We start from the raw sequence: 72089 nt of genomic DNA on the forward strand, positions 1-72089 counted from the left end.
TTAATACACTATCTATGCAGTTTGATTGAAACATCAGTGTCTCTAAGTAGGACAAATAAAAAGACTAGGTTGTGTTTTCAGACCAAGAGCCTATATGAAATGTTTACCCAATCCTTCTCGTACTTCCAAGTAGCCTTGGACATTATTGATTGATTGGGCCTGCTCTCCACTCTGTACCAGTGCTGTGTTCCGAGTATTGCAATGCATTGTGTTTTTGAAGATGGCCACCGCTGCAATTCCTGTTCCGGCGCAATGACGTTACTTCTGGGTCTGGTATTACAAACCCGGTATTTACATGATGGTATTTCCGGGTCCGTTGTTAAGGGGTTGCTCCTGGGTGGAGGCAGTATCAGCGGGTTCCATGATGCCGCTATCGGGGGGTTAGGGGGCCTTTAGCGGCATGGCGATGCAGCCATTACCGGCACTGGGGTGCGCGCATGCTCTCGCGCTCGTAATCAGCCGCTACTAGCGGTGTCGAGGGTGCACGGACGCGCTGAAACCACCATGCTGGTAATGACTGTGTTTTTAACGCGATTCTCATAATGAGGCCCTGTGATGAAAATTAAATGACTTGCAAAATATGTACACATTTTCCCGAATCCAATTCTAAGAACACAATACATGCGTCTGTGGGATGTTTTTACCCATGCAGCCAAGCCCTACCATAAAACTGTGCAGTACTGGCATGGAAAACATCATGATGGCCAGAACTCCCCAGAGAGTGCACAGGGAAAACATGAAGAATAGGCTGCCACCCATTTTTGCCTATGTTGTGGGCACAGAAGGGCACTGCCTAAAACAACCATTGGGCTACACACAGTAGCCTGAAACCATTGCAAAAGGGGCAATACTGATTGCCAAAAGCAACCCATAACTATTGGGAATTCATTTTCTTCAGGTCAAATATGGCTAAATTATGGGCACAAAATTATTTTACTGCAGAACCACACCAGTGCCATGTGCTGAACCTGGATAATATACTTCCATGTAAAATCTCTTGTTTGAAATGCATTTATTCAAGACTGATCCAAAAAAAATGCATGCAGTACCCGCTTTGGACTCAAGGCGGCGCTAGCGGTCTAAACTCTGACAGGAGAACTGCTACTTCAGAAGCTAATCAGCCTTCTGTGACAATTGGGACTTCAAAAGACTGTGGGTTAATTAAAAATCTAACCACCTGCTGTTCCCAGAGACAATTTGATTTGATTAACAGGCCAAAAGGCTGGGAAACCTTCTCACCTCAGAAAGCCCAGGATATCACATGGTCATGCTAACCAAATGCAAAGTGGCCCCCTGGTCTGTTGACCTCAGCTTGCTGGAGCCCACACAAAAGACCTTTTCCCTTGAATAGGATATGGTGATTTTGACTGTTTCCTGTCAACAAAGATCTGCCAGCCAGGAGAGACATGTGATCACTGTCATCCCCAAACTTTGGGGGCGGACTCAAACACTGAAGTACTTTGAATTGAAAGCAAATATATATTTTACAGAAACACTGATAACTCTTGGTAACCAGATGACAGAAATGTGAAATTTGGGGATCCTTAAAATGAAAACTTTGCCCACAATTCAAGCCCAAACTAATTTGTGTGATGTTCTGGGGCAAAGCCCTGCTATTTATTGATACTACAGACTCTGTGTTTAAGCTAGAGACATGGGAATTTACTGGAGTATGTATGGACAGGCCATGTATATGTGTATAATTTTTAATGAAAAACCAATGTTGCATAACCCACTAAAATCGAAAATAAGTTGCCATTTCTTTACCCAAGCTCCTAGAAACGCCAGAGTCGGAACAGTGCCTACCTCATGTGATATATGATGTGTGTAGGTGATGTAAAAACAACTGTGTATTTGGGAAATATGTATTTGGATCAAATATAGATTTGTGTGTAAAGATGACAGGGGAGGGCCCTCTGGCCATAAAATCTACCTCATCACTCTGACTCACAACTCAGTTCCCCCAATCATGGGAGAGGGGAGAATTGGGCCAATGACAAGTAGAGAGGGGCAGGCTTAGCTAGGCCCAGGCACACACCCATTTTCAAAACACATAAAAAGAGACTTTTGGGACAGGTAGAGAGATTCAATTCCATTTGCTGCGGAGCATGCTGACCGACGACTTCACATCCAGAGATCCAGACTTCAAATCCATCAATCTCCAGACCTGTAGCAGAAATTAACTCCAGAATTTGTAGCAGAGAGGCCTGAATCCACCAGCTGAATCCTCTTCAGCAGGCCTCAAAACTAACCAAACTATTCAACAGCCGGGCGAGCTGTTTGAAGTTTTGCCGAGAATTTTTGCAAGAACCTGTAGCAGTACCCAGAAATCAGTGTTACATCCAGAATCCAGAGAGGCTAGACCAGCAGAGCAGAGCTGACCCAGATCGCTGTGAGCAGAACCGGTGACTGATTGGCCCGCCGAGCAGACAGAACCGCAGCCAGACGTGTTGACCAGATCCATGACGAGGCCTAGTTCAAATTTATATTGTGAGTACCTAGCAGAACTGTGCAGAACCAATCTCTTAGTTAAAATAATCTAATCCAAACTATTTTAACCTAAGTAGAACTGCCTCCTAATCTAGGCTTTCCAACAAACCTAGAACCGACTTTCTACTCCCTATACTTTTCCCGTAATCGCGAGACACGCACTCGCGAAATTTACAGCGATTTGTGATTTGGCCCGATTTCTTCATCTGTAGAAATCAGCAGCTTTTTGCTTCTCTTTGCTAAAATACTTTTGCAATCTGCTAATCATTCATAGAGTATTGTTAAAGTGAGCCTGACCTAATATAAAGTAGCCATCACCTACACTGAACCTCTAGAGGGAATTAAAAGCAATTTTAGCACCTTTTCACTTCCTTGCAAACCACATTAAAGTAATTCGCCTGTGTTTAAAACTCATCCCTGTTTGCCCTAAGCTTGCTGGGAGAACTGGAACTGTGTATTGCATTATAAAGTGTGATTTGTTGGGATTCTTGAAGACTGTGTGCTCTCCTTCGATTTCTGGTATTGCATAGGGGGGGAGTGAATTGTCAAAAGAAAAAGTGATCATATTACCTTTTGCTAAAATCATAACAAGTTATTTCTGGACTGCATTTTATTCCACCTTGCGTTTCCTTGAACCATATAAAGCATTCTTTCCCACCTTGTTCTTCTGTTCCTATTCATAGTTACCTCTTGCTGATTACTGCTCATATTCACAAGTGTAATATCCATTATCAATTTATTTATAGAAGTGTGATATATATATTGTTTAAATTTTCAAATAAACCTTTTAATTTGCAAAACAAACCTACTTCTTGGCTCAGTGGGATCAGGGGGATTCTAAGAGGGGGGTGTTATACAAGGGTTGTCATCCAGAGTACTGAACTGGATATAAAAATACATCAATAAGGGTTTTCCTCAGCATCCCAGACTAGGCATTGACTTAGCTGTAGTGTTGATTGAATATCGCTTACACGTCTACGTCTTAATATATTTCCATCGAACCTGCGGTTGAGTGAAAGAAAAGGCTTGAACATTATCCCCATATGTAGACTCTGCCGACAAGATAATGTAACTGAATCTATTCAACACTTGATTTTCAGTTGATCAGAGTCAAAAGCAGAAAGAGACCTGGAAATGGGTGGCATTTTGAAGCTTTATGGCAGCAGGTCAATTGATGACTGGTGGCAAATCCTAATAGGGGGAGAGAAAACCCATGCCATTCTGGCAGTGTCAAAACTCCTGCTGCTAATTCATATGAGACTGGATGTGGTTACTATCGGGGAAAAGTGATCCCCTTGATTGAACAGAGGAGTGCACTTTAATGTGTGACATTTTCACTTAATGAAATTCACACTGCTGTCTTTTTTGTTATAATTTTAATATTGAGAACATTTTTACTTTTAAGTATTGAACAAAGACAATAATAGGGAAGCTGGTTAATCTGGCGAAAGGTTTCCTAATTTGTAAGCCTTTTAATGCCAGATAAAAAAATTAAACAAATAATCAGGTACAAAATGACTTTCAAGTTTTTATGATTTTCATTTTTTATTTGCTAAGCCTTTCTTCACGTTAAACAATATCTGAACCAGAGGAAGCAGTGATGTTAGCACGTCATTGATCTAAAAAGTATGCAAACCCATTTCTCTGCAGTGTGAGACTCTCCCTAAGCTTTGCTGGTGCACAGTTGAATATCCATTTGGAGAGATGCTATATATGCATTTTATTTGCTCTACATTCTATTATTCTTCAAGAGATTCCTAGGGAATACATTCTCAGGAAAAGATGGACCAGTAATGGCACATTACTTGTCTTTTAAGAGGTCAGAATCACATTTCCAGCAGCTTTAGAGATCATGTCTGCTTTGAGATATATATAGAGAAAGTAACTGGAACATGATTAGAGACCATCTTGTGGCTAAGCTATGCAAAAACCAGAAATGTCACCAGATACCTATTCACAAAGACATAATTCCCTGTTGGATGGATGAAATAACTTCCAACCATCCTCATTCTTTGATCCAGGCAGTGAAGGGTTATTGACACTAAGGTTTGCAAGAGGAAAAGGAAATTGCACACCCTATGCTTTGATGAGAAATCTAATTTCATATAGCAATTGAAAGCACCAATGGCTTGTCACTGTGTTGGATAATCTTATGGGGTGCTGGGGAGAAAAACAGTAGACCCTGGTATCATAGGTCAGTGAAACTATGAAAAGAATGGTGTTCCCATTAACAATGGGAACTCCCGTCCCCTGCACACCTCTGGGTATTGGATAACAGGATCCAAACAAAATATACTTTTTAGTTCACTTATTGTTGATTTTTCGTATTGCAAAGTAACAATTAAACCACTCTTTTGTACCAATATTACATATGGAAACATGAAATGATTTGTTTCAATATACATAAAAGTTTCAAAAAGTCTTTATGAAGGCATGATAGTATTTTAGTACCATATACATGATAATAAAGAATGTTCGAATTCAATTCACTTAAAAAGAATGTACAATAATTCAAAAAAATTCAAGAAAAAAATTCAAGAGGAAAGCCTTCCTAATTCAAAGCTCTACGTGTTTCGAGAGTGTACCTCTCTTCTTCAGGAGCAATAACTTTTCAATATGGACACAATATTTTCATATCCTGTTATTAATTCACAGTCAACAAATAAATTCAAAGTATGTCCATTTCCATTTTCTTTCATTTTTCTCTATGTCTTTAGAACTTCAAGCATCCCTTCTTGTTGTGGAATGGTGAAAACGTCATCTAGTGAAGTAGCAATATGATGTGCTGTAAATAACAATAATATGTGTATTAGCTAGTGATTTAAATGGGGAATTAAAATAAATAAATATAAACCCATGTGGGAAACGGTAATCCTACCTGTATTTCTTGTTCATATCCTGTATGTTTCTCAATTCAAAGATGACCACTGTTGATGGCTGGCATCTGTGGCTTCTAATCAGCCTTCGTTCTGTCAAAAATAATAATTTGATAATTTCTATCAGAATGTAGTTTGCACATTATACTTTCATCTGATTCCTTAACTTAAGTTAAAAAAACATTCAAAAATGTTTTACCTCAATGCCCTGCTGGTAGTGTTTGTTGTAGTGCTGAGCCCCTCGTGGTCCCGTCCCCAGCTTTTCAAAGGTAATCTACGCGAAAAACATTGTGTCAATGTATGTAACTTTTCCCATGTCACTAATAGATATTGTAACCTCTCTCATTTCTTTAATACCTGATTAGTGATGTTCCTTCACTCCAACACAAGATCTGCAATCTCTGCCCGAGCCGCGCGTGTTTTCGATCCTTTCTCCCTATTTATTGTCGTGTGACTTGAGGTCGTATGTCTGTGTAGATCATGTGATCGGATTAGCATTCTGGGAGTCGTAGTGTTAATTACAAAATAATGCGCAAATGCATGCTGGCCGTGTGTATTTAGTTTTAATAGTCATTGCCCTGTGAAATCTATTGCTTATCTATGTGTGTCGTTTTACTCTGATTACAAGACTGAAATAAGGTGTTTCCTTATTGTCAACGAGCTAAATCTAGCCCCAGTGTTTTCTGGGAGTTGTAGTGTCAATTTACACAAGATATATTTATTGTTCAAATGGGTTCTGCAGTTCATGTGTCAAATAGGTTTTATGCCAATGGTAATGTCAAATATAAATGCCTATACGTGCCATACAATATTAATTTCTTGGCTCAGCTAGATCCATGTTTAAAGTCTAGGACATTATCTGTAGATTGTCTTTTCCTCATTCCACATTAGTAAGTGGGAGACAGGTATACATTATAATATCAACTCCAGAAATTTCTCAAATGTGTGTCAATATACGAGTGTGACAGTAGTAGATCAACGAGATTATGAAGGCAGTTGACAATTTATACAAGGAACATTAACATCATTATTATTGCTTTTTTCTTATCTTTTCACAAGAATACATTCAGGCAATACTCCTCGTTCATACCTCTAGGCTCAAGAGAGTCCAATTTGTGTACCCAAAACATCTCTCTGCGAGATAGAATTTGCTGTAAATTGCCCCCTCTGGCTGGGCGTGTAATTGTTTCCAAAACTACAAATCTAAGTTGTGAGATTGTGTGGTTATGCTCCTTAAAGTGTCTTGTGACCGGTGACTTTAGGTTTTCTGTTCTTATATTAGACTTGTGTTCTGAGATACGATCCTTTACACGTCTCAATGTTTGACCCACATAATATTTACCACATGGACATATAAGTCCATAAATTACACATTTATTGTCACAAGTGGCAAAATTTTGCAAATTAATTTTCTGGCCTGTGTATGGATGTCTGATTGTTGGTCCTTTCTGAACATTATTACATTGACTGCAATTCAAGCAGGGAAATGTACCTTTCTTTGTTTTAGACAAGAATTGTTGTTGTACCGTGTTTACCCGTTCTGCCTTGACCAATGAATCCCGTAGGTTTCTCCCTCTAGTATAGGCCATTAATGGCGGTTTTGGGAATAAACTACTGAGTTTTGTGTCCAACCTGGTAATTTTCCAATTTTAATGTAAAATCCTTTTGATTTGTGTGCTTTTGGTAGAATACTGTGATAAATAGATCAGTGGGGGATTGTCCTTATCCTTTATGGTCTTGTGCATTAACAAGTCTGATCTTGTCTTTTGATGGCATTTTTCTTTTGCTTCTGTGAGAATGTTTTGAGGGAATCCTCTCTCCTCAAATCGTGACATAAGGGAGGAAGAAACCTAAGGAGCAAGAAGAAAACTCAAATTTGATCATCAATATTTCGAGCAAAATCCTTAATAAACAACAATTGGACCTACTGAGTCTAGGCCTTTCTTTTGTACCAACAAACCAAACAAATTTATTTGCAGAAGAAGTGAACTTATTCAAACTGGTAAGGAAAATGAAATTAAAATTATTCTTTGATTCTATACCTGCAATACAAGAAAGATCAACAACATTTGAATCACTTGAAATGAAGTCAAAAAGTACGTTTACCAGGTTGGACACAAAACTCAGTAGTTTATTCCCAAAACCGCCATTAATGGCCTATACTAGAGGGAGAAACCTACGGGATTCACTGGTCAAGGCAGAAAGGGTAAACACGGTACAACAACAATTCTTGTCTAAAACAAAGAAAGGTACATTTCCCTGCTTGAATTGCAGTCAATGTAATAATGTTCAGAAAGGACCAACAATCAGACATCCATACACAGGCCAGAAAATTAATTTGCAAAATTTTGCCACTTGTGACAATAAATGTGTAATTTATGGACTTATATGTCCATGTGGTAAATATTATGTGGGTCAAACATTGAGATGTGTAAATGATCGTATCTCAGAACACAAGTCTAATATAAGAACAGAAAACCTAAAGTCACCGGTCACAAGACACTTTAAGGAGCATAACCACACAATCTCACAACTTAGATTTGTAGTTTTGGAAACAATTACACGCCCAGCCAGAGGGGGCAATTTACAGCATATTCTATCTCGCAGAGAGATGTTTTGGGTACACAAATTGGACTCTCTTGAGCCTAGAGGTATGAACGAGGAGTATTGCCTGAATGTATTCTTGTGAAAAGATAAGAAAAAAGCAATAATAATGATGTTAATGTTCCTTGTATAAATTGTCAACTGCCTTCATAATCTCGTTGATCTACTACTGTCACACTCGTATATTGACACACATTTGAGAAATTTCTGGAGTTGTTATTATAATGTATACCTGTCTCCCACTTACTAATGTGGAATGAGGAAAAGACAATCTACAGATAATGTCCTAGACTTTAAACATGGATCTAGCTGAGCCAAGAAATTATTATTGTATGGCACGTATAGGCATTTATATTTGACATTACCATTGGCATAAAACCTATTTGACACATGAACTGCAGAACCCATTTGAACAATAAATATATCTTGTGTAAATTGACACTACAACTCCCAGAAAACACTGGGGCTAGATTTAGCTCGTTGACAATAAGGAAACACCTTATTTCAGTCTTGTAATCAGAGTAAAACGGCACACATAGATAAGCAATAGATTTCACAGGGCAATGACTATTAAAACTAAATACACACGGCCAGCATGCATTTGCGCATTATTTTGTAATTAACACTACGACTCCCAGAATGCTAATCCGATCACATGATCTACACAGACATACGACCTTAAGTCACATGACAATAAATAGGGAGAGAGGATCGAAAACACGCGCGGCTCGGGCAGAGATTGCAGATCTTGTGTTGGAGTGAAGGAACATCACTAATCAGGTATTAAAGAAATGAGAGAGGTTACAATATCTATTAGTGACATGGGAAAAGTTACATACATTGACACAATGTTTTTCGCGTAGATTACCTTTGAAAAGCTGGGGACGGGACCACGAGGGGCTCAGCACTACAACAAACACTACCAGCAGGGCATTGAGGTAAAAAAAAAATTGAATTTTTTTTTAACTTAAGTTAAGGAATCAGATGAAAGTATAATGTGCAAACTACATTCTGATAGAAATTATCAAATTATTATTTGTGACAGAACGAAGGCTGATTAGAAGCCACAGATGCCAGCCATCAACAGTGGTCATCTTTGAATTGAGAAACATACAGGATATGAACAAGAAATACAGGTAGGATTACCGTTTCCCACATGGGTTTATATTTATTTATTTTAATTCCCCATTTAAATCACTAGCTAATACACATATTATTGTTATTTACAGCACATCATATTGCTACTTCACTAGATGACGTTTTCACCATTCCACAACAAGAATGGATGCTTGAAGTTCTAAAGACATAGAGAAAAATGAAAGAAAATTGAAATGGACATACTTTGAATTTATTTGTTGACTGTGAATTAATAACAGGATATGAAAATATTGTGTCCATATTGAAAAGTTATTGCTCCTGAAGAAGAGAGGTACACTCTCAAAACGCGTAGAGCTTTGAATTAGGAAGGCTTTCCTCTTGAATTTTTTTCTTGAATTTTTTTGAATTATTGTACATTCTTTTTAAGTGAATTGAATTCGAACATTCTTTATTATCATGTATATGGTACTAAAATACTATCATGCCTTCTTAAAGACTTTTTGAAACTTTTATGTATATTGAAACAAATCATTGCATGTTTCCATATGTAATATTGGTACAAAAGAGTGGTTTAATTGTTACTTTGCAATACGAAAAATCAACAATAAGTGAACTAAAAAGTATATTTTGTTTGGATCCTGTTATCCAATACCCAGAGGTGTGCAGGGGACGGGAGTTCCCATTGTTAATGGGAACACCATTCTTTTCATTATTGACACTAAGGGCCTGGTTCATGGAATTTTTGCATGGTTCAACCTGACTTTGCACTGCTGAAAATTGACTTTGCACTGCGTACACAGTTCATGGCACTGAATCAATATTTTCATTGGGATCTTTTTATGATTCAAGAGTGAAATTGTTGTAACTCATGGTTAATTCAGACCTATTGATTGACTGAATTAATGTATGTGTATTATATAAGTGTATACATTTGTAAATCGATTGACTAATTACAAGAATAAATAAATAAAGGCTGTACCTCTCTTCCATTTGTAATATACTGCTTCTCTTTGTGCAGTGCAGACTCTTTGAAAACATCTCAAACATTGTTGGGGTATTTGTATATAGAACCCCAATGACGATTGGTATAACAAGTGATTATAGTGACTTTCAAAAGTCATGGGAAAAATGCCAAAGCAAATGGGATGTTAGTTTGTTACAGGACTGGTCACGGGGATAAATAAGTCTTGCCTCTACATGTAGTTTAGCTTGCCACATTCTGGGACATGTAACGCTTATTTCCATTTCAAGTTATCTGGCCTCGTTTCCCCTTTTGAGTACATATTGTAATTGGGTATGCTATAAAAAAAAAGCCACACACATTCCAGCAAGGTTGGTTCCTGTTGATCTAAGAACTGACTACAGGCCTTGGCACTGTGCAATTTAGACATTTGTAAAGTCCTCACAACCTGATCCGCCGTGCAAACCTCTCGCCAAAGTACACTGCTAAGTTCACGCAGTGTGAAGTGAGAGGCTCTGTTGCTGCCTGGAGGATCTTGGAAGTTCTACTAGCTGAAGAAAAGGAAATCCTCATAACCAGAAGTGCCATGTAGAGTGCTTATGCGAAGTGCACTGTTAATTGCAACATTCTCAAAGTGGGAGGTGAGACACTGGGCCTCATTATGACCCTGGCGGAGTGGGTTTACGCCAGCGGTATTCGCGGCGGACCCGTCCGCCCTACTACGAGTTCCCGTAGCGCCATGGAGCGTTTTCCGCCTGGTTTTTCCGGGCGGAGAAATCCATGGCGCTACGGGACCTTGTTGTTAATTACGCCACCGTATTTTACGGTGGCGTAATTAACGCCTTCCCCACTCCCATTATACCCTATGGGGCAAAAATGGGAATGGGGAAGGGTAAAATGGGGAATGGGGATTTACCGCCCCGCCAAGGTCGGAATGGGGCGGCAAATCCGCCAACCCCCATGGCGCTATCGGCAGCTTTCCGCCGTGCTCCATGGTGCATTTTGCGCCACGATTTCCGCCAGGGTCGTAATGAGGGCCACTATGTAGGTGTCCGGAAGATTTTGGAGGGTTGTACTAGCCGAGGAAGAGGAACTCCTCATTACTGCTTGAACCACTCACCCAAAGTGCACTGCTACGTGCACAGTCCTCAAAGTTCATGAAGTCAGCATGGAAGCTTCAAGGGAGCGTGATACCCTGAGTTTCAGCTTTTCCTATGCAAGGTATGTTCCTTCTGATCCATCTCACTGTTATTTGATATGATGGCTTCCGCTACAATCTGCAAAGTTGCTGATCAAGGTATGACTATATAAAAAACTATAGAAAACTAGCAGGATTACCCATTCTCCAAATGGGTTCTGTAGACAGACATGATAACACTGAGCTGTAGGTCGCTGTTCCGATTTGATTTTCGCTTGATTTGCTTTGCACCCTGAAGTAAACTGCACTGAGAATGGGTGCGTGTGGATGCCCGACATACCCCAAGAAGATGTTGGGGGGAGGCGAGAGTTGGTGTGCTGCTGCATACTTGGAGCTACTGTGCTCTCTCCCCACCAGGCACCTCACCCTTGAGTGGTGCACTTCATTGCAGTGTATTATGGTGCAACTATCTTGGAAACTGTGCATCCTAGGGCCTGTACCTCGAGTTTTGTTCCTCATGTCAGGACCGGTCCTTCTACGACCAAATTGATATTTCACCAATTTCAGGCACCCGTCTCGTGTGAAGGTGCTGAAATCTGGGGAAAGAGGTGGGGTATCCAAATGTCATGTAGTTCATAATGTCCAGAGGGTCCTAACAGGCACTATCTAAAATTTGATGTAGATTGGTGAAACGGTGTGGAATTGTATAAGAAACAATGCTTCGGAAAGCCACAAACCCATAAACACATTTTGACTTGTGCTGAAATCTGGGGAACAGGGTGGGATGTCCAAATGTCATGTAGTCAGTAATCTCTGGAGGGTCCCAACAGGTAACACTATCCAAAATTTAGTGCAGATAGATAGATAGATAAAAATGGTGTGGAATTGTATAAAGAACAAAGATTCACCAAGCCACAAATGCACACATTTTGACTTGTGCTGAAATCTGCAGAATGGGGTGGAGTGTCCAAACGTCATGTAGCTATCAATGGTCGCAGGGTCCTAACAGGTAGCTTGGCAACATTTGGTGTACATTGGTGAAGCGGTGTGGAATTGTATCAGGAGCAATGCTTTGCCAAGCTACACACCGACAACCCACAAACAAATGTTGACTTTTGCTGAAATCCAGGGAAAGGAGTGAGGTGTCAATATGTCACATAGCCAGTAATGTCCGGAGGGTCCTAACATGTAACTATGCAAAATCTGGTGCAGATTGGTGAAACAGTGTGGAATTTTATAATGAACTAGGCTTTGCTACAAACCCACAAACCCACATATTTTTGGATTTACTTTTGCTGAAATCCTGAGATAGGTGTGGGGTATCCAAATGTCATGTAACCAGTAATGTCTAGAGGTGAAATAGTGAGGAGTGGTATAAGGAACAACGCTTTGCCACAAATCTCACCACAAGCACATTTTGACTTTATATATATAAATATGGCTATTGGTGCTGCTGAGATAAGACATCCATGTGAAGATGGCAATACAAGCACTCCAGGCCATGCAAAAATAGAGAACTACTTTCCTGTGCTAAATGTAAGATATTCGCGCTGTGGAATGCAGGAATTATGTATAACGACTCTTCACTCTGGTTCCATTCTAGGTCCAACCAAGTTGCCGACTATGGGCAACATATATACTAATGAGGTTTTGTTTTTGTTTTGTTGTATTCGTATTTATATAGCGCACAACAGCCCGAGAACATTGTGGCACTTGTTACAGTACAGAGCTTAGTTACTTAGTTACATGGTCATTAGCAATATATATACAGGTTGCAATATAGTTACATAGTCATTAGCAGTATATATACAGGTTACAATATAGTTATATTACATTTCTGTTATATTACAATATACATGGCAGAAGTGGAGGAGGCAGTCCTCCACTTGCTAGTTGAGGAGAGTGGCCTTGAGGTTGTTGCGGAAGACAGAGATGGAAGTTTCAGCTGTAAGGGTGGCAGGGAGTGAGTTCCAGAGTTTCTGTGCAATATAGGAGAAGCCTAGACCTCCCGCTGTGGCTCTCTTTATGCGTGGTATGTGTAGCTGGTTGGTGTACTGAGCTCTGGTGGGGCGAGTGGATGTGGTCCTTGATATTGCTTCAGATAGATATGCTGGAGCGGTTTTGTTGATACATCTGTGAGTGATGGTGAGGATTTTCAGAGTAATACAGTCTTTGACCTGGAGCCACCAGGCTTCAAGTCTGGCGTGGGATATATGGTCTCTTCGAGGGATGCTCATGGTGGCTCTGAGGGCATTGTTTTGTGTGGTTTGCAGTCTGTGAATGTTTTTGGCGGAGGTGCTAGCTAGGAGGGCGTTGCAATAATCGAGTTTGGCCCCTATAGTTGCTCTAGGTATGGCCGAGCGGTTGGGGGTGGATAAGTAGGCTTTAATGGCATTGATGAGTTTGGTGCTGAACGCTGATGCAGAGGCTATGGCGCTGACTTGTTTGTTCATTGATAGATTTGCATCAATGTGAACACCTAGAGTCTTGACAGAGGATGATATGGAGATGGTTGAGTTGTCTATGTTGAAGTTGTTGTATTTGGGGCTTAGTTTCGATAATGTGTTTGTCTGGCCCAGGATGAGAATTTCTTCTCCCCATTAAGACAGAGGCCATTGATTGCCATCCAAGCTTGGATAGTGTCATAGATGTTGTGAAGGACGGTGGCGTCTTGGTGGTAGAGTCCAGGTAGGGGTAAAATTACTTGAGTGTCATCTGCATAGTTTGTATATGCAACACCCATGGAGTCAAGTAGGTCACAGAGGGGTTTTGAGAAGAGGTTATAAAGGGTGGGTCTGTACAAGATCCTTTGGGGACACCACCGTTTATAGTGGTAGGATCTGTGTTAGCTGTGTCGGAGTAGACCTTCATGGCTCTTCCTTCAAGGAAGGAAGTGAACCAGGATGCTGCTTGTTTAGAAAAATAGGCTGCATGGGTGAGGTGGGTGGTGAGTGTTTGGTGATCTACCAGGTCAAAAGCAGCTGATAGATTGAGAAGGAGGAGCAAGGCAGGTTTGCCTTTGTCCGTGATCTGTGAGATTTGATTTTTTAGGTCTAATAAGGCGGATTCAGTTCCATGTCTGATGCGGAAGCCAGATTGTCTTTTGCCTAGTATGGAGTTAGCTTCTATGTATGATTGGATCTGGATGTGAGCTGCTTTGTCCAGGAATTTTAGGAGGAACGGGACTGTCGTTATTGGTCTGTGGTTGTTGGGTTGCACTGGGTCAAGTTTGGCCTTTTTTAGAAGTGGCCGCACCCAGGCTTCCTTGAGATTGTTTGGGACAGTTCCTGTTTGGAAAGATGCGTTAATGAAGGCAGTAATCAGGGGTGCTAGGCGCATTCCTTGATAATTTTGGGAGCGCAAATGTCTGCTTTGCAGAGGGATGGTTTGAGGTGTTTGATGAGATTAAGGACATCAGGTTCAGTGACGTCTCTGAAGGAGAATTGAGTGTGATTGAGATTACTACGCTTGTCTTGTGTAGGGCGGTTGGTTTTTTGGTTTGGGAGGGCTTTGCAGTGGTTTTGGATTTTGTTCTGGAGGAGTTTTATTTTGTTGAGCATGATGGACTGAATGCTGGCACACCAGGCTTTGTCTTTAGTTATCTCGTCAGCGGTAGCCCTAGGAGTGACTAATTAATGAAAGATTGCGAATAGTTCTTTAGCTTGGGAGTTGGCCTTTGAGATCCTATCATGAAGGAGTTGGATTTTGCTGCTAAAATGGCTTTTTTATATTGGAGGGCTATTTGTTTGAAAAGGCTCTTATTTAGATCATTCAGATCCGTTTGCCAGTTTTTAAGCGACTGACGCTTTTGAGCTCAGAGGGTTTGGAGTTCTTCCGAGAACCAAGAGTTGCAGTGAAATGATATTTTTTCCTTCTTGCTTTCAAGTGGGGCTATAGAGTTTATGGCATTGGTGAGAGTATCATTGAAGATAGCTGATAGTATATTTGGTTCCTGAGAGAAAGGTGGTGCTAGGCAGGGGCTTTTAAGGTGGGGATGCAAGTTGTCTGCGTTGAGTTTTTTAGAACTTCTTATTGTGGCAGGTGGTGCGTGGGTGAGAGTCTTAGGTTTAGGGTTGGTGGGGATGAGGAATTTGATGCATGTGTGGTCCGTCCATGGAAGGGCGGTGTTTGAGGTAATGTTCAATGCACAGTTGTGATCCATGACCCAGTCAAGGGTGCGGCCTTTGGAGTGAGTGGGGGTGAGGACTCCTTGGGAGAAACCTAAGTCTGCGAGTTCTTTAGCTAGGGTTGCGGCAGATTTATCCTTAAAGTCATTGTATCCTAAATTTAAGTCTCCTAATAGAAGGATTTTGGAGGACTTTTTAATGTTGTCGCTGAGTCGATGGGAGAGGTGCTCTTGGAAGTCAGCTGGGAGTCCGGGAGGTCTGTATAGGATGTGGATGTTGATTAGATTATTGGGGGAGAGCGTAAGATTGGCTGATAGGATATCAGCATTACTACAACCCCATGTACTATGGTCTGCTAATCTAATGGATAGTGAGTCTTTGTGCCTGTGGGTAGGGCTAGTGCGATGGCTGGGCAGGAGGCATCATTGAGCCAGGATTCGGTGATGCAAAGTAAGTCCAGATTAAGTGTGGATAGTAGATCATTTATCTTGAGGGCACGTGCAGATAGGGAGCGTACCTTCAGTAGTGCACATTTAAGAGGTGGGTTTTGTGTGCCGATGAAAACAAAAACCCACACAAAACCTAGAAGAACTTTTCAAGGACGACGACACCCCGAAACCTACACCTCAACATGATCAGAAGACAACCCTAACAAGAAAAGCCAAACCAAACTACACGTCCAAACTCCACTGCAATCATATAAATGCAAGATCCATGTCAAAATACTCTACAGAGATCTTTGACCGACTTAATGACAACGGCATTGACATCCTATTCATCACAGAAACATGGCTGGATGACAACTACAAAATCACACTCCAAAGCTGCCTTCCAGCAAACTTCAAATGCCTTCAAATAAACAGGAAAAACAAAAAAGGAGGAGGCATTGCAATAGCATTCAAACAACACCTAAAAATAAAAACAGACAAACCACTCAACATCCTCAACTGCGAAACCATGGTCATACAACTAACAGCGAACCCAAAAACCAACATCACATTCATCTTAGTGTACAGACCACCAACCTATGATGCATCCTTCGTCGACAACTTCATAGAAGCCATCACCAACATAGCCATCAACCACGAACATCTAATCATCCTGAGGGATTTCAACATCTGGTTTGAAGACAATCACGTCAACTCCTAAAACTCACTGATTGAACAACTCACTACCATGAAATTACGACAACTCGTTAAAGGGGCAACACACTAGGCAGGACACACCCTGGACGCAATTTTCACCAAGGAAATTCTCATCATCACGGCACCGCCGATACAAATACTGTGGAGCGACCATCTCATCCTCCCATTCGTGATCACTCTGCCCACTCAAGTCTGCATCCAACCTCCTAAACTCACAACCACCACAAAAAGAAACTGGAAATATGTCAAAAAAGCAACCTATTCGAACAACTGGAGTCAACCAAACCCTCAACTACAGAACTAGAGCTAGCTGACCTAGACGGGAAAGCAGAGCTATTACACAAATGTATTGCAGATACAATCAACAAGATCGCCCCAGAAAAAAACATTCACACCATCAAAAAAGAGAGCAATGGCAAAATGGTTCACCCCACTACTAAGCACAATGAAAAAGGAAAACAAAAACATGGAACTGGAATGGAGGAAAGAATACGACCTGGACAAAAAAATACTGTTCCAGAAACAAATCTGCGCATACAAGAAGGAAATTCAAAAGGTGAAGAGAAGGCATTATGATGACAGACTCACCAATGCCACCAGCACACAAAAAGAAATGTTTAATCATTAAAGAAAAGAGAAACCCGCCAGGCTGTGATAACACCCTAACCCCCTCGGAGAAGCTATGCAACGACCTGGCAGACCACTTAAAAAAAAATAATCAATGACATCCAACAAACCATTCAACAGAGGCCAACAAACCACAACATACAACCAAACGAACCAATCTCAGAACCACAGCACAAACACAAACACTTTCCTGAAATATCAGCAGAAACATTCGCAATGCTGGCAAAACACGGCAAGAAAGCCAGTTCACCCATGGATCCCTGTCCCCCGGACATCTACAAGTCAATGCTTGCACAAGGAACACCAGCAGAATATTACAGAAACCTTCTAAATCTATCACTAGCAACAGGAACTGTACTGAGGACCTTCAAATCAGCATACATCAAACCACTTCTGAAAAACACAAGCAGCAACGTAGATGACCTCTCCAACTACAGACCGATCTCAAACATCCCTTAGCCGGCAAAACTCCTGGAAACCTACGTATACAAACTAACACAAGAACACGTTGAAAAACACCACCTACTAGACCAAGCTCAAGTCGGCTCCAGACCCACAAGGGGAACGGAAACAGCACTACTATCCATCTGGGACGACCTAAAAACAAACGCAGACTCAAACACAACCTCAGCCCTTATTCTGCTTGGCCTCTCTGCAGCCTTTGACACAGTTAGCCATGACACCCTAACCAAAAGTCCAGAAGACATAAGCATTACAGACACAGCACTATGCTGGACTAAATCTTTCCTAGCAGACAGAACAGAAACAGTATGGATTAAACCTTTCCGATCCACCCCACGAGTTAATGACTGTGGAGTGTCACAAGTATCCTCACAATCACCACTGTACTTCAACATCTACCAGACCACAGTTATCTGAATCTTCAAGAAATACAACATTACATGCTACAACTACGCAGACGATACTCAAATCATCTACAAAATCAAAGACACCCAAGCCGATCATTCAAACGTAACCAACTGTCTAACAGAAGTCTTCAACTGGATGAATGCCAACAACCTGAACATCAACCCAGGAAAAACAGAAATCATGATCATATCCAAAGACCAAGAGAACGAAACTGCCATTCCATGGCCAACGGAAATGGGAACTGCACCATCACCATCTAAGGTAGTAAAAAATCTCTGAGTCCTGATGGACAGCACCCTAACCATAGAACCACAAATAAATGCAACAGTCAAGAAATGTTTCTTTCTCCTCCACACGGCAAGAAGAATCCTACCTTTCCTCTCCTTCACGCACAAAACTCTCACGATCGTTGCCCTCATCATGTCAAGAATCGACTATGCAAACAGCCTCTACCTCGGAATACCAGAATACCTCCTGAAGAAACTACAACGGATCCAAAATACAGCAGCCAGACTACTCCTCAAACTATCCAGAAGAGCCCACATCACCCCTGCCCTAAAAACACTACACTGGCTCCCAGTAAAACATCGCAATACCTTCAAAATAATGTGCATAACGCACAGGGCAATCTGTGGACAAGGAGCAGAGTTCCTACACAAGAAAATAACAATCTACAAGCCAACAAGACTCCTCAGATCAAGCAACGAAATCCGTCTGGAACTAAAACCGTACATTAAGAAAAAACTTGGAGGCACCGCCTTCTACCACTTAGCTGCAAAAACCTGGAACAACATCCCAAAAGAAATAAGAAACACCAAAGATCACCTAAAATTCAGAAAATTACTAAAAACCTAGCTCTTCAGCACCACAGACTCAAACTGAAAAACCGAATCAACAGACAGGAAAAAGAATGACTAAACTGGAAAAGACACTAACAAGCTCCCAGAACCGATTGAGAAGCACCCACGGCACCAGGACGGGTGACGCCGGGCAGCATGGAACACAGGCGACACCCATGGAGACGGACTCAAAAACCCCAACCAATCCCATACAACATCTTCACCCTCCCCTTAGCTGCTACTAGATACCACTGTGCTGTGGAACTGTCCAGATATTACCAATGACCACACTAACTGAGTTGTTGACATGGGCAGGTGCGCTGGCCATATAAGTGGGAAGGAAGGACAGATAGGGTTGTTAAGGAGGCTGGTGGGGGTGGTTGCGAGATGTGAAAGGGACCTTGAATGCAGGACGGGCACAGACCCACCCAGATGCACAGAATACCTCTGCACCCCATCTGGAGAGATTACCCTAGCACAACTCGTCAATTCAGAATAGAGATGCCAACCAACCAATTCTACTAACAATTTATTCCTCCTGCATACACCTCTCAAACTCCAAACCTAAACACAACCACAAACCTACAGCACAAAAAAACGCACAAACTTCACTACACTGCAACAACAAAACAAAAAACACACATAGACTCGCACAACAGTACACAACGACTGCCAGCCGAAAAACGCCCCAGGCCCAGCCAACAGAACCACCAGGCTGAGGCCGCCAACAGCACATCACTACAATCTTGCACTTTTCCAGCTTTCTCCCACTAACTCACCCTCCCTTCCTCTTTCAGATCCGCCAGTGCGCCAAGGGACCCGTACGGTGGTGATAGTGCGCGGTACAAATGTCCTTTAACATTAACATTAACATACTATGGTCTGCTAATCTAATGGATAGTGAGTTTTTGTGGATAAGAGCGACTCCCCCTCCAATCTTATCACATCTATCTTGCCTAAGGATGGTGTAGCCTGTGGGTAGGGCTAGTGCGATGACTGGGCAGGAGGCATCATTGAGAGCCAGGATTCGGTGATGCAAAGAAAATCCAGATTAAGTGTAGATAGTAGATAATTTATCTCAAGAGCATGTGCAGGTAGGGAGCTTACGTTCAGTAGTGCACATTTAAGAGGTGGGCGTTGTGTGCCTTTGATGTTTTTGTTTGTACTGGTATGGGGTGAAGTGTGCTTGTTATGGTGTGTGGTAGTGAGGGGCTTAGTGTGAAGTAGTGTAGAGGCATGTTGGGGTGGTGGGGGGAGAGGGGCAGTGCCTATTGTCATCTTAGTATGGGGTAGTGGTGCAGTGCGAGTGCCTGATCTGGTGTTTCTAGTCGTGATGGGTGTGGGTGAGCAGAGTAAATACCTAGGAAGTGATCGATTTCTGAGATTGCAGAGTCTGGTGGCTAGGCTAGGTGGCTGAGACTGTGTGATGTTGTAGTCTGGTGCTGCGGCATGTGAATTTAGTGCGGGCGCTGGTTGAGGTGTGCTGGGAATATGTGGGGAGGCGTAGAGGCCATTATAGTGAGGGCTATAAAGATGGCTGTTAGGCTGGCTAAGCGGAGTGTGGCAGGGAGAGTGCAGGAGATTGAAACTATGCTATGATTGGGAGGTACACTCTTGGGCATCAGGATAGTGGAGAGGGGCTGTGTGTGTGTGTGTGTGCAGCTGGTGTGTGCCGCTGGTATGTGACAGAAATGACAGGGGGATCGTGCGACTAGTGCTAAGTAGTTCAGAGGCAGGTCACAAGTGGGTCACAATTCAACAAAATACAATGCCTAAATTCGATTTTCTAAGTTGGGCAGGCAGAGGCTAAATGGTGGCAGGGCATAATAGGTAGCAGTTGGCTGCACAAGCGAATACAGTACAAGCGGATAAGCAATACTGGTAAATGCGCTAAATAGTATAGTGAGATATTATATATCAACAATAGACCAAGTGATAGCAAGCAATTGTCCAAAGTCAGTGAAAAGCAGAGGCACCCATGCGGTTTACAGCATGAAGGGATTAGGTGGAAAGGTTAGGTTCTGGGGACGTGTGGGCAAGCTGCAGGGTCAGGGCAGGCTTACCAGAAAATGGGCAGAGTCCTTGGCCCAGGCCTCAGGTTCCTCCGGACAGGCTCCAGACAGGAAAAGTTCCTTGTGATGAGGATCCTTTGGATGAGGGGGCCGGCGTTTGCCTGCCAGCGCCTGATTGGCCTTCTCTAGTTGCAGTTGGCCAATGGGGGCTCTCCGGGATGTCATGTGGTCGCCTTCTTGTCAAGGAGGAGGTCGGGGGCCATGTTGAAGCAGGAACACCTCATGTGTTCCAATGGAGGCACAGAAAAAACGCTCGAAATGCGCTTTTTAGCTCGTTTTTTCAATAAAAAATATAATTTACACTGCTCAAGTGTAATTATGGGGCTATATGTGTATATGTATATGTGTATATGTGTATATGTGTAATTAAGGCACATTTCCTTTCTGTGCTTACATAGCAGTCTAGAAAAGAAAGCAGCACAGGGGTTGGACAACTCATTAGAATGCCCCCCTGAATTATATAATCCCCCACGGAGATGTTTATTTTAGGCCCTTGTTCGCCAACAAATATCATGAAGGAGCACACCCCAAATCGTGTTAGCAAAATAATGCCAAATACCATCAAGAAACATGGGTAGGTAATACAAATGTAATGACATCATAGGGTCAAACACATTTATCCATACACATTTTTAAAATGGTTACAACAATATATCAATATAAATAAATTAGTTCAAAAAAACATAACAGATCACATCTAATTGAATTCCAACTGGCCCTTGAACACATTAACGAGTCAAACCCTTAAACACCTACACTCGATATACCATATATTGCACTGTCAGGACAATATACGTCCACGTTTCCCTATTACCACTTATTACAGATAAAGCACATGTTTAAAGCTGCACACAGTGCACAACTAACTGAGCATGTACACCCAACATGATTTCATCACTTACTGGGCCCCGCCTTCAAGTTAGGTGGTCGCTTTTTCTCCCTAGGTGTGCACGTTTCCGTCCATTAAGCCTTTGATTGCTGTACCTTCTTCAGAGGAGTGTTTCAATTAATTCTTGTAATGTTGCATCCCAAATGTGATATACAAAATGTAATAAAGAGAATCCCCCCTTTTGTGACAAACTAACATTTACGGTATTGTGCTAAGTATTCAAAGTGCAATGTAGCCAATTATTTACAACAAGCAAAGAATACCTTGAGATGTCAACCCCTTGCTTAATCAGCCCCTCCTTTTGTTAGGACGGCTTTCTAAGACCCAGGCTTTAATTCTACACGCAGAATATCTGAAAAGCATGCAAAAAGGGAGGTGTGGAAATTCACTGCTCGCTGCCTCACAGATTGTGAGTGTATAAAATGGTTCTTGCAGGGAAATGTATCACATGGATAGTGACATGAAGAAAAACTACCTGTAGAGGACTTTTCAAGTCTCCTTTGTACTTAAATGACACTTCTGGGGTCTATCCAAATAGGGGTTACCATTCTTCTTATCTAAAACGCACAACAAGTGTGTGACCCCCTTAAATTGGGCACTCTAATGCAATGGGCAGCCACACGCTTATGAAAATGTTCCTCACACCATATGACAGAAGCCCTGTTCTTCCACATCACCAAAGCGTTTGGATGGTTGAGAACTACAAACGAAACGCTAAACCAAACGGATTTCATCTCCATCTGGCGAACGGGTGGAATGTGCTGACTCAGCGAGTGTATCAACGTGACAAAGCCCCTGCTCCTGGCCAGCACAGGCTGTGCATCAACCATTTCCTTGCATCTAGGGCACGCACAGCTGTTTTCCCAAGGAGCCATATTGGAAAATGTAAACCTCCACACAGAGCTCTATCCTCATGGAAAAACACACAGCACCAGTCCTTACATATACGCTCACCAGCCTTATTTATATATAACGCACCCAACCCGGAGGCATCTGGGTGCTTTTCTTTCAGCAGTGGTTATGCATAGTTACATAAGGACATGTTACAGCTTTACAAAATTGGTCATAGTTACAATTAATGTTAATGTTAAAGGATATTTGTACCGTGCACTATCACCACCAGAGTGGTTCCCTGGGGCTCTGGCGGCTCTGAAAAAAGAGAGGAGGGGGTGAGTTAGTGGAAATAAGCTGGAAAGTGCAAGAGAGCAGTGATGTGCTGTTGGAAGCCTCAGCCCGGTCCGTTGGCTGGGCTTGGGGTGTTTTACGGTCGGCAGTCAGCGTGTGCTGTTGTGCAAGTCTATGTGTGGTTTGTTTTGTTGTTGCAGTGTAGTGAAGTTTGTGCAGATTGCTGTGTTTCAGGCTTGTAGTTGTGTTTGGTTAGAGTTTGAGAGGTGTATGCAGAGGGATGAAATTGTTTAGTAGATTGGTTAGTTGGTATTGCTGGTCTTCTAATTATGTCTAGGTGAGATGCTTGCTATCATTCACTTATTCCATCTGAGTGTGGTACTTGCTGCTTTTCAATATTCTGTCTAGAAGAGAGGCAGGCTAGTGATCACAAATCCATCCATGTGTGGCACTTGTTATAATTCGCATTTCATTTTAAGTGTGGTGCATGCTAACATTCCTAATTCTGTCTAGATGCGACGCAGGCCACGGTTAAGAATTCCATCCAAGTGTGGCACGCGCTAACATCCACAATCCTGTCTAGATGCGACGCAGGCCACGGTTAAGAATTCCATCCAAGTGTGGCACGTGCTAACATCCACTATCCTGTCTAGATTTGACGCGGACTAGATTAAGAATTCCCTCTGAGTGTGGCACATGCTAACATTGACATTTCTATCTAGATGCGATGCAGGCCACGGTTAAAAATTCCATCTAAGTGTGGCACGTGCTAACATCCACAATCCTGTCTAGATGCGATGCAGTCCAAGGTTAAGAGCTCCCTCTGAGTGTGGCACATGCCAACATTCAAACCTGCATCTAGATGCGAATGCGACGCAGGCTAAGGTTAAGAATTCCCTCTAAGTGCGGCACATGCTAACATTCACATTTCTGCCTAGATGGGACGCAGGCTAATGTTACAAATTCCCTCTGAATGTGGCACATGCTAACATTGACATTTCTATCTAGATGCGACGCAGGCTGAGGTTACAAATTCCCTCTGAGTGTGGTGCATGCTAACATTCACATTTCTACCTAGATGCGATGCAGGCTAAGGTTAAAAGTTACCTCTGAGTGTGGTACATGCTAACATTGGCAGGTAAGTTAGTATGTATTGAACAGCAACATTTACAGTTCATTATTTACAGTGGTCACAAGTCTCTCTAAGTATGCATTATGTCAGTCTATAGCAGTCTATGCTATGGAAAGGTAAGGTAGAGTGGCAGGGACTTTCCGGAGTAGAGTAATTGCTCTACACCCCACCCATGCCACAGTTTTTGTTGGCGTCTTTTGACTGCTGTCACCCTTGGCTGCCCCTGCGGAACACCCGCAGACACACTCTGGAGCTGCCAATGTAGGAGCCGCCCTTGGCCTTGGGCCCTTAGCTGAAGGGGCTGCCAGGCAGAGGGCTGCCCTGGAGAGGACCCTTATGACCTTGATGAACAGCCAATCACAGGCAGTGTGCGGGCTGGGAGGTGGGAGGTGGGAGGGAAGTGGAAACACACACACGGAAGGGGAGAGGGGTGCAGACAAGGCCCAGAGCCCCTAAGTAGGCCTGAAAAAAACAGAAAGAGAGGCCCAGGAGGGTTGGCTCTCAAGTCTCCTCATCTGGCAGCACCTCGATGTAAAAGGTGCTCCGGGGACTACAGCTGCGACTAGGCTTCCAGACTGTTGTTGAAATTGGCCAATCACGGCCTAGGAGGCGGGCTGGGAGGCGGGAAGAGGGTGGGAAGTGGAAACACACACACACATCTAAGGGGAGAGGGGTGCAGACAAGGCCCAGGGCCCCTAAGAAGGCCTGAAAAAAACGGATTTAGAGGCCCAGGAGAGTCGGCTCTCAAGTCTCCTCACCTGGCAGCATCTCAATGTAAAAGGTGTTCCGGGGGCTGCAGCTGGGACTAGGCTCGCAGGCTGCTGTTGGAATTGGCCAATCACAGCCTAGGAGGTGGACTGGGAGGCGGGAGGAGAGAGGGAAGTGGAAACACACACACACACGGAAGGAGAGAGGGGTGCAGAGAAGGCCCAGGGCCCCTAAGCAGGCCTGAAAAAAACAAAAAGAGAGGCCCAGGAGGGTCAGCTCTCAAGTCCCCTCACCTGGCAGCACCTCGATGTAAAAAAAAGAGTTACAGAGTTATAGTTACAGAATGACAAGTGTAGGCGCCCTCCCCGTCTTTAGACATGCAAAAGAATAAATGAGACACTCCCCAGACGGGGAATAAGGGTAAGAGGACAGGTTGCGTGAGTTCAAAAATAGTCTATATATTTGGCATCCAAAGAACTCTGCTGCCTGAGAGCACTCCAACACAAATCACAGTTACATCGTATTATAAAGGTACATTTCATCATACATGACAGAATTAGTGTAGGGTGTTGAAGTGGTACATGACTGGACAGTCAGTAGAGGTAAATATGGCAATGATGTTACGGCACCATCTGGATTGGTTGCTTCTTCGCTCGGAGGATGGACTTCACGTGACTCATTGCCACTGTCCAGGAGGGGTGAAGGTCAGGTTGCTGTGAGGCAGAGGTGATCACTAACTAAGCTAACATAATACATTTCTATGAGGAAACACACTAAATAATTACTTTGCTATTCGTTTGAACACATTATTATAAACCTATAAATGTCTTATATGTATTTCAGGTTAAAGGGCTAGCTTGTCCATCTTGATAACAGTGATTGAAACTTGGGTCTGGACTCGTAAAGACTCAAAGGCACGTTGGCATTTGTTAATATTAGGAGGCCATACACTGTCACAGGGACCTAATGTTAGGCGGGGGTCTACTCGGTGGGTCTCATGGTGGGGTCACATATTTGATACATCAATTGAATACCTTGCAGGGACACAGGGTTACACTAGCAGTACTTTTCCAATGGCGAGGGTTAGGGGGGCATGGACAGATTTGTGGAGATGGATGCTTGGTTCAGGCTGGTTCACACACAGGGCAGTGATCTCACAGGAAGAGTGAGTTGTTACATTAGTTCTTTGTTTCAATTTACCTCCGGCTTCAGCGTGAGAATGCAGCCGCAGAGTTTTCCAGACACAGTGAGAGAAAAGGTGGGGGCCATGTGTTCTGTGTGTGTGGTGCTGCAGAGGGGAGAGAAGCCTTTTTGTATTATCGCAGTGAGGCCTAGTTACCAAGATGGCATTAGGGGGGCACAAAGATGGATGCCTTGTGTCCTGCGCGATGGTCTCATCTACACAGATACCAGCCAATGCTGACATTGCATAAGGGTGACGGGGGCACCCCCGACCATTGGAGGCACATGGTCTAAGTTTGTACTAAGGAGAGGCAGGGCGGGGGCCTAGTGGCCCCTCACCTCCACACATTCCCCCCTTTTGTTACATCTAAAGTAACAAACTATTAGTTCTTTTTATTCTCCCTTCAGTAATACTCAGATTTGGCTACAGCGTCATCCCATGCAGGTGTTGATTTTATGGGCATCCATGCTCTACATACGTTTTTCAGACTGTGCCCTTTTCTTGCATATTTGTCGGGGGTGCATGTCATATAAATCCCTCCGTCCCCATCCAGGTCCACCCATACTTCATTGTACCATTGCAGCTCTCTGGGTTCTTTAATGGTGGTATGATGTAAATTGTCAACCCTGTCCCCATTCTGGTGGTATACTGCTGTCATGTGATATTTAGGTGGATTAAGTTCCTCAGTTTGCATTTGGGCATCTATCGTAGTTGTTACCGTTGTATGTCGGTCCATCGTTACCATCATCATAGCCGAGTTAGGCATATATTTTGGACAACATCGGATACTTAATTGGCACACACAGAAAAATAGCATTATGAAGACGATGATGGGAACAAAAATGTTCATTGCTGTATTGAACTAGGACGGTATCCAGCTGACCATGTTGTCAAACCAGGTAGTTGGTTCTACTCCCCCTTCTTTCGACATTCTTTCTCCCAGGCTGTGTACTGCTGATATGACATGGGAAAGTGTTCCATTATCTGCATCTTCAGATGGCACAAATGTGCAACATGCGCTCCCGATTTTTCGGCAAACACTGCCGTCCATCGCCGTGAGGAGGTCTAGGACATACCGGTTCTGCATTGTCATTAGGCGCAAGGCACGGAACTCCACCTCTATTATTTTAAATCCCTCTTCAGTATCGTTAGCCAGTTGGACCAGCTCCCAGTGCACTATTTGTAACCACTTGGCATTGGTTTGAGCCTGGAGACCTTGCGTTAGGGGCGAAGCAAAGAATGTTTCTGCAGAGTTGAAGAGGTTATATTTTGGTGGGATTGCGGCAAGAAGAGGAGACGATTCAGAGGAGATGTAGTTGGATGATCTCCTTTTGCGAGAACATTTTTCTTTTAAGTCTTTTAAGTTCATATGCTGGAGGCTCTGTTACTTCTGGTCGGAGCACTGCCGATATGCCAGCCGATTGCCCTGCTGCCGATATGCCAGCCGATTGTCCTGCTGCCGATATGCCAGGCGATTTTCCTTTTCCACCTTGGACATGACTTTCTGGGATTACCATCAGAGCTGAATGCAGGGTTGCTAGGGCGCAAGTGCCCTTCCATGATGCCAGGAGATACAGGTATGCTTGTTTGCCACAGATTCAAAACATATCCATGAGGGCTGTCGTTCCTTTCTTCATGTCTGGAATTATGATTGTCTTATTGCATTGTCTGTTGGCGCCCATGGGCACTTTCCCTTCTCCATGGAAGCACAGTTTGTGTGGTATTTCTTTCTGTGTTTTGATTGTTTTTTCTAGTGCTGTGACCCACGTCAGTTTGGCAATATGCTGAGACCATTCGGGGGTGCATGTTTCTTTTACCCATTGAAAGTTCTCCTCAGTCAGTCCTCTAAGTGCTTCAGCTTTGCACTCGATTGTTTCATCATGCCATTTGTTCTCTGCAAATCTTGTTCCTTTTATGAGGAAGAATGGTTCTTTGATGCAAATCACTCCTTGGCGTCTGCTTGTGCATGTCCTCTTGTTCTGCAACATCTCTATTGTAACCGTGTGTGCCTCGACGGTGCTCTGAATCCTACACAATACAAGATGAACTAAACACTGGGCATCTGACAAGTGTGCCTCTTGAGGTGCGAGTATTTTGGGCGTTCCTGATGCGTGTGGAATAAGAGAGCAAATGTAACAGCTCTCATTTGTGGCTTGTTTTGCTGTTGTGCTCATGTCTAAATACCATTTATTTGACTGATCAGGAGGGTAGGGATCTTCTATTTCGTCTAATCCCAAGCCATGGTAAATATCATACCTCTTCCTATACGCCCCCCTTTTTCCCTTCCCTTATAACTTCTGACCTTTTGATAATGTATTGGGAACACCTCAGACCACACTGTGTCAGTAATGTTATTTACTGGGCGTTTGATTGGTGGACCTGGTGGTTCGCGGGTAACAGCAATATAAAATGAGGTAGGGTCATTGGTTGTTCGTGCGTTAATGTTCTGTTCAGTTAGTTCATTCGGCCAGAAATAATCACCATCATAATCGTTTGTTTCATTCTTATCATGCCACCTTATTACGGTAACTGGGGAAAGGGGGGCAAGTGTCGTATCATTAAATTGCATTGTAATGCGGGTTACATTGCCTTCATTGTCATCAGCTATATAGTTTTCTTTCCACATTGTTGTACACCCTTCCAAATTAACCTTGACCCTTCCCGTATCAGCTGTGCCCCACTCCCTCCTCTGTTCATGTCATGGACAAGGCATAAGAGTGTGTAATACCACGCCATAAAGAACAGCATTACATATAGCAAAACTGCAGAGTACTTCAACGTGCATTCGACAGTGTTATATTTGTTAGCTCTATTAACAATCCTATCGCTAACTCCTATCTCTTGTTGAGCCTGAGCGGGATTGAGCGGTCGCCCGTAGCCCTGTGTGGCCTGCTGTGAGGCTGCCTTCCAGGCCCCGTTGGGCCTGCAGTAAGTTTAATTCAGGCATTTTTTGTTTGCTTGTTGGCGCTCCGAGCGTGTTGTGCTGCCCCCTGCCCCCTCCCTGCACCACACTTCCTGGTCCTCCGCTCCCCGCTTCCTTCCCGCCTCCCTGAACACCCACCCCACCTCTGATTGGCTGTCCTCGTAGTCCCTCCAGAACTACGTGACGACCGCTCTCCACGCTCGCTTCTTGTTGAGCCTGAGCGGGATTGAGCGGTCGCCCATAGCCCTGTGTGGCCTGCTGTGAGGCTGCCTTCCAGGCCCCTTTGGGCCTGCAGTAAGTTTAATTCAGGCATTTTTTGTTTGCTTGTTGGCGCTCCGAGCGTGTTGTGCTGCCCCCTTCCCCCTCCCTCCACCGCACTTCCTGGTCCTCCTCTCCCCGCTCCCTTCCCACCTCCCTGCCCGCCCACACACCCCCCTCCCCTTCCTCTCCTCCTGCTTTAAATTCCCACCCCCCTGGGCAGCCCCCCTGCCCGACAGCCCCCCTCGGCTAAGGGCCCCCTTAGGCAAAGGGCGGCTCCTAAGGCTGCGACTCCCTGTGTCTGCAGGTATCCGCAGGGGACGCCAGGTGCCGGTCCGCCATTCTTTCTGGTTAGCTCCACCTGCTGCCCAGCCCAACATCCTACACCTTCCTTTCCTTTTCACTCACATGGTTTCTACAATTCAGTGTGTACCGCTAATTGTGGTAAACCAGGGCTTTTTCTCCCCTCGCAGGACTCTCAAACTTAGGTGGCCTCTCCACTGGGTACCTCATTCGTATTTACTGTGCTACTGTTGCTCTGTAATTGTGGTAAACTAGGGCTTTTTCTCCCCTCGCAGGTCTCTCAAACTTAGGTGGCCTCTCCACTGGGTACCTAATTCGTATTTACTGTACTACTGTTGCTCTGTAATTGTGGTAAACTAGGGCTTTTCCTCCCCTCGCAGGACTCTCAAACGTAGGTGGCCTCTCCACTTGGTACCTAATTCGTATTTACTGTGCTGCTGTTGCTCTGTAATTGTAATAAACTAGGGCTTGCCGCTTTCACTCCTGTCCGCTTGCTCTCGTCTGCCTCCCCCCACTCCCTCCTTATTTCATGGTGCTCTCTATCTCTCCTATCTTCTCTAACTGCTTCTCCATTGACTGTCCTGCTCTCCTCACTAAATCTGGTAGGGAAAAGTTTGAAAAGGATTTCCTGGTCTCCAACCTAGGCCTCCCTATCGCTGACACCTATACCAGTGCCTCCTCCAAGGAAACTCTTACTGACATCCTCTTTTTCGTGCCTTCCCCTGACCAATGGACCCTTCATATGGTCTCTGTGCTCTCTCCCTTCTCCTCTTCTCCCATTAATGGTGGCACCCGTTGGGATGTCCTCTTGGCCCCCCTTCCGCTCCTCTAAGGCCATCATTAATGGGCATTAATGGGACAGTCTTGGTCCAAGGCCTTCAGGCCAACCTCCACCTCTTTGATAGATGCTTCCCGCGCCTCATCAACTTCCTTTCCTCTCCTGCTGTCCCCTCTTCTCTGTCCTTGGCTACCTTGCCTCCACCCTCTCACCCTGCCCTCTCTCTTGCTCCTTCCTCTTCACCTCCTCAGGGCGTACCTCTGATCTGGTCCCCTCCCCGGAAGTCCTTTAAGGATGGCAACCTTCTCCTCATTGCCACTCTCAATTCTCGCTCTGCCATCAAACATTCCTCTGATATCTGTCGCCTTCTTGGGGAACTGGACCTTGACATCCTCGGTCTCACTGAGACATGGTTCACGGCCAGCTCTGTCACCAGCTTTGACACACTCCTACCTGACGGTTACAAGATACTCTCCTTGCCCAGGCCCAACCGTGCTGGGGGGGTGTGGCCCTTATCTTCCCTGAGTGGATTCCTGCCACTGTCACCCCTACGCAGACCTACTCCTCCTTTGAATGCCTTGTCTGACGACTCTCTCTCTCTCCTAGCCATTCCCTTACTGTGGCTACTATCTATCGGCCACCTGGTCAAATTTCCTCCTTCCTCTCTGAGTGGGCTGACCTCTCCTCCTCACTCCTGTCCTCAACCACTCAATTCCTCTTTCTTGGAGACTTCAATATCCACCTTGATGCCTCCTGTCCTCCCTCTGGACTCTTTCGGGACCTCTGCGACTCGCTTTCACTCTCTATTCTCCCGTCTGGGCCGACCCGTTCTGCAGGGCACACTCTTGATGCTCTGATCTCTTCTGACCTTCCCCTCTCTGTCCCTCTCTCCACTCCTCTCTCCTGGAGTGATCTCTTTCTCCTATCCTCCCACCTCACCTTCCCTACCCCACAGGCAAAGCCACCCTCATCACTGCCACCCACCTTTGCGGTCGTCCGACCCATGAAGCGCATGTCAGTTGAGGCTTTCGTTTCCACCTTCTCGCCCCCCCCACCTTCGGCTGACTCCCACCCTGACACAGCCCTCTCCACTCTCCACCCTGCTATATCTGATACCCTTGATATCCTTGCCCCTGTCATGAGAATCTGCCTGAAGCCCAAAGCCAAATGTAACTCCTGGTACGACTCGGATCTCGTCACCCTTAAACGCAAGTGCAGGGTGGCAGAGAGGAAATGGTGCGCTTCATGTTCATCCTCTGACAAACTGGCCTGCCGCCTGCTCCAAAGGCAATACCAGCTCTCCGTTCTCTCTAAGAAGAGAGCCCTTATCCAAGCCCGCATCTCTGCGGCATCTAACAATTCGGCCAAACTCTTTAAAATCTGCAAGGAGCTGGCCAACCCTGCTGCAGTCTCCACCTCTCCCGTCCCCTCCCATGCCCTCTGCACGGCACTGGCCTCTCACTTCATTTCAAAAACTCCTGTCCTCACTCTCCTCCTATCACCTCCCCTCCTCTATTCCCTGCTCTCCCTCTGGCTCTTCTGCAGCCACCCCTCCTCCCTCCTTCTCTGCCTTTCCCCTTTTTTCTGCTGACGAGGTTTCGAGACAAGTCCGATCTATGAAAGTCTCGTCAAAACAGGTCCACCCCTGTTCCTCCAAAACTATCAAGGACCACAACGACTGCCTGGCGCCTGCCCTGACTGACTTCTGCAATCACTCCTTCGCCTCTGGAGTCTTCCCATCCCCCCTCAAGCACTCCCTTGTGCACACCATTCTTAAGAAACCCTCTTCCGACCCCTCCTGCCCAGCTAACTATCGCCCAATCTCCATCACTCCCTTCCTGGGCAAGCTCCTGGAGAAACTGGCCATCTCCCAGCTTAATCTCCATGCTGAATCGGTTGGTAGTCTTCATGACCATCAGTCTGGCTTCAGAGCTGCCAGAAGCATGGAAACTGCTCTCCTGAACATCCGTGAAGACCTGCTCTCAAACCTTGACTCGAACACCCCTTGTGTTCTCATTTTGCTCGACCTCTCTTCTGCCTTTGACACTGTCAACCACACCATCCTGATCAACCGTCTCCGTGATAACCTGGGTATCACTGGTCAGGCTCTGGTGTGGCTGACCTCCTTCCTCTCCAATCGACCCTCTCAGGTCCAACTGGTTTCCTTCCTCTCTGACATCTTTTTCTCTACCTGTGATGTCCCCCAGGGATCTAACCTCTCCCCCTGGCTGTTCAACCAGTACCTGGCACTTCTTGCTCACCGCATCGCCGCTCTCTGTCCCAACTTCCAGTGCTATACGGATGATATCCAGCTCATTTTCAGGCTAACCTCCGCCTCCTCTTCCCCTTCCCTCATCTCCGACTGTCTTTCTGCTATCCAGGAATGGTGTGCCGCCAACGACCTCTGCCTTAATGCCAGTAAGACTGAGATTCTACTTATCGGCACACCCACTCCCTCCTTCCCTGCAGCTCTCTGGTCGGCCTCCCTTGTCCCTCTTCCTGCTCCTACCTGCAAGGCAAAAAACCTCGGGGTCATCTTCGACTCCACACTCTCTCTCCTCACATATCTGACGTCTCTAAGAAGTCACACTACCAGCTATACCTCCTCAGAGGTATCCTTCCTTTCCTCTCCTTCCCCCAGAAGCTCACTGTCTCCAGAGCCCTGGTTCTCTCGAAGCTGGACTACTGTAACAGCCTCTATCTAAATCTTCCTGCCTCTACTCTGCGCCCTTTGCAACTCATCCAGAACAGGACTGCGAGACTTGTCCTTGGCCTCAAGCCCAGGGACCGTATCTCTCCAGGACTGAAATCGCTACACTGGCTCCCAGTGGCCGCGAGGATTAAGTTCAAAACCCTCTGCATTGTCCACAAGGCCTTCTGGGGCCTTGGGCCGAAATAATAAATATTTTCCTTCTCGAGCTCTTCGCTCATCCACCTCCAACTACCTCAGGGTTAGCCGCTTCTCCAAGCAACGAGCTAGGGGTAGATCTCTCTCCGCAGCAGGGGCCTCCCTCTGGAACAGCCTTCCTGCCTCCCTGAAACTTGAGGAGAACCATCTCCGTTTCCGAAAGCACCCCAAAACCTTCCTCTTTGCCTCCGCTTTCTCTCCCTCTCTCCCCTGCTAAAATCACTGAACCTGCACTTAATCTGCAACTGGCCACTCACCGATCTCGGTCCTTGGCTCTGCCACTCTTCCCTGCACTGCCTACCTGCAGTACGGGACTGTCTCTGTATCCTACAGCCCATTCTCCCAGCACTTACCTTGCACTTGCCACCAGCTGGCCCTATTATTTATCTTGTATTCTACTAACCATGTACTGCACTCTCCTTGCACTTGCCACCAGCTGGCCCTATTACTTATCTTGTATTCTACTAACCATGTACTGCACTTCCCCTCTCCCCTTCCCCTTGCACTTTTCCCAGTCCCCCTACCCTTGCACTTGCGCGATCTGAATGACACCTGGCCTAGTAGGATCGTTGTCTGTTCTCCCCTTGTTCCCCCCCCTGCCTCGTCACTCCTTGAAATACTTGTGTATAGCCGTGTTACAAATGCCATATCATATCATATCATATCAACTAACAGTAAGCCATTTTCTGGGAGTGCACTCCTTTCGGACATTGTGTCACCTGGAGCGGCGATATAAAATTGTTAGGTGGAAAGCATATATTCATTTTTCACATTGCATAATTTTACTACTTTTGTAACATTCTGCTTTACCTCATTCACGTAATGCTACACGTCCTTACCCCCCTCTTTTTTTTTATGGTGCACTTTACTTGTATTAAGACATAGGGCCTCATTACGACCCAGGCGGTAAGTTACCGCCTGGGCCGTGACTTTACCACCATGGCGTAAACTATGTTTACGCCATGGTGGTTGGCGGACTTACCGCCCCATTCCGACCTTGGCGGGGCGGTAAGTCCCCAATCCCCATTTACCCTTCCCCATTCCCATTTTTGCCCCATAGGGCATAATGGGAGTGGGGAAGGCGTTAATTACGCCACCGTAAATTACGGTGGCGTAATTAACTCCATGGTCCCTTAGCGCCATGGATTTTAACACCTGCTAAAAGCAGGTGTTAAAAGCGCCATGGCGCTAAGGGACCTCGTACTCAGGCGGTAAGGGTCGGCGCTGTTAACGCTGCCGTAAACCCCTTACCGCCTGGGTCGTAATGAGGCCCATTGTTGTTATTATATCATTTATGTCATTCCTGAATTCATGCCTGCATTGTTACCGTGATAGAGGGTTCAAGGTGCGTAAGCAAGATATAGAAAGAAGGAACAGAAGGAAGGATACAAAAGATGGAGTGAGAGTGACAAAGGGAGAGAGAGACATTCATGCAAGCACATTGTTGTACTTTGTTTCTACTATATCCTTTATACCTATGTTTCATCTGCATTCAATATTTCAGTGTTGCTCACTTGTTCATACTGAGGGAGTGCTGTATCACGTGCCCTTCTCACATCTGAGAGGTGCACCCAATACTTCAGTCCCTTCACCTTGACGGAGGTGGGTGTACAGTAGACCACCTCATACGGTCCATGGAATCGTTGCGAAGTTCTATCGCCGAACAAAACTCCTCACATAGATATTATTTCCTGGCATTATTGGGACATTTGGGCTGTCTGGGGCTGGCGTTACAGTGTCTGTTGCAGCATTTTTAGTAAAGTGTGGTGCAATTTGGCACGCTATACTACGCACTGCTTGCGTCAACTGAGTAAGGTTTTCTTTAAATTCTTCCCCCAACACTGTTGGAGCCCGGTGTGTATCCGATGCGTTTCTTATCAGGGAGAGTGGCGTGCGTATACGCCTGCCAGTTACAATTTTGTGGGGGCTTAAGTGGTGGTCTTTTTCTTGGTTGCGTTCTGAGCTGGAACAGTGCTAGGGGTGGGCCATGCACCCAGTTTTTCTTGAGTGTGTTGCACAATTTGGAAAATGTACTTTTGAGCAGGCTGTTGATCCTCTCCACCACCCCATTAGCCATGGGATGATAAATAGAACACAGTTTGTGCTTAACTCCTAGAAGTGATGTTACTTCCTTGAAGTGGTCATTCACAAAATGTGTGCCATTATCTGCTCTGATAACATCACAAATCCTCCATCTGGAGAACACTTCCCGCACCAAGAACTTAGCCGCCACTTCGCGTCTGGGTGGGGGCATGGTTCTGCCTCTACCCATCTCGAAAAGGGGCATACCACCACAATCAAATACCTTGCTCCATTACATCGTTCTCCCGTGTCCTCATAGTCTATGTGGAGCTTTCTGAAGGGCCCCACAGGATGCAGTAAAGTCCCTCGCAGTGTTCATAATGTCATCCCTGAACTGTATGTTTGACATGTGGTGCATTCGATGATGAACTTTGATAGGTGCTCCTGCAAGTTGGGGATAAACCAGTGCTCTTGTATGTCTGCTGCAATGTTTTGTTTTGTCAAATAGGTTGGGAAATGTAATTGTTGGAACGCTACTTCTAATAATTCCACTGGCATTACTACCTTTCCAATCACCTCCTGTCTCCAAATCAGGTCTGTAGGGGATTGCTTACATCCTTGTTTAGTCCATAATTCTTGCTCTTCTACTGGTGCTCTTCCCTATAGTTCTATTACCTGTGTTACTGGTGTGTTGCTATACCCTTCTTCTACTGGTTGTGTAATGGGTGTTTTACCAATACATTCAACTGTTGGGGGTACATTGAAATACGAGGTGTCTTTCGCTGCTGCGTCTGCCACCGCATTTCCCAATGAGATCTCATCTGTGTTGTTGGTATGGGCCTGGCATTTCACCACTGCCCCTACTGATGGTTCTGCTAGTGCTTCTATTAGTTAATTTAATAATGTAGCATGTTGGACTGGCGATCCATCTACTCGACGGAATCCTCTCCATCGCCACCGTGATAATCCTGAATGTACTGTTGTGGTAGCATAGGTTGAGTCTGAATACATTGTTACCAAACATCCTTTCGCTGCATGTAGTGCTTCAATTAATGCTACCAATTCAGCTGCTTGTGCAGAAAAATGAGAGGGGAGTTGCTTTTGGACAATCGTTTCATAGCTGTCTTCTTCCATTCTTACCACAGACATCCCTACATGTTTTTCCCCCATTTCAGTATCTATGGATACTGACCCACCTATGAAGTAGATTTCACCTTCCTCTAATGCATTCTCACTTGCTTTGGGGATATCATCATCATCTTCCTCTCCCTCCTATGTGACACAGTCATGCTCCTGCTTGTCTTCTAAAGTACATGGCTCTGTAATGAATGTGGCGGGATTCACTGTCTTACATCTCACTTCATTCACATTTGGGCTGGAAATTATTATCTCATAAAATGTTGCACTCTTTGTTGTCAGTGTTGATTTGTTATTTGGATTGCTCTAGGATTGCGTAGAGCGAATGCTCTGTGTACAGTGTTAGCGAACAGCCCATTACAATTGTGGCAATCTTTTCAATCACGAAGGACGCTGCTGCGAGAGCTTGTTCGCACGCAAAGTGACCTTGCATTACCACATCCAGCGTTCCGCTGTAGTAGGCCATTGGCCTATGGCCTAGGGACGTTTTCTGTGTCAATACTGCAGTCATCAGTGTGCCATTGCAGTGTGAGAATAGGTAAAATTGCCTGTCATATTCTGGGTTTGCGAGAACTGGGGCATGTGCAATCATGGCTTGTAGTTTGAAGTATTGCGTCATCATTTCGTTGGTCCATTTTATTGGGGCATTATTCCTTTGGGATTCTTTCAATGCCTGGAGCAATGGGTGGGTGTAAGCTGCATAATCGAGTATCCATGCTCGGCAGTAATTGCAAATGCAGAGAAATTTCTGCATATCTTTTACAGTTTTAGGCATTATCATGTGACGTATGGCCGCTGACCTGTCAGGTAGTATTTGTTTGCCGTCTTTGGATATGAGCTGTCCTAAGTATAGGACCTCAGCTAGGCAGTATTGCAACTTTCCTTTGTCTACCTTATATCCTTTTGTGCTAGTAGGTTCAGCAGCGCTATAGTCTTTTCTGCACTTCTCACAATATCCCTGCGGTAGTCTGCAGTGTTTATACCTGTTCCCTCCTTGCGTGAATGCTGTGAGGTAACAGGATCTTGGATCGAGTGGGATGGAAAAGAAAGCATTTTTCAAATCCACCAGAGTAAAAGATATGGCTTCCTTGGGGATGCTGCACAGGATTGATGCCGGGTTAGGAACCAGTGGGAATTCTTTCTGAATGACGCCATTGAGTTGGGGTAGATCTTGGATCATTCTCCATGCCCCTCCTTTTGCTTTTTTGATCGGAAAAATCGTTGTATTACATGGGGAGTTGAATGGTACAATTATCCCTTGTTTCAACAGGGCACTTATTGTTTCTTTTATTCCCTCCTCCGCTTCTTTTAATAGTAGGTACTGTTTAACTCTTGGGGGTATAGCACCTGGCTTCAGTTTTATCTTAATGGGTGTTACATCATGCAATAACCCTACATCATGGGGGCCTGTGGTCCAGACCTCTGGCAGTACCTTGTTCATATCTTCTTCAAAAATGATAGGCGGGATGTTAATGCTGGCCATGAGTGGGTTGTGTATCTCCCTGTATTGAATCATAATGTCACATGGTATACTTATTTCCATTATTATTTCTCCATCACTCTCATTGTCAGTAAACAGTTCTTCATCAGTTAAATCACGCAACATTATGTTTGGATCTATGCAGAGTACTGTTCTCCATTCACAGCCATGCGTGTCCAGTCCTATCACCGCAATACGTTTGCTTGAAACCTGAACTCTCTCTAGGTCAATGGACAGGATAGTTCCTGGTACAACATCTGTGTTCACAATTGGGCGGAAAATGAAATCTGCGGACACCCTCTATTTCTTTCTTGTTATTTCTGGCACTACCCGGGCCAATACCCTGATGACATAAATGAACATATCCATGTCGATGGGCACCCCTCTCACTACAACTTAATTTGTCATTGTGCTGATCATTAACATTGCTCGTACAGGGCACACCCCTGGAGTTGAACTCACTATCCCCCGCTCCGTAAAGGAGATGGTCATGTTTAAGTTACTCAACAAATCTCTTCCCAGTAAATTGATTGGCACATCTTCATGATACAGTAAGGGTGCGCGCACTGTCTTCCCCCCTACCGTTATGTCAAGATCTTTTGTGTAAAGAACTTTTAAAAAAGCCCCAGAGAACCCCTGCATTTTAAAAAAAATTCCCGAGAGTGGAAACTGTCCTTCCATGAGACACGATTTTTCTGCTCCTGAGTCTACCATAAAGATTAACTTGTTTTTTCCTAACTCAGCTCCCACTAGTGGTTCTTCTTCTGCACGTAGAGTAGTAGATAGGACTGGACACACAAGTTCTCTCTGTGGGCTGTCCTAGTCTGCATATGTTTCAGCCCCTGGCACTGAAAAAACATTATCTCCTACCACTGCTGCGCTGAGAAAAGGTGCGGGCGCTCCATTGGCCGACTTTGTGAAAATATTGTTATTTGCATTACCTACTGTATTCTGTCTGGCCATGGGCTGTGGTGCCCCCTCTGCTGTGGCTGTTGTTGTTGAGGCTGCGGCCTTTGCTGCACCTGGGGCTCACTATAGTATTGATCATCTTGTCCGCCCCCTCCCATAGGTAACCAGTAGGGGCTGTCTGGATGTGGATGTCCGTATTGTTGTTCGTTTCCCACTGGGGGCTGCCCTTGGTAATACCCCATAGGTCGCATTCTACAATCTCAGAAATAGTGCCCCCATCTACCACATTCCAGCACTATCCTTGTGGTCTTCCTCTCATCCCAGGCCCTCCGAACCCTCTGTTCCCCATTCCTCCAAATCCCCCTTTTGGCCCTCTGTACCCACCTCGTCCTCTTGCTGGTCTTCCTTGCCACTGGGGTCCTCCGTACTGTTCTTCTCCATCCCACTGTTCTTGCCCTCCTGTAGCCCATGCTGCAGCCATCCTAAATGATACATTTCCTGCTCCGTCATCTCCTTCACTACTCCTACCAGTTGATGTGGTTGCATTTAGCGCTACAACCTTCACTGGCTTGTTCTGTACTAGTTTCGCTTCGTATGCCAACCTTTTCTGCGCTATCTCCTTTTCCCTTTCTTTGATCCTCCTGCAGTGGTGTACAATTATGCTTTGAATCTCCAGCCAGCCCTTAGCTTCTATCCATGCTATTTTATCCAAGGCCTTCTGTACCTCCTTCGGGAGCCCCTTTTTAATTATGAAATAGAACCGGGCGGTGGACTGATCCCACGCCATACCCGTTTCACTTCTCCACAGGTCTTGCACTAGGAGGATGAATTGCATAGGCTCCTCCTCCTCTCCCATCGTGCACTGCATCACTAAGTGTAAATCTGGAATGCCTGGAAATGTTCGCCGCAATGCATCCCAAATTTGTGCTCTGACGTTATTAAACGGTGATCCATCATGGCGGTCACAACTCATTGTTACTCCGGGAACCCTGCCTTCACCCACACTGCATCTGCTTGATCTCCGACAGCGGACACCAACAAACTTTTCATTTCCCCTATTGCTAATAGTACTCCTGCCGTGTTCTTTTCGAATGCGTGTAAGTGGAGGGAGGAGATTCAGCAAGTTGTTTTTGTCCATTTGGGCCCACGGAATGTAGTGTGGCCTTCGTGCCCCTTTGTGTATCAGTGGCATCTGTAGTTTGTGCTTTCTCCCTGTCTTACTTGCCGTCCCCTTCTTTGTCTTGCTCACCAGCATATTCCCAACCCATTGTCTTAAATGTCCCTGCCATCTTGGCGGTGATCTTTCATCTAAGTCATCAAAATGGAATGGCAGTGGGGATCCCGCAGCCGCTACCCCTTCTTTATATTCATCGAGATAGCTACATACTTCTTGTGCTTCTTGTTGCTCCCTCTCTTCTTCTTGCCTTTCTCCACGCTGACTATCTGAGGTTGTGGGGCGTATTATTCTCACTGGATTGCCATTCAAATGGAACAGGAACTCTACTGATTGCCATTCTTGTTCTTGCCCTCTTGGTATAGGGGTTGACTGTGATGGTGCTGATTGTGATGGTACTGGTGTTGCCGGTACCGACTCTCCTGTGACACTTGGTGGGGCGTTAGATCCGCTGCTGCTAATGGTGGCACTTCCCCTCTCCCTGGAAGCATCTGGTCTTGAGCGCATAACGCTCTTACTCGTGTTATTTCCATCTGTGCGTGTGCGAGCTGTCTATCTAAATTCTTAGTTACCTCTGCTAAGTTTACAGGTGGGGCACTAGTTGGGCCATAGAGCCCCCCTTTGTCATATGGAGGAGGTGCAGTGGCTGTTATTTCCACTGAGGCAGTCAGGGCAGGGCCCACTGGCACATATCAAGGCTGGCTATAACCTACTTCAGGTTGTGTTAACAACGGGTATATTTTAGTGGTATCACTCTCAGTTGTGGTGGTCGTACACTCTCCTCTTGCTGACCCACCTACCTCTTCTGGCGATTTGTCCTTCTCTGCTTATTTTTTTGTACTTACCTCACTTATAGGCGTTATTTCTTCAAACATCCGCCACAAGTCTAACACTTCTCTTCAGTTCTGAAAACGCTTTTTCTTTGTATCTGGCCAGCAAGTGTGTCAACACTAGGTCCAATACTCTCTTATCAAAGGATCCTCCCTCTGGCCATATGGGGGTTACGCTATCTCCTTTTATTTCTGTCACCCACTGATCGTGGTATTTCTGCATCTTTTCACTAGACAACGGGAGATGTTGACAAATGTGCGCTAAGGGTGTCACTCCCCCCATGATGACACAATTACCTACGTATGAATGCACACTTTGTTTACTTTCTCTTCTGTTCAATGTTGTATGTAACCTTTTTCCTTCCCCTTGGCACCAGTATTTTTCAACGATTTTTCCTCTTTCACCACTTACCGACACCATAAATTATTTCAACTATGAACATCTGTCATTCACTATTATTCAAAACATTTTCATATACATTGCATTTTCAATTTTCTTAACCTTAATTTGTACTTCACTTATTGGCACGTAAACAGTTACTGACAGATCAACATGTAATACCTTGACGTTCGTAAAAACATACAACATGAAGACACGCCACACATAACATGTAATACCTGCGCGCTTTTACTCCCCCTTTTGATTATTTCAGTTTGTTACCCCTCTGTTCTATCTTTCTCACGCACTCCCCACATCTTACTCCCTCTTATTATCTCACCAAGAATTCTGCTCACACAGAAAAAGAATATTCTAAATTACTACTCCGAGTCTACTATATATATGAGACCCCTACTATTTTCTCTATGTGTTCACTTATTTAACTGCACTGGACGAGACAATGCTACGCGGCGCCGCCTTCTACCCCATTCGGGATAGGTGTCCTCACTCTTTTCTTACTTCTTTATCTCCACAAAACCTAATGGCCATATAAAAGATAGATCAGAAAAGCCTCAGTATCATTCACACAGACCCTAACTTTCTTTTAGTCTATTGTTACCCGTTCTCCTTTGTCCTTAACCCGTCCCTTACCTCTTGTGAACTTTTGCAACCGGTACTCACATGCTCAGTCGGGTGGTCCGAGAGTCACTGTTCATGGTTCATCCACAATGTGGTCCGCACCCCAACCAAGCCGTGGCCCACATCGGCAAGCTGCTTTTACAGTTGACCCCTTCTTGTTGTGCGCAAAGGCTGGTCGACCACGGAGGCGATGGTTTTGCTGGGGGGCATCCCGGATCTCGCCGCACTGCATGGGCCTCGAGGCACCTGTCCCAAATCATGTTGCGAGGGTCACCAAAAATGTAGGCGCCGTCCCCGTCTTCAGACATGCAAAAGAATAAATGAGACACTACATGGATGGGGAATAAGGCTAAGAGGACACGTTGCGTGAGTTCAAAAATAGTTTATATATTTGGCATCCAACGAACTCTGCTGCCTGAGAGCGCTCCAACAAAAATCACAGTTACATCGTATTATAAAGGTAAATTTCATCATACATGACGCAATTACTGTAGGGTGTTGAAGTGGTACATGATTGGACAGTCAGTATAGGTACATATGGCGATGACGTTACCGTTCCATCTGGATTGGTTGCTCCTTCGCTGGGAGGATGGACTTCACGTGACTCATTGCCAGTGTCCAGGAGGGGTGAAGGTCAGGTTGCTGTGAGGCGAAGGTGATCACTAACTAAGCTAACATAATACATTTCTATGAAGCACACACTAAATAATTACTTTGCTATTCGTTTGAAAAAATCACTATAAACCTATAAATGTGTTATATGTATTTACATCGTTAATAACAGAGCTTTATATTAACATCAGGTTAAAGGGCTATGTTGTCCATCTTGATAACAGTGATTGAAGCTTGGGTCTGGACTCGGAAAGACTCGAAGGCACGCTGGCATTTGTTAGTATTAGGAGGCGATATACTGTGACAGGGACCTAATATTAGCCAAGGCCCCGCCCTATCTCTCTGAAAGAATCACCCTCAATACATCCACTAGACCCACCAGGTCTCACATGACCAACCAGACCTATGTACCCACCTTCAAAAGAAGCAAAGCCGGAGGGTCCAGCTTTCAACACTTAGCACCCAAAAACTGGAACGCACTCCCCACCGCTCTAAGGAACGAAAACTCATACCATGCCTTCCGCAGATTACTTAAAACCACGCTGTTTAACTAACCCCTCCTCCCCCGCCCCACTTATCCAACTGCTCTACCACAACTGTATGTAAACAATCACTACTGTATTAAAACTGCTTATATCATCTGCATGTATCTATATATACACTGTGTATGCCTGTAACAAGTAAGACTACGTTCAGCGCCACGATGCCCCAGGGCAGATGTGCGCTATATAAATCCAAATAAATAAATAAAAATAAATAAATAATGAAAAAGATTGGTCTTGGTTATCTAGTCTGCCCTTGAATTCAGATGTAAACACAGGTGTTCACAACATCTTTAAACAAGGGATAAGCCTTATTTCTTGACATTCCAGTGGCCATTGAAAGTTTGTCTTAAAATGCTACTTTTCTCCATCTCCAAGTAAATATATAATTTGATAGTGTTTCAAGATGTTTGACTTATGGAGTCTCCTTGTTTCAAGGTTATTTCATTTTTTTAAAGGAGGCCACAAAAGGCCTTCAAGGACACCATTCAGGTAGTCTCTTAACTGTTGGAGATAATTTGGTAGGAGTCTAAATGCATTGATGGAAACTAGCTCACATTGTTATTTTTGTGAGTTTATCCTGGAAAATAAATACAGATATTAGAGATCTGCTTGTGAATATCGAGTGGCATTCTAAAAGAACCAATGACAAGGGTATTTTCAAGAAGCTAGACAATCACTTTTCTTCATGGTATTCTCAAACTGGCTTGGATCGAATTGTGTTGGTTGGTAACATCAATAGTTTTTGTCCTAGTCCAACTGATTAAGACATTCCTAGGCACCATGACCCAAATGAAGTAATAGAAAATGATCTGTCAGTGCCGAATTTATCCATTTGTGGCATATGTTCAAGTTAAATGGTCATGTAATTGAGGATATGCCTGGATAATCTACATGCACTAGGGTAATAAAACGTCCGCTATTGATTTTTCTCTATGGTTCCATGGAAATACTTAATCACTTAATCACTTTGAATCATTTAAGATACTTTCTACGGAATGGATTAACCTTGTATGTTCAACTCTGCAACTCCTGAATTATTCATGACCCTGGGGCCAAGAAAGTTGGAATTAAATAGTTCCAGCGATAGATTTTTAAGATCACCCCACAATATAACCAAATGTAATCGTTTTATACAATGAATTTCGAACCCTAATCCTGGACTTTACAACTTTCATCTGGCATATTCTAGCAATTATAATAATCATAGGCCAAGTGTTCCAAATGTTTGTACCAAGTAGGAGCTCTCAGAATGTAATTGGGTCTAGACATGCACAATCATTTGATCAATTAGTTGCATTGAAAAAGGGGGCATTTTGTGCAGAAACTAGGATTCTAAAGACCAATTGTGATCTGTCTCTTGACCAATATGCAGATTCAAAATGAAATATATGCAAAATTATAAAAAGTGAAGAATACACTACTTCTTTATGCAGCATGTGTAGAATCATCTTCTGCCTGTGCTCATGTAGATGGGGGCTTTTGTGGTGCAAATGATCTAATTGGACTATTTCAGTGTAACATCCTACCTCGTTCCTGGTTTTCAAGAGTGTCGTGGACTTTGGTTCTGATTTTGGGATGGATGTCTATGCCCCATCCACCCTTGCTGAACTCCCAACCACCTGGTATCAGGGACAGGTGTGGTGAGTGGGTACCGAGAAGTGAGGGTTTTGATAGTTCGTTGTCGGACTATGGTGTGTTGGGTGAAAGGGCTCCCTGCTCATTGGATAGTCCCTCTATGATGGACTGTGGGAATAAAGAGAACAGCATAGTATCTAGTCTCTCATTTCCACTCTCGTCCAGAACCCTCTTACCCCTTGATATGTACCTGTGTGGTGGAATGGAAGAACCAGAAGGGTATCTACACCATAAAAAAACAAGTCTTGACCAGCATTGACTAGATTCATCTCTTTTGATAGGCAAAGTTGTTGTCATTCCGCTTCTGCACGCTTTTGTGGTGATTTAACATCACCCCACCTTCGCCCTGATTTTGACCAATGTCTCTTTCATGTATCTGCAGCAAACTGAAAAGACCTGGAGGTCCAATGTTTCTTAAATCTGAATGTCTCTATTCCCTTCTTCCAATTTGTTCTTTTTTTCCATTGCAGGTACGGCGCACAACGTGCTGGTGGACCCTCAGATTTGGTTAGTCAATCTTAATATCAGCAAGTCTCAGGGTGCTATGCATAGCTGAGGGAGAACTGACCTGCATGTCTTTTCCCTTTTGTCCTAGGATGAACAGCACAGCTAACAGGCGTAGAGTGCAGGATCTGGAAGGCAGTTCTGGAGAGTGCTCTTAGATACACTTTTCACTGCTCATTCTTTACCTGTAGAAATCGTTTCTCGCTTTCAGCGTCTTCCCCTTCTTCTTTCTGTCTACTTCTCTTCCTTTGTTTCTTCAGCAAATCTTGTGGGATTCTGAAATCTCACAAGACTTTGTGAAAATCTGCAGAATTTTGTGTCGCATTTTTAAAGAGGCATGGAAGTCCCATCCTTGTTACTCCCATGGCCCAGGATGGATGGCAAGGGAAGGTGTGTGGATCTTGGCACTCTGGCATATTCGGGTCACCCAGATGTCCTTTCCTTGGTATAGGCACTGAGATGGTCTGGGCAATCCCTGTTAGGACTCCTGTGACAGTACCCCCCTAAATATTCTCTCCTCTGCAATGAGGTTTCTCAGGATGTTAGACATGTAAGGTGCAAACTAATCTGTGAGCTATGATTTGACTGGGGGGTTACCAGGACCTATACTTTGGTCCATAATGTGACCAGTCTAGAAGGTAATAGACGCTGCCCCTGACTCTCTTGAAATCTAGAATCTTTTCAACTTGTGTTCTGTCCAGTGTTGATCTAGGTGAGGGGTTTTGTTCATGGTGTACCTTCTTGGTGAGTGAGGCATGAAACCCAGCGTGTATAGGTAGGGTTGCTGGCAGAGTTAATTACAAGGCTACATGTATGACTCTTTTTTCTACGGGGAAAGGGGCAATGTATTGAGGATGAAATGTACATGCCCCTTTCAAGTGGAGATTCTGTGTGGTGATCATACTCCATCTCCTGGTTTGGTATCTTCAGCTGGGTCTCTGATGCTTATCTGCCTATGTTTTGTGGGTTTCTTTGACTCACGTTTATCTTCAGTTTTCTCATGGTAGCTTGTAACTTCACAGGTGTTTCGTTACTGAGGGAACATTTCCACATGTTGTCTAGATGGATTCAGTCCTTCTGGGATGGAATATGCATAGCATATAATAACGGAGAGCAGCCAGTTGATTCGTGAACGTTGTTGTTGAATGCAAACTCAGCAGCCCATAGCATTTCTGCCCATTCTTCATCTTCCCTGATATGCGCCAATTGACAGTGTCGATATTGTTCCAATGCTTGGTTTGTCCTTCCGGTTTGATCCTATGTTTGCGGGTGATATGCTGTGGAGTGTTGAACATCCATTCCTAATATACTATGGAAAGCTGTCCAAAACCGTGCAATGAATTGGCTTTCCCGATCATATATGATTGTTGATGGTACTCATGAAGTCGGGCTATGTTGGTTACCAATATATGAATGTATGTGCTAATTCAGAGGCAGTGGGGAGCTTGGCCAAGGGTATAAAATGTTCCAATTTAGTGAACAGGTCAACCATGACTAGGATCACTGTCTTCCCTTGACTTCTAGGTAAGTCAGTTATAAAATCCATCAAAAGGGTGTGCAACAGTGCTTGCTGGTTGCAAGAGTCTTTGGGGCCATTGATGTTTGCTTTTGTAGCAGGCACAGGTCATACATATTTGGACATATGCCATACCATCCTGTTTTAATATGGGACATCAACAATGGTGCTGTAACATGTCCGTTGTCTTTTTGATTCCTGGGTGCCCAGCTAGAGGTGTGTCATGTAATTGCTGGAATGCTATGATCTGCATTTCCTTTGTCAGTAGCAATAAACAACCCTGGTACAATGGAAGACCATCTTCATGGGAGTAGTTTGGAGCATCCCATTCCTTTAAGGTGTGCAGAGTGTACATTTCTCTGATATCCTGAAGCAAATCTTCCTTGCCTGTGAATGTCCCAACAAAACACAAAGGTGTTATAATCCGTGGAGGCGTTTTCTATTCTAGCAGTGTTTTTATGTGTTGTTTCGAAAGGGGACAGGTTGTCAGCCTTCATGTTATTGACTACAGAACTGTGGGTTATTATGATATGAATGGCATACTCGGGTCACCCAGGTGTCCTTCCCTGGTATCGGCCCTGAGGTTGACCGGGCGATCCCTGTTATGGCTCCCATGAACACTAAGCAGCTTATTAAAGTTCATTATGTTGCTGTATTCAAACACGTGAATTCAGATCTGTCTTAATGCAAATGGGACTCTCTCAAGTGGTTTGAGGCAAGGCCATCTATTGGTCTGTGTCTTTTAAATTTGTATTTGTTGGATCTGGAAGAGGATTTTGATAAGGTTCTCTCCTTTTCCCTAAAACTGTGTCACCTGCATAGCTTAGCTTTTTCTGGCAATATTATATTGTTTTACTCTAGACCAATTGAGTTGGAGCAACATTGGCAGCTTTTCATTTGTATGTATGACTACCAACATTACGAAATCAGTTGTTACCACTTTTACAAATCGCAAGAAAAAAGAAAATGTAAGTGGAGCCTGCAATTTGAGTGGAGCCTGCAGAACAGCGTGCGTGATGCAGTTGGGCATTTTATGTGTGTTTGCTTTCCAATTTACAGCAAGGATAGATAATCCCTCCTCTTTGACCAATTATGCAAGAAAAAAGGTCTGTGAATGGCCCAGATGAAGACGATAAACGGAAGATACTGCTGTTTTACAAAAATAATTATATTAAATAAATCTCATAGGTTCAAGGTTGTTCTTGCATTCATATACAGATTAGAAGTGTGTCATCTTACACAGTAGGCACTGGACCTAACCGGTACCCTGGTGCATTTCCCAATATACTATAATGAGACCACAGGCCACTGGCCACAGAAGTCCACAAGCCCTGAGGAATGGGCTTCAGAGATGTCACCTACTCCTTGAAGCAACCCACACCGGAGGGTGGGCCTGGCCTGCAGCCTTTCCCAGTGGCCACTATGCCCCAATTGTGGGACTGTGTGCTAGCGTCCATGACCTCAGGTACCAAAGTTCTAGCAAAAGCAAAACATGTTAAAGTTAAAGTTACCATTATATTTGATTTTGATATAATTTATTTTTAAATTAATTGATAAAGTTTATTATGTTGTTACCTTAACGTTATCATTTGTAATGTTTGTAGACTTTAAGTTTTTGTTGGTTTAACCTTTACTCTTTTGTGAAAACAAATTATAATTCCAACTTTTTACGGTTACGTGATTGTTTTTGATTTTGTAGGAGTGTGTGTTAAGAGGGTGTGTTGTAGGAGCATGTGCTGTAGGAATACTGCAATGAGTAAACTTTAAAACTTCCACGCCTCTTTGTACAGGACATGCAAATTGAGTCCATCTGAAAGCACACATCAATGTTAGCCCTGACTTTTACGCACGTTTTCAGAAGCTGCTATGGCATAATTTATTAACTGTGAAACTCATATGTTCTGAGCACAGTTCATATGAAAGATGTAAATTCATTCTGGGCAGGTTCTAAATATATAGAGAGCATGTTTCATGCAAGCGCCTGCTGAAGGAGCATGTATTGTAGGAGTGCATGTCATAGGAATTCAAGTTGTAGCAGTGCCTTTTATATGAGCTCCTATTGATGGAGTGTGTGTTGTAACAGTTTTTTGTTGTAGGACCATGTGTCGTAAAGGTGCATGTCGTAAGAGTGTGTGGTAAGTCAGTGCCGTAGGAGCTCACATCATCAGGGCAAATGTTGTAGCATATGTCGTAGCCTGAACATAGGGACTTGTGTGCTAAGAGATTATCGTAAGAGTGTGTGGCAAGAGGATGTGTTGTAGGAGCATGTGTTTTGCCATAGGAGCATTTGTTGTAGGTCCACATATCTTAGGTGAACATGTTCTAGATGCACTTGTCATAGGAGCATGTCTTGTAGCAACATGTGTCATAGGAGCATGTGTCATAGGAGCACTTGTTGTAGGACCAGGTGTCCTAGGAGCTCGTGTCATAGAAGTGTGTGGTAAGAGCGTGTGTTGCATACATTTTAAGAACATTTCATATGACAGATATGCATTCATTGTGGGCATGCACTAAATATTTAAAGAGAGCATGTATCATAAGAGCACATGCAGTAGTAGTGTGTGATGCAGGAGCGCACAGCGTAGCAGTGCATGTCATAGGAATGCGTGTTGGAGGAGTGCATGTCATAGCAGTAAGTGTCATAGGAGCACTTGTTGTGGGAGTGTGTGTTGTAACAGTGTGTTGTATGACCATGTGTCATAAGAGCGCACGTTATAGAAATGTGTGGTAAGAGGGTTTTCTACTAACATGTGTAGTAGAAGCACAAGTCGTAGCATATGTCATAGGAGCATGGTGGGTAGGCGTTTATGTACTAGAAGATTGCTGTAAAAGTGTGTGTCACAGGAGCATGTGTCATAGGAGTGTGTGATAAGAGGGTGTGTTGTGGGAGCGCATGTTTGGAGACCGCATGTCACAATTACACTTGTCATAAAACCACTTGTCATACAAACATTTATTGTGGGGGCGTTTGTTTTAGGTGCACATGTCATAGAAGCATGTCTCGTAAGAGTGTGTGTCATAGGAGCATGTGTTGTAGAATCACTTGTTGTTGGACCACATGTTGTAGGAGCACATGTTGTAGGGGGGTGTCATAGAAGGTCCTGTAATAGGAGCTTGTGTCATAGGAGTGACTGTCATAGGAGCGCATGGTGTAGGTGCACATGTAGTAGGTGCACTTGTCACAGGAGCATGTCTCGCAAGAGAATACATCATAGCAGCATGTGTGTCAGGAGCGTGTGTCATATGAGTTTGTGTTATAGGACTGATTGTTGTAGGACCATGTGTCGTAGGAGCGTGTTGTAGGAGTCATGTTGTAGAAGCACGTGCCACTGGAGCATGCCTCATGAGAGTGTGTCATAGAATCGTGTGCAAAAGGAGCACATGTTGTAGCATATGCTGTAGGAGCCTGGGTCATAGGAGCTTGTGTACTAAGAGCTTGTTGTAGAGCTTGTTGTAATAGGGTGTGTTGCAGGAGCATGTGCTTGAAGACCGAATGTCGCAGGAACACTTGTCGGAAGACCATTTGTCATATGAATATGAGCGCTTGTCGTGGGGGCGTTTGTTGTAGGTGCACATGTCATAGGTGCACTTGTCATAGTAGCATGCCTCATAAGAGTGTGTGTCATAGGAGCATGTATTGTAGGATCACTTTTTGTCTCACCACACGTTGTATGAGCACATGTTGTAGGAGGGTGTCATAGGAGGGCCTGTCAGAGGAGCTTGTGTAATGGGAGTGACTGTCATAGGAGCTCATGTTGTAGGTGCACATGTAGTAGGTGCACTTGTCGTAGGAGCATGTCCCTTAAGAGAATGCATCATATGAGCATGTGACTTTGGAGCGTTTGTCATAGGAGTTTGTGTTGTAGCACCAATTGTTGTAGGACCACGTGTCATAGGAGCATGTGTTGTAGAAGGTGTGTCATAGGCGCACGTGTCGCAGGAGCATGCACTGTGAGAGTGTGTCATAGAAGCACATGCCAACATGGTGGAGCATATGTTGTAGGAGCTTGAGTCAAAGGAGCTTGTTGTAAGAGTGTGTGTTGTAAGAGTGTGTGCCACAGGAGCACATGCTGTAAGAGGGTGTGTTGTAGGAGCCGTGTTGTAGGAGTAGTGTAATGTATGAACTGTAAAGCTCCCATGTCTCTTTGTACAGTTATTGCACATTGATTCCATTTGAAAGCTGACATCAAAGTCAGCCCTGACTTTCATATGAGTTTTTAGAAGGTGCAAAGGCATAATATATCAACGGTGAAACACAATGGGCCTCATTACAAGTCAGGCGGTAAGGGGTTAATGGCGCCGGTAAAGGTGCCGGCGCCGTCAACCCCATACCGCCTGATTACGAGGTCTCTTCGCGGGACCCGGTCTGCACGTCTGGTTTCACGAGACGTGTAGAACGGGTCCCGTGAAGAGGGAGCAAACAATGGGCTGCCCAATGGGGCTGAAATGGGAATGGGGAAAGCCCGGGTCCAGGTTCCCAGAGGGAGGAATTACCGGGCCCTCCGAACTCAGAAAGACCCGGTAATTCCTCATTCTGGAAATAGCCAATAGCGGCAGGGCTACTGCCAAAATCGTAATGAGGCCCAATAGGTTTTATGCCCAGTTCATATCAGAGATGCAAATTCATTTTGGGGAAGCACCAAATATATATAGCGCATCTCTCCCTAGAGCGTGTACTAGAGGAGCGCATGTTGAGGAGTGCTTCTTGTAAGAGTACTTTTTGTGGGAGTGTTTCGTTGTAACAATGTGTTTTAGTAGGACCATGTCTCATAGGAGTGCAAGTCATAGATGTGCGTGGTAAGAGGGTGTTGTAGGAGCGTGTGTCCTAGGAGCACAGGTCATAGCATATTTTGCAGGAGCATGGGTCATAGGCTCTTGTGTACTCAGAGCTTGTCGTAAGAGTGTGTGTCATAGGAGCATGTGTCATAGAAATGTGTGGAAAAAATTACATGTTGTAAGAGCACATGTTGTAGAAGGGCATCACTGTTGCGGGATCACTTGTAGGAGTGTTCATCGTAGGTGAACATTTTCTAGGGGCGCTTGTCATGAGAGCATGTCTCATAGGAAAGTGTGCCATAGGAGCACTTGTTGTAGGACCAAGTGTTGTTGGAGCTTGTGTCATAGGAGTATGTGGTAAGAAGGTGTGTTGTAGAAGCATGTTTTATTTAAGTTATGAACACATTTCGCATGAAAGATACACATTGATTTTGGAAATGTACCAAATATATGTAGCGCATGCCTCCTAAGAGCGTATGTTGTAGAAGGGCATGTCCGAGGAGTGCCTGTCAGAGCAGTGCTTGTCATAGGAGTATGTGTTGTAGGAGCTCATGTTGTGGCAGTGTGTTTTGTAGCTGTGTGTGGCATAGCATTATGTGTCATAGGAGTGCATTACATGGCAGTGTGTGTTGTAGGAGCACTTTTTGTGGAAGTGTCTGTTGTTACAGCATGTTGTAAGACCATGGTTGATAGGACCACATCTCGTAAAAGTGGGTGATAAAATGGTCTTTCAGGAGCATGTGTGGTAGGAGCCAATGTCATGGCATACGTCGTAGGAGGGTAGGTCATAGGGGCTTGTGTACTAAGAGCTTGTCGTAAGAATGTGTGTTGTAGGAGCATGTGCCATAGGATTGTGTGGTAAGAGGGTGTGTTGTAGGAGTGCATGTTGCAGGAGCACTTGTCATAGGAGCACCTGTTGTTTGAGGACTTGGCATAGGAGTGGATGTCGTAGAACCGCCTGTCGTAGGACCACGTGCTGTATGAGTGCATGTTGTAGTGGGAGTCTTAGGAAGATGTACCTACATGCCAAATGTCAGGTTTGTAGCATGTGGGGAAGTATGCTGAACATTTCGAACAGACACACACACATATCCACATATGGTAGAGATAAGAATTGCAGACTGCTTAAAATAAATAAAAAAATGTATATCCCATACTTTTTACATTGTCTATACCATGGAACCTACCCACATGCCTAATGTCAGGTTTATAGCATGTTGGGAAATATGCTGAACATGTGGAACAGACACACACACACATCCAAGCATTGCATACTGCAAAAATTAGCAACATGTACATTTTGTACTTTTTACTTTGTGTATACCAAGGAACCTACCCACATGCCATTTTTCAGGTTTGTAGCATGTTCTGAAGTATGCTGAACATTTTGAGCAGACACACACACACATATCCACATATGGCAGGGTTAAGCATTGCAGACCGTTTAAAAAAATAAAAGATTTTGAGAATGTACATTTTGTACTTTTTACATTGTCTACACCATGGAACCTACCAACATGCCAAATGTCATGTTTGTAGCATGTTGGGAAGAATGCTGAACATTCTGAACAGACACACACACACATATCCACATCTGACAGTGATAAGAATTACAGACCGCTTAAAAAAGAAAATTAGGAAAATGTATATTTTATAGGTTTTGCATTTTCTACGTCATGGAACCTACCCACAGCCCAACATTCAGGTTTGTAGCATGTTGGGAAGTATGCTAAACATTTCAAACAGACACACACACACATATGGACATATGGCAGGGGTAAGCATTGCAGACTGCTTAAAAAATTCAAACAATTCTAAAAATGTATATCTTATACTTTTTACATTGTCTAGACCATGGAACCTACCCACATGCCAAATTTCAGGTTTGTAGCATGTTGGGAAGTATGCTGAACATTTTGAACTGACACACACACACATTTCCCCTTCTATATATAGAGAGATACCTACCAGGGCCTCCCATTCTAACAGCCAACATTTCATTTTCAAGCTATCCGACAAATGACTCTTCCCTATATCATTATGGTAATCGACAAAACATTTTCCCCCAACTTGTTATGTATCACTATTGTAATATTCACTAAAGCAACGGTCATTGAGATCCATACAAGAGAGCTTCTAGCCCTAGTGTTGCACTACAGCCATTCAGCCAATGTTTTAGTGTTTCTGCTTCCCCCAGCTTTTTACAGAGCCAACACTTTCTTTCTTGCTAAGGGATCCCTCTTATGGGACCCCACTTTTGTAGGGAGCCTAGTAAGTTAAGATGAAAGCGCATATAAATGTAACAATATTTCAGCCCTGGGAAATCTCATCACAGAGGCCTGCATTTCCTTATATGTCCTCAGGTGTGTGGTTAGCTCCCCTTGTAGTTGATACAATGACATTCTCTGTATATCTTTCCCCATTTTCCCCATTTTCCAATTTTCATTTTGTTGTACATCTTCACTGGGCTTTCCATCAATGTAAGCTTGTCTGAGTCCATTTTAGCAAGAAACGGGTTACAGCATTCCCCAAAATTGCTCAATGTTTTGTCATAATTATTGCTTAAAAATATATATCCAAATCTTAAAATAGCAAACCCGATGGTGGAACCAATATTGCCTCAGCCTATGTTGTACTATTGGGTCTAACCCTGTTATATCAAGTGAACCTTAATATTTACATTGAGGTAACATGCATGGTGCATTCAAAAAAGGAATTATATAAAGAAAAATGAAAGGAATATGTAGAAATTAGATGTTCATTGAAGAGTACATGAGAGTCCTGTGGACTTAGGTGAAAGAGGACATAGGGCCTCATTACAAATATGGCAGTAAATATAGTGGTACTTCCTCCCTATGGAATTACCATTACTGTCACTGTGTTCAGCTGAATTACTGGGATATGAGAAGCCCATAGCGGTATATAAATCGTCCTGACAACAACAATAATTCTGCCTTGAGGAATTGTGACCAAAAATCGCTCATTAGGTGCTAATTCCACTGTAACTGTAGGAATGACTGTCACCACAAACAGTATGCAGAGAATTTCCAAATGGTAATTCCTCCAAAAATTGGGGAAATTAGCACCAGGTGGAAACAACATCACAATGTAAATGGGAAGCTGTAGGGTGGCCATCTTTAAAATCTAATACATTGATTGACATCCATTTCCAGATACCATCCAAGCAAGAAGGATACAGGAACCATGTCAGGGGTGAAAGGTCAATTTAAAGTGGTAGAAATGAGGCAGCAAGCGCCAACGTTCATGGAGGCAGAGCTGTAAATCTCACCTGTGTGTTGATCTTGTGGGTGTCTCTGTGGATGTCCCCACCTCTCACCGCTCGATACTGATGTTCTTCTTATGAGATCAAAAGGCATCCAATGAGGAGGGATAGGATGGTTTTGACAGCTCTCTCACAACGTGTGTTTTGACTGTGTCTCAGGGGGTCATGTGTAACCTGCAGTGGATGAGGGGTGCATACAGTTATACCTATAATCAATCCCTTCCCCTCCATCCTATAACGAGTTTTGACTCCCACTATTATATATACCTGTTCCGTGTAGTCTTGGGTAGTTTTGGGAGCGTTGGAAGCAGTTCGACTCAGTTACTTAACTAGGGTCAATGGCATGGTACCATCTGATGTCGGCTTCTACTAGCAGAATGCTTGATAATGCAATGTATTTCTTTTCTTGTAGATGCCCAGCAAATGCTGTTCAGTACCGTGTCCTTGGGCCGGAAATCAAGGGGAGCACAATGCGGTGCTCAGATGAGCTTCAAGTAAGCGTTCAGGCCGGTTATTCCAGGTTCCTGGTGGGAAGAAGAGCCCCTAGTTGATGAGCTTGTATTTCAGATACGTTCTGAGGTTTGGGTGAAGGACCCTTTGTTGCAGGTCCATGTAAATGTAGGAGGTGAGCCAGGTGGGGCAGGTCTGGTTAAGTACAAGCAGATGGTGATTCAGGTAGCGCAGATCCTGGTAAGCACCAGGAGACGATCCGATGGTGCAAGTCCAGATAAGTGAAGGATGGTGCAGAGTTTGGGTAAGTAATGCTAACCACATGGCAAGGGTGGGACAGGCCATACATAGGGCTCAGGACAAAATGGGCTCCATGAGCTGTTGTTCTTATGATGTCCCATGGGAAGACAACATCTAGCAGGATTTTGGCCCGCAGGCCTTCCCACCCTTCTGATGGTAGTCTGGACCACTTCCAGCAGTGAAACATATGGGTCCAAGACCCTACTGGCACAGGCCAATGGGTGCTCCTAAGGGTGCCCATGTTGGGGCCTGTGAAATCTGGGCTGCAATTGCATCTAAGGGTGCCCATACTGGTTGGTTTTGGCCAGTGGGTGTGCGTGTGTGTGCCTCTTACAGTGCTTCTATTTAACACCTGCTTGTACTCGTGTTGGCCATGTCAGCCCTGCAACCATGACAAGAGCACACCATATTTGTGAATGAGGTGGTGGCTCATGCTGAACAGGTGTTTGAGGCCACACGTGGCAAAAGCACACCAGTGGAAGGCTGCCATCTGGGCAGAGGTGTGTGACAAGGTGGTGTAATTTGGGATGGTGCCCCAGGACATGGATGATGTAAAAAATAACTTTAATGACCAAAAGGACATGATGTAAAATCACCTAGCACTTCATTGCACGGAGTCAGCTGCCACAGGAGGTGGCAACATAGAGCTGGGAGGAGGTGGTCAGAAGCATCCTCCATTTTCTCACCTGGAAGGTGTTGGATCTGCTGGATGTGGAGCAGGCAGCCAAGCTGAGCTTGGTAATTATATGATAGTCCATTTGCCAACGTAACACACAGTATGGAATTGTAAGACCTACTCTGCTTGTCAACCTGTAGAGTTTGGGGCTGACAATTCACATGCACAGTGGAGTTAAGCAATAATCAAGGCACCAAAAGGTCACACCTCAGAAGACTTGGTGTGCAGAAAGAAAGCACACGCTAACGTACCATACCAGTCACACAAAGAATGTGTCATGTATCCTGAATTGCCCACAAAATCCCCAGTCCGTACACATGCACCACAACGCATCACTATCACACACAGGCATCCCCAAACCTGGTATGTAATGGGCCACATGACATACATGGGTAACATGTCACCTCTCCACACCACATCAGTAGCAGTTAGGCCTGTCCTTGATGCATTAGCCATCACTGAATGGGAACACCATGATCGGTAGCACCACACATTATTGCTCCAATCACCACATATGCACACATCACAATTCCTATTACATTACATCACCAAATGCATGCAGGTAGAAGACAGGCAATGGCCACACAATAAGCATGCCAAAATCATATGTCCACAAAAACCTTGACTGGCAAGCATATTAATTGGAAGACTGTCACTGCATGCCTGGAAACAAGCAATCAAGTCCTAGGTGCCATGTGTGTAATATCCAGACCCTTCTATACATAAAATCTATTTTATGACCCAGAAAATTCTCAACTGCAACGCATAACCAAACCAATTTGGACCTTGCAAGTGATACTATGTCATGTTTCTCACAACATCTAACCACGCCAGCCAGGAAGATGATGAAGGTCGCCAGGCGCAGCAGGCACCTCCAACGCCACTTCATCAACCCCAGCACTAACCAGTCACACCTCCAGCCTACTTCAGCCACCACCTTGCCAGAAGCCACCAATTCTCCATCTACAGCACCTGCCATTACACTAAGCATTTGTGCGATCCCTGCTTCTGCCAGAAGTGACACTGTGATCACCATCACTGTCACCACCGCCACTGCTAGGTGTGACTCTGTCTCCAAAACAGACTATGTTGCCATGTGTCTCTGAGGCTCTGCTTAGCATTGTAGCAATTTCCACCTCTGGGACAAGGTTGACTGTGCAGGTCCAAGAATCCAACCCACACACTCTAGTTGCCTCAAGGGTGACCCTAAACAAACCAGAGAGTGTTCCCATTGGGTATAGTTTAGATGTAATTCAAAATTCATTCAGCATTTAAATATGCAAAAAAGACTTAATCATCTAGTTCTTGATGTACATGATATATGTATAAATTCATGGTATGACAAATGTGCACAGATTGAAACCAAGAGATGAAAGCAATTATTTGTTTTTTTTATTTATCAAGAAGTCAAAAATGGACTGAACTAATACTGAAGTATATATGGGCTTGGTCACAGCAGAACGAAGTAAATCTTATGAGTACTAGGACCGAAAGAAAACTAAAAAACAGAACATGAGAAAATTGACAATAAACAACTTTAAGTAGTGGTCATGTGTTTCACTCTGTTGAGTTGCTCCTTTTCACATAGTGGACTGAGAACCCCACTTGTTGCACTGTATATGATAATTGTTTATCTCTGTAAATTGAAGTTTCATTTCTTTTAACCAGCAACCAATATGTATATGTACACTTCATTGTCACAGGGTCTGATAAGAGACATTTTGTCCTGAAGAAGGTGGCTTTTACCTGCATAGTCCACCGAGACACCAAGTCTGCTGTTCACCTGAGCTTGAACCATATGTGAATTTATGCTATTGCAATGGCGGATGGTGTTGACCCAATTTTGATTATGTTTCTATTTTGGTCCCAACAAATGGACTTCCTTTACATTATTCTTGCGCTTCAATTCCAATAAGTGTAATATTGGTTGAATGTTGGCTATCTGATTAATTACATTATTCCCACTTACCGGAGTTAGGGCAAGTCAGCTATTGTGCAAGATTTATTGCACCACTTAAAGTTGTTTATTGTCAATTGTCTCTTGTGCTGTATGTTTTAGTTTTCTTTCAGTCCTAGAACTCATAAGATTTCTTTCGGTCTACTATGACCAAGCCCACATATACTTCTGTATTAATTCAGTCTGTTATTTTTCTTTTTGTGATTCGTGTGCTGTATGTTTTAGTTTTCTTTCAGTCCTAGTACTCATAAGATTTCTTTTGTTCTACTGAGACCAAGCCCATATACACTTCTCTATTAATCCAGTCTGTTCTTTTTCTGTTATGCATAATCTTTAGTTTTATTGTTTTTGAACTATGTCAAGCACTCAAATTCTTGACTTCTTGATAAATAAATAAACAAATAATTGCTTTTCATCTCTTGGCTGATTCTATGTATCATTTGTCATACCATGAATTTATACATATATCATGTACATCAAGAACTATATGATTAAGTCGTTTTGCATGTTTAAATGCTGGATGAGTTTTGAATTACATCTAAACTATACCCAATGGGAACACTCTCTGGTTTGTTTATGGCTGATTGCTCCTTTCAGTTCTCATGGAATAGGGAGACCCCTTTAGTTTTACACGATTAGACAGCCTTGGCTGTCTTTAGGGTCCATTTGTTTGAGCGTTGGCCACTTACATTGTATGGGCCATTATATTGTGACGTGAGAGCGTTTCTCTTCAGAGTCTACTCCCCTCTGCCTCATTCAGTGACCTGTTTTTCTGTTTCTGACTATTCACTATTGGTGACACAAACTGTGTATAATTCTTTTTATAGTATGGCTGAGAATTTCACACTCAGCTACAACAATAAGGAAATCCAAGCTATAATCCATGGCCCCTCTTTATTTGATCCTGCAGGTCCTAATCCAAAAGCCTCTAGTACCACCTTGGGTGCAGATCTTCTAAAACCTAAAAAGAAGGCTTTCCGTATGAACCTCCATGTTCATTTTCTACACGAATACTTAAAAGCGAACATTATTTAATCTGGTCTCATTGTTCGTAACAAGCCTTGTGTATTTCACAAAGATCAGTAATACAAAACTAATTTCAGTTACATTGCGACAAAATGTAGCCGAGACCTTATGGTTCTCACCATATCTACGGCACAATGAATGGGTGCCCTGGTTCAAGTAGAATTAGATACTGCCGAACAACTATTCCTTAATGACACCACAATTCCCAACACTCAGGATAAATTTAGGGAAGTCACTAAACAGTTTGAGGAATGCAAGTAATTAACTTTGTCTAAAAAAAACTAAAAAACTAGCAAGGGATATACAAGACTTCAAAGCTGAAACCATCTATCCCTATCTGGCTGCCAACTATCTAGAAAACATTAATAGCAATCAGAATTCACCAGGCAATACATCACGTCACAGGGTGACATTTTCAGATAGCAGTAGTGACTCCTAAGGATCTGACAACAGTTATTTCTATCCCCCCTATTATCCACCATACCGTGGTTTAACGTCTTTTTTAGGCACAGGCCCATCACAAGGACCAGGTCCTCATTGGAATTTACAACCCCCATACCAAACATGGAGCAGATACCAACGCCGCCTGAGTCTCCTCAGGATATCGACCAACAGACAGTCCTGGAACCAATAGGACTTCCCATTTTCAACCTTTCCAATTCTATCCTGTCCCGTTCAGAAAGGATGGTTCTTGATAAGGGCCTTACTTTTATTCCTAGTTGCCAAACTGATTGGTTTCATATGGAAACTGACATTAAAAAATGTTTTCGTACTATCAAGCCCAAAATGTTTTTCTTGACTGGGATAATCCGGCAACAGAGAGTGACAGAGGACTCCGTCCGACCACTACCTTCACACCCCAAGATAATCTCATGCGAAGGGATGCGCTCACCTTCGAGAAATCTATTCTCAGAGAGCTTAGAAAGCTTAAAAATATACAAGACCCTATGAGATTCAACTTATCTAATGAAGAAAGAACTGCCCTGCATTCCTTAGCTAATAATAGACAGATTGTCACTAAACCAGCTGACAAGAGAGGCGGGATAGTTGTCATCAGTCCAGACCAATATCACCCTATGGTCATGGACCTTCGGAATATTCCTGGCAGCTATCTGTGGCTTCCTAGAGACCCTATTAATGTACTTAAGAATACCATCCACGAGATTAGTAACTATGCGCTGGAACGAGAATCACTTTTTCAGATAAAGAAGCACAATTCCTTAAAACTTTCAAAGGCTCTACTCCCACATTCTAAGCAATCCCAAAAATCTGCAAGGAATGCCCAAAACCCTCCAGGAAGACCCATAGTGGCAGGATGTGGTACTATCTTAAAACCTATTTGTCAATATATTGACAAGTTTTTAAAACCCATCAGTCAGACCACTGCCACATATTTGTGAGGCAGCACATCTGCCTTTGAACTGTTTGAGGGCAAGCCTTTTGACCCTTCAATCAGTTTCTTGGTGACAATGGACATAGTAGCATTATACACAAGCATTCCTCAAGATGAGGCAATTGAATGTATTCGGACAGCATACCTTTAACGACAGAATCAAAAAAGTGAACTTGAATACCAGAGAAATTTTCTCTATCCTGAGAGAATTAGAATCCCCAATTGCACCCATCAAAGACAAAGCCTGGTGCACAAACATTCAAAAGGCCTTATGCAACAAAATCACAATGTTACAAGATAAAATATCAGCCAAGAAACCCTCCCTCCACAATATTGCTCTCTCCACGCAAGAAACCATCCTTCAGGAACTTGCTACCAACCAAACTAAACTTCTTAACCAATTCAGCTTTAGAGCCATCTCTACTGTAGAAACTAAGAATATCATTACGTCTCTTAAACCATCTTGCTGCATTGGTGACACCTGTCCAGCCCCAATTATTAAAGAGGCTGTACATGAACTAGCCCCTTTCATCACATCATTTATCAGCGCATCATTCAAATCATGCTCTGTGCCTACTAACCTCAAAGATGCCTGGATACTACCTCTCCTGAAAAAAACAAATCTGGACCATAATGTCCCAACGAACTATAGGCCCATAACAACTGTCCCATTCCTCCTCAAAATCTTAGCTAAAGCTGCATATCTACAGATCCAATCTCACCTGGAGATCAACAATCTACTAGGGACCAGACAATCAGGATTTAGACCAAGACATGGAACCGAAAATGGCTCTCCTTGATCTCAAAAACCAACTAGATCAACGTAAAGATAGAGGAGACATTTCTATTCTCCCACTCTTAGACCTATCAGCCACCTTCGACCTGGTATATCACAAGGTGCTTTGTAACCACCTCAAATCAGCGGCCAATTTCTCCACAAAAGCCACAACATGGACAAACTCATTCTTGGATAAGAGAACCATAAGAGTCTTCTCACCTACATCAGCAGCAGATCCAGTCCCCATCACCTGTGGTGTCCCTCAAGGGTCATGTGTTTCCCCCACTTTGTGCAATATTTTTACAAAGCCTCTCTTTGATATATTGGACAAATTAGGGGTCTCATATACCAATTACTCTGATGATACCCAGATTCTTATCCCAATCCAGGGAGACTACGACAATGACACCAGCCACATAAATAAAATCTACCAAATCATCCAAACCTGGATGGCCACACATGGCCTTTGTCTTAACGACGACAAGACTGAGCTCTTAATCATCGGGTCTACCAGTAAACTTAACAAATTATCCCACTCGTACAATTCCATCACTATTGACGGTATCAAAATCAAGGTAGCCAAGGAAGTTAAAACCTTAGGATTCTACCTAGATTCAGATCTCACCCTAGACAAGCAGGTTAATGCTACAGTGTCAGCAACTAGCTACACTTGCAAACTTATTCACCCCTGCAAACCATACCTATCCACAGACAGCTGTACCACCATAGCGCGAGCCGTCATCCTCTCCAAATTAGACTGCTGCAATGCACTGTAACTAGGCACCAGTAAACACAACACCAACAAACTCCAAACTCTGCAGAACAATGCCCTTAGAACAGCTCTAGGAATCCCCAAAGGACAACACATATCTGACCAAAGAAGAGCTGTCAACTGGCTGGCTATCAACGACCGTATGAAACTTAAAACTCTGAACATTACACACAACTGTCTGAACGACAAAGCACCTGTATACCTCACAGAGAAATTCACAAAGCGCACTTCCGAACGCCCTATCAGAAAGGCCTACTCAAGTAGTATCAAAATCCCCAACTTCAAACTGAAAAGAACTGGAGGGACCAGCTTTCCAGTACTAGCAGCTCATCTCTGGAACTCTATCCCAGACTCACTCAGAGCTACCCCTACTTCCATGTGTTCAAAGCTAACGTCAAACTATGGCTTCACACTAACGACTGTTAAATGACTCAACTGTACAAAATATGTATATTTAATGTAAATATTTGAAACTGTAACATAGCCTACTTGTAGGTCATGTGACACTGCAAGTCATGTGACATTGTAACATAAGAAATGCCTGATATATGATCCTGTAACATAAGAAATGTATAATATTCTTGTATCTGTAACCCAAGTTTTTTATTTCTTGCAAGCGCCCAATTGCTTAACAGCCAGGTGCGCTCTATAAATAAATAAACAATACAATACAATAAAATACTTGTCCAGTCACCAAAAAGACCAATAGGCCCTGCGGAATTTATCATTGAACTTCTTACATTGGCACATAAGCAACATTTCTTCAAACATCAGGAGCACTTCTACAAGCAGACACAAGGCACTGCAATGGTTGCAGCCTTTGCCCACATTTATTTTTTCATATTTTAATCCGTTTCATCAATACATCGACAGTTGGTGTCGATATATTGATGATTTTATTTTGATTTGGCATGGTTCGCTTGAGCTCCTTAACTGTTAGGCTCACCTGGTCTCTGTGGAGGCATTGCGGCCTGGTCACAGGCCTCCCAAGGGTGAAATCTCTCTTCTTGTCTAGCTTTTCCTTCTGCGCCTATGTGGATAGTTGTGGAGGGACATCGCAATTCCTGCGTGCATATAAGAGGGTTGTACGTATGCAGTTTATGGCTCTGACCCCTCTTCAGATCTCTTCTCCCAATACGTGCTTTCTGAGGGGATGCGCTAACTCTGGAGGGCTCACCTGTTGAATGATAATGGCGGGCTCTACGTCCTGCTGTTTCTGGCAGGGGCGCTTGTCTAATGGACTAAGTTCCTTCACTGGTCCCTTGTCATGGTAGCCCAAACCAGTTGCGGCTAGTCCACTTCTCTTGCTGGTAAGTGTTTCCCTTGTTTTCACTCGCCTGCTAGTCTTTTGAATTTTCTTAATTGTATTTGTAAAGTTTGTTCTTGATCTAGTGTCTGTTCAGTGTATAATGTCTCTTTCTCTCTGTTCTTTCCCCATTCAGGTGATGCTGTGGTTTCTGGCGGTCGCTGCAGAGGTTGAAGCGGTACCGAAGATGGGAGGTGAGTAGTTACAATGATCTGGTAACTGGTAATTAACTTCTAGGGGTGCGCATGGGTTTTAATAACAGCGTGACCCAAGATTAAGTGTCGGTAATTATTCTAACCTTTTCTTCTTTTCAGGAATTCGGCTTCATTGGAATGATGACAGCGGGTGTTGCGGCGTTGAGATCAAGCTCTGCATGTTGCCTGGAAGATGGTCTGCTGCCGTGTAGATGAGCGCCGGAGTCCAGGTAAGCAAGCGGCTGTTGTCAGGAAGATGGACTGCTGCCGTGTAGATGAGCACTGGTGTCCAGGTAAGCAAGCGGTTGCAGCACAGGATTCAATGAGGTAAGTCTGTTGCTGGTCCTGACGGCGGTGAGCCTCTTGTTGCACAGAGGTGCAATGTAACGTGAAGCACTGGCCTGAAGGATGGGGGTGCTTATATAGCTGATTCTCAGAAGCCACTCCCACTAGCTTCAGCCTGTCTGCCACACCCTGAGTCAGCATGTGAAGACCCAGCCTGGGGAGCCACACCCCAGTGAAGTGCACATTCCAGAATGAAGGCTTTCAGCACCACCTGGAAAGTTCTTGTGAAATAAAAGCACTCCTGCACTGAAATAAAGTGTTCCTGCTCACTTCTTTATAAGAGCCTGGTGCCAAAGGCGCCAGGACTGAGTCCAGCCAGGGCCCTTGCGTTTATGAATCCCAAAAGGACATGAGTGGGACAAGTGTCCTATTGCCCCCATCACTAGATGGTGTGGTTTGTGTGTGCTGGGGCCTGTGGCCATGACATTAACGGGTTTCTCGCATGGCTTAACAAATGTCACATTGCAATTCAGTTTACTATGACAGCCAACAACCAAGAATTTCCATTCCTTGACTTATTCATCAAACACCAGGACAATAAACTGATTTTTTCATTGTACGAAAAACCAACTGATCGTAACACTTTATTACACTTTACTAGTTTTCACCCACATCCCTAGAAGGAGATCCTTCCATATTCTCAATTTCTACGACTAAAACAGGACTGCCCTCTTCTCCCTGACTTTGATTTTCATGCGGCAAAATTGGCATCAAAACTTAGGTACCGTGGGTACCCTAAGAAATTGGTATCGCATTCACGTAAAAGAGGTTCGTTCACTCCAGGGGACGTTCTCTTTCAAATGAAACATAAGACCACAAAGGACAAAATCATTTGTGCCCTTACTTTTACTCCCGATACCTTTTCGATGAAAAAAATCAGAAGTTGTGGCCCCTTGTCCAACTGCCGCTACCTAATGGACCTTTGCCTATTTTTGCATTCAAAAGGCAGCAGAATTTAAGAGACCCACAAGTTCACCCTACGCCTAAAAAATGGACAGGTCAACAACTATCAGTTGGGACCTCAGACCGCTTACAGGTCATTTTCCCTGCGGATCATGTTCTGTTAGTAAATTGGTGAACATTTCTGGGAAAAATTGGCTTCTCAGACAACATACCAATTGCAAAACATCTTGGGCCATATATTGTATTCAATGCCATGTGGCCTCAAATACATACGGAAGACAACTTGTCCGGTCCAGACCAGCATGACTGAACACAGATCACTGATCAGATGTAAAACTGCATCTCCTTTAGTGAGCCATTATATGGAATATGGCCACTCCACAGAAGACATCTTTTGGTGAGTGGTGGACACCATTAAAATGCACCCAATCCTCATATTCTGTTAGCCAACAGAGAAGCTCATTGAATGTTCTGCTTGAACACCATAGAGCATGTACTGAATGAGGCACTCTCCATGTGGGAGTAGGCAGATCCCTCACTTTTAAGTTCATTGCAGCCCGGGTTTCAGCTTCCGCTCTATACTCATCCTTATGAGTATCACTTGTATTTTGATATTTATTTTTTTATAATCTGCTGCAGCACTCCTCTTCCTCTGTCTGTTCAGTTCTAAGCAGAGGAGGTGTCTTCATTCCCTGCCATACTCTCCCCCATTTACTTTACATCATCTTCCATGTGGCAGTGGGCACGATCCCTCACATCACAGCTGGCAATATCCCGTATTTCATCTATATCTACACTCATCGGTTATATTTTCTAATATTTTTCATTTTTTCCTTTATTTACTTCTTGCAGAAACATCACCCTTACTCTATTCCCAAATTCTGGCCTGTTGCAGGTAGCCTATGCTACTTGTGCTATGCATTGTCAGGTGGTCTTCTCATTTGTATACTTTTCAGGCAGTTACAATTAGGTCGTTAGAAGTTTGGCAGTAATCTCGCCGGTAAAACTGGCAGGCTGCCGCCAAACTTCCAAAAATGGCCAGCGCCCACGAATGGGCAATTACTGGGTCATTACGGCCCTGCCGGACCTGGTAATTGCCCATTTGTGGGTGCAGGAATTGAATGCTGCCATTCCCATTGAGCCCAAAAGGGCTCAATGGGAATGGGGAGGTCAGATTCACCGGCACCATTATAAACGGTGCTGGTGCATCCAGTTGCCCGCGAGCACAACTCATAGTTTGCCGGTCCAGGAACTTCAGTACCAGCAAGCTTACTGGTACCGTAGTTCCCAGACTGGCAAACTTGTAATGAGGCCCATTGTCACAGACAGGAGTATGTACTATGTGTCCCAGATGGCCTCAAGAACACACCAACTCCCAAGAACACACCAAATCCCAAAGATTGTTCAAGGGTTTTTATTAGATACTATCTGATATACCCGGCGTTGCCTGGGACTTTCTTTTCTTATAGGTACTTTAGGTAGCTTTGCGCTATTTGGAAAGGCTCCATAAGGAAGGTGAAAAGAAAAATTCACTAGATTTTTCCATTATTATTTTAAAAATGTTTTCTTATAAAGACTACACAACACAATGTATTGCTCTTCTTAAAAACTCATTCTGCAACCGTACATGAGAACAACATGGAGATTCCAGAGTAGCATGATGTGTGACATGCTACCGATGGTGCCAACAACTATGGACCTAAAGTTCAATATTCCTAAAGTACATGTTCATTGTCAGGCTTGTTTATAAATAACATGTTTTGTTTCCCTTCTCGATGAACACTGTTGCTTCAATTACATTAATCAGCAATTTTGTAATGCATAACCTTGTGCCATTATACAGCCTAGGTGGGTCAGGATTGTGAAGCAGCATGATGGGTGATCCAACTTTCAGTTGAAGGTGATGTGGTGGCATTCCCGGGGGGTTGAGTGATTTGAGGAATTCTGTTGGATAGTTTACGGCTTCGTTATCATCCACCACTGTATTGATTGAGTTGTACTCAGTAACTGTGCCCAGAAGCATATCCTGAATCTGATTATTAATTTCATTGACAGAATAAAACTCAGCCACTAATGATTTTTGTTGTTTGCCAATATGTTTGGATATACTTCATGCATCGTTTCTATAACTGATGGTACCATCTCGCAAAAATCCTCTGGAAAAGTAATTTCACCTGATGCAGCAACTATTTGGAAACTTCTGCAATGGTTACTGCCTTCACCTTCACCTCTCAGGTCCATTTGCCTCTCAAACGCCATCGCCTCTCATACGCTGCCAACGCTTTGCCAAACAATAAACCCACAAACAAATGTTGACTTTTATGAATATAGATGTAGTAGAGGGGTTCTGTTTTGCAAGTACCATCCTTCTCTATCTAACCTGTCTCTCCTTAGCCCATGTATCCCTCAACTAGCCCTACTATTTACAAAAACTGCTTAATAGCTTAGGGTGTCTGCCTTGAGGACACTCAAGCCCCACTTGGTCTTACAATTTGCTGCTCTGATGTTACACTTCCTATGTCTCTTTGTCACACAGGCTTATATTCTCCTACTCTCCACCCTCCACTGCACCTACCATCTCTCCCCACTCTCCCTGACACTTCCGCTTCTATCCCTCTGATGGACCTTTCTTCACTGTCTAACTCCAACCACGATCACACTCTCTGCTACTCTCTCTTGCTTCTATCTACCATACCACTACTCTTCCCTCTCCTCACCATTACTACTACTCCCCTCCTCACCTCTAACACTCTCCCCTCTCCTCACTACTTCTACTTTTACCTCTCCTCACTACTATCTCCTCCTCCTCACTCCCCCTACTCCTCCCATCCCTCTGCACTACTGCTCTTCCTTCCCCTCACTAATACTACTCTCCCCTCTCCACAGTGCTACAACCCCACCCACACCTCTCCCTCAATCACCCTCCATACACTCTCTCAGTCCCCTACTCACCAACTCCACTCATACACATGCTCACTCAAACCCACGTACCACTCTCTTTCACCAATCGATACCCCATCTTGCACATGCCTTTGAATATTATGCTTCCATGACTGTCCTTTCTCTTCCTGGTCATGTGGTATGCCTCCACATCCTTTGACCTCACCGGAACAACCCATCTTTTCCTGCATCCTGTAGCACCTTAAACACCCCCCCCACTTCCCTCCACATTGATCCCCTTCCTCAGCTATTGTGCAAGATTTATTGCACCATTTAAAGTTGTTTATTGTCAATTGTCTCTTGTGCTGTATGTTTTGCCTGGGCAAACCGCTGGTTTTCCCTAAGGGTTACGTTTCATTGAGCAAAACATATAAGGGGGGATTTAAACCCAGCCCCCTCCCCGTACATGAGTCTGCCAACTTTCAGATAGGGTGGCCCTCTATACTCAACATTGTCTCAGTTCTCATCAGTCATTTCTCCTGACTCACAAAGGAAAAGCAGATTTGTTGAAGGGACCACTTTTCTGCCCCGCTGCATGTCATGAGACTATCCACAAGAGGAGTGTGCAGATAGCATGGAGTGCCGGTGTGCATGGTGGACTGGACCGTGTCCCTGCTGAAGCATTTAAAATCATTATGTCCTGACAAGGTTTGGGCCATGCATACATGACATGTACATGGCAGTAAAAAAAGAAAGAAAAGAAATACGGGCTGCACACTTCGTTCCAATTACAATCTAAATATAGTTGATTGGTTTCAAGGAATAATGATTAATTTAAACATCAGGTGCATGTAGGACATGCCAGTCAGGCCTAACTGGTATTCACCAACACTACAAACACATTTCTCCTTTAATTCAAATTTTATTTAACAGAGGAATGTGTATGTATATGGCAGTAGTTGTGTGCCCCCCTCATCCCTTTGTCATTGTTTACTACACTTATGCATTGCATTGTCAGTCTTGCTACTTGAACAATGGTGTCTTGGGTAGAAACTAAGAAACAGGAACAGCAGTGGCTGGCCGTCAGATTGGCATCAAATGTCATTTTTATATTTATCAAATTGTACTGCTTCCTGTAACAGTACATGTGCTCCTGTTCATGGGGTGTATCCAATTGCACATGCGTATAGTCCAGTGCAGCAAATGTGAGGACCTTTCTAGTATAGGGATGAGAATTGGGACCAGGGATAGCCAGGTAGCTCAGTTGGCAGCCATTTATAAAGCAATTACTACTGCAGTTGATAACAAATTCAGTGAAATTGTCCTGGTGACTGATTCTGATTATGCACGAAATAGCTTTGTAGAATATTTGCCTGGCTGGAAAGCAAGAGGCATGGTCACAAATAATAAAAAGCCCCTCAAGCATGGGAAAATGATACAAGCTATAGACAAATTAGTGTCAATGAATGATTTAAGAGTACACTGGAGGAAAATTCATGGACATTTGAAAACTCCAGGAGAAGATAAGGAGGGAAATGACAAAGCAGATCAATTGGCTAAGGTTGGGGCTGTTATGGGAGAGTTGTTACCCATTGAACACTTAATTGTTGAAATATAAATAGATGCAGTTAGACGCTCTTTTACACATTCTAAGACTCCAAAAGAGGTAGAACAACCAGTAGTGCAATGGAGTTATGATACACCAGATCAAGATCTGATTAAGGTGCAAAAAGATGATCCAATATTGGGGATCTATTATAATCAATTGATGGACCCCGAACAAAATCCTTTGACTGAAAATTATTATAAAGGAAAAGAAGAGTTGAGGGTGTTATTAAAGAATAAAACACGGATTAGACTTCAGGACGGACTTATGATCAGGGAATCCATAACAGGACAGATACAGTGAGTGGTACCCCTTTCATTCAGAGGGCCAATGTTACACCATGCACATCATGCAATAACTGCAGGACTCAGATGTTCACAAAAGACTTTAGAGATGCTGAAAGATTATGCTTACTGGCCACATATGTCCCAAGATGTGGAATTATACACTAGGAGGTGCCTGGTATGTGCCCAATTTAAACCCGCTTATCAATGCATAGCGCTCCACTGATGAAAAGAGGATTAACCCTTCCATGGTAGGATTTGCAAATTGACTATGTAGGGCCTGTAAAAAGGTCGAGTAGGGGAAACCGTTATCTTTTGACCGTGGTTTGTTTGATGTCAAAATGGGTAGCGTGTATCCCTGCACCAGATTGTAGTGCGCAAACAGCAGCTACATTACTGGTAAATCATATATTTTCAAAATATGGGTTACTACAAAGAATGGAGTCAGACAGAGGAAGTCGTTTCACAAGCACCTTAATGAGTAAGGTGTGGCAGATATTGGGGGTGAAAAGGTAACTGCATATTGCGTACCGGCTTGCCTCTTCTAGAAATGTTGAACGTTGCAACAGGTCTGTTGTAGAGATATTAAAGAAGTTTGTAGTGGAGGCAGGTTCCAGTTGGGATGTACGATTACCTCTGGTATTGATGGCAATCAGATCGACTCCTGCTAAAGCGACAGGTATCAGTCCTCATGAGGTGTTAACAGGAAGGAAGATGGTACTGCCACAACATTTATTATACAGGACACATGAGCATCTACAGTTCACGAATATGTGGAAGAGCTGAGGAAGCATTTACAACGTGCATTTGCATTTGTGCAGTGAAATTTGGAAAGAGCTGCTGACAGTGCAAAGTCATATCATGATAAAAAGGCGTCTGTGAAAGAGTATAATGTACGGGATCAGGTATATAAGTTTCATTTTGGAAAAGGTAAACATAAAAATTCTAAATTTCTTGCGGCCTGGCAAGGGCCATTTCAGACAGGGGATAAGGTGTCCCCAGTAGTTTATAAGATATTAAAGACAGAGGGTGAAATGGTGACAGAACAATTTGTTCATGTTAACCAAAATAAGCCCTGTGACCCCAAACATGAAATCAGGATACTTGAGCAAGTGGAGACAGCTTAAGTGCCCTGGGTACATGGAGATAAAGACACAGTGACTGTTTTCATAGTGTCCCACGTCATAAAAATAAAAATAGATGTAATGTTTATTGTGGAAATAAATAAAGATGAAAATACCACATTTGAAAAAGGTGCGATAATAAAAATTGAGAGAAGGTGCTGAATCAGGTTAACCTACTAAGGTATAATGTGCTAAAATGTTCTGCATGAAAATTGTTTTGAAGTATGATAATGTGAAATGTAAATAGTGTTGTTTTCTCTTTAACATGTGCTTGGTTGCAGGTATTCAAATCATATTTTGGGCCACACTTTTGCTTTTAACAGAATGGTAGAAAGGGTAAAATTGGTATTGTGCCATGTACTTAATCTGTCCCTTTTCTATTTAATTTAGAAAGCTAACTAACTTTAGTTGGAGTCGGAGGTCACAGGACCAGAGGACGCGAAAGATGATGGAGTCATGGAGTCCACAGATTGAAGCTCAAGTAAAGCCTCCAGACCGAAGTATGGAGGTGAAGACAGAGCTACAGGGATGCCTAGAGAGATGATTTCTATGGAAAAGCACCCAAGAGCGCCAGGATGAAAGAGTTTCACCGAATGAACCAGATGATGAAAAGTTGATGATCAAGACATCTCAGAGGTGCGGTCATAAAGATAGTGAACGGCATTAATGGAACAGTAGTGAATTGAACTTAATTCTGCAGCGTTGTGGGTGGAGCATAATATCGTCCTATGTGACTGGAAGTGTGGGTGATGGAGTCTCACAATTTTATTATTTTATTTAATTGTTTTGATTAGTTATGTTAGTTATTTGTTTTATTTATTTGTTTTATTTTATTATTTTGTTGTTATAACTAAAATGTTGATTTCACAACTATATAAAGACATTTGAATATACATGGACACTTCGGTTAGAAAGAAATGTGTACAATATTTCTATGAGGATTTATGAGCCTGTTTGGGATCTGTTTTACTTTTGTTATGATTAAGCAGTGGTTTATTATGAAATATTTCAATGTTCATTTTACTGAGTTGCTATTATTTCAACTGTGATATATATGATGGAAAAAGAAAGAAGAACAATTTGGGTTTCCTCCAATTGTGGATTTGATTAGCCAGAATTGTCAGAAAAAGGAGGGTATGTAAGGACATGTATAGCATTTTTACCAGCATGTATAGCATTTTGCCAGTATGTAATATAGCATTTTTTTTGCCAGTATAATATATAGCATTATTGGAGCATGCAAAGTACAGGATTTATAACACAGCCAGGTCCAATTTGAAACTGCAGATATTCAGAGCACACATAGAACAACTTAGTGTGCTGCCAGGTTCAAATAATGAGATGCACCATGTATTTTGGATGCTTCATGTATGAAGACTGCATTATAATACACAACCGACTAAATGCTAACATTAAACATGACAATGTAGTCTTCTATGCAAAATGAGGTGAAATCCATGTTTTGGTGGCACTGCTGGGATTCATTTTAAATGCACACTAGCGTTTTATTCAGCTGGTGGAGAGCAGATGCAGGAAGCAAAACAAAACAGTTATTATAATCATGAAGCTTTCATTGTTTTGAAAACAAAGGCTGGCACAG

This window comes from Ambystoma mexicanum, chromosome 4q, assembly GCF_040938575.1.
Source record: "Ambystoma mexicanum isolate Mex_15411 chromosome 4q, UKY_AmexF1_1, whole genome shotgun sequence".
Lineage (NCBI taxonomy): Eukaryota > Metazoa > Chordata > Amphibia > Caudata > Ambystomatidae > Ambystoma > Ambystoma mexicanum.